General features: G+C 41.9%; 7 protein-coding genes across 20 annotated transcripts in view; 1 reads left to right on the top strand and 6 right to left on the bottom strand.

The window, feature by feature from the left end:
- Positions 1-9,968: 9,968 nt before the first annotated feature.
- LOC118099614 (E3 ubiquitin-protein ligase rnf146-like) lies at positions 9,969-13,242 on the bottom strand. 5 transcript variants are annotated; one of them, XM_035144293.2, is made up of 2 exons: positions 13,075-13,242; positions 9,969-12,448 (listed from the first exon to the last, which is right to left on the bottom strand). In XM_035144293.2, the coding sequence occupies exon 2, from the start codon at positions 12,435-12,437 to the stop codon at positions 11,382-11,384; it is 1,056 nt and encodes a 351-aa protein (XP_035000184.1). In that variant the 5' UTR covers positions 12,438-12,448; positions 13,075-13,242; the 3' UTR covers positions 9,969-11,381. The 5 variants fall into 5 exon arrangements, with proteins under 5 accessions (XP_035000184.1, XP_035000182.1, XP_035000183.1 ...); XM_035144291.2 differs by having other exon boundaries at positions 9,969-12,502; positions 13,075-13,240; XM_035144292.2 differs by lacking the exon at positions 13,075-13,242 and adding an exon at positions 12,927-13,064 and having other exon boundaries at positions 9,969-12,502.
- A 693-nt stretch (positions 13,243-13,935) lies between these two features.
- Positions 13,936-16,122, bottom strand: LOC118099550 (R-spondin-3-like). The gene is made up of 5 exons (XM_035144214.1): positions 15,715-16,122; positions 15,186-15,377; positions 14,803-14,943; positions 14,542-14,688; positions 13,936-14,467 (listed from the first exon to the last, which is right to left on the bottom strand). Exons 1-5 carry the CDS (start codon positions 15,800-15,802, stop codon positions 14,274-14,276), a joined length of 762 nt encoding a protein of 253 aa, XP_035000105.1. The 5' UTR covers positions 15,803-16,122; the 3' UTR covers positions 13,936-14,273.
- A 2,782-nt stretch (positions 16,123-18,904) lies between these two features.
- Positions 18,905-21,579, bottom strand: cenpw (centromere protein W). The gene is made up of 3 exons (XM_035144161.2): positions 21,241-21,579; positions 20,339-20,452; positions 18,905-19,134 (listed from the first exon to the last, which is right to left on the bottom strand). Exons 1-3 carry the CDS (start codon positions 21,325-21,327, stop codon positions 19,108-19,110), a joined length of 228 nt encoding a protein of 75 aa, XP_035000052.1. The 5' UTR covers positions 21,328-21,579; the 3' UTR covers positions 18,905-19,107.
- Positions 21,580-21,683: 104 nt separating this feature from the next.
- hddc2 (HD domain containing 2) lies at positions 21,684-26,137 on the top strand. Its single transcript, XM_035143941.1, has 6 exons — positions 21,684-21,796; positions 23,127-23,248; positions 23,458-23,560; positions 23,863-23,931; positions 24,006-24,144; positions 24,233-26,137. Exons 1-6 carry the CDS (start codon positions 21,707-21,709, stop codon positions 24,385-24,387), a joined length of 678 nt encoding a protein of 225 aa, XP_034999832.1. The 5' UTR covers positions 21,684-21,706; the 3' UTR covers positions 24,388-26,137.
- tpd52l1 (tpd52 like 1) lies at positions 25,132-40,880 on the bottom strand. Of its 10 annotated transcripts, none has more exons than XM_035143928.2 (11): positions 40,720-40,880; positions 38,294-38,395; positions 36,781-36,993; positions 35,064-35,084; positions 33,188-33,306; positions 32,942-33,090; positions 31,421-31,516; positions 29,465-29,479; positions 28,734-28,772; positions 28,220-28,280; positions 25,132-26,954 (listed from the first exon to the last, which is right to left on the bottom strand). In XM_035143928.2, exons 1-11 carry the CDS (start codon positions 40,736-40,738, stop codon positions 26,832-26,834), a joined length of 957 nt encoding a protein of 318 aa, XP_034999819.1. In that variant the 5' UTR covers positions 40,739-40,880; the 3' UTR covers positions 25,132-26,831. The 10 variants fall into 10 exon arrangements, with proteins under 10 accessions (XP_034999819.1, XP_034999818.1, XP_034999823.1 ...); XM_035143927.2 differs by having other exon boundaries at positions 31,421-31,522; positions 40,720-40,879; XM_035143932.2 differs by lacking the exon at positions 38,294-38,395 and having other exon boundaries at positions 31,421-31,522; positions 40,720-40,879.
- Positions 40,881-41,957: 1,077 nt separating this feature from the next.
- Positions 41,958-56,678, bottom strand: rnf217 (ring finger protein 217). The gene is made up of 7 exons (XM_035143855.2): positions 55,541-56,678; positions 51,191-51,412; positions 50,761-50,925; positions 49,637-49,734; positions 49,433-49,536; positions 47,915-47,986; positions 41,958-47,233 (listed from the first exon to the last, which is right to left on the bottom strand). Exons 1-7 carry the CDS (start codon positions 56,492-56,494, stop codon positions 47,157-47,159), a joined length of 1,692 nt encoding a protein of 563 aa, XP_034999746.2. The 5' UTR covers positions 56,495-56,678; the 3' UTR covers positions 41,958-47,156.
- A 1,776-nt stretch (positions 56,679-58,454) lies between these two features.
- Positions 58,455-60,941, bottom strand: part of nkain2 (sodium/potassium transporting ATPase interacting 2) — an 82,543-nt gene continuing 80,056 nt past the window's right edge. Inside the window, exon 7 of the mRNA XM_035143856.2 lies at positions 58,455-60,941. This exon is cut by the window's right edge and continues 1,550 nt beyond it. The gene's annotated coding sequence lies outside the window, so the exon portion shown is untranslated.

Below are 60,941 nucleotides of genomic sequence, written 5' to 3'. Positions count from 1 at the left end.
CCAGCGGCCTCCGTCCAGATGGGCCAGCCGCACCCCGCCCGCCTTAATCACCGCCCCATCAGGCCCAGTGTATCGCCCCCCAAGCCCAATGACCAGAACCCCAAGCCCAGCCCTGAAGCACCGACCTGCTCTCTCTTACTCCCTTCAGACTGAGACTGTCATTATGTGATCACACTTTTCCATCTCAGTAAAGCTTGAACCCTCCCCAGGAAAACCCCTCACCCAACACGCTCTTTGTAAATAGCGAGGACTTGCTCTGGTAAAGTGCTTTACGAGAGAGTGGCGGCGAAGTGCTTCATTTCACCTCTATGCTGCGTTACGAGACGAAACACGTCCACGACATTCTCCAGTGTTGCTGTGGCTTTTTGCTTCTTCTGTGCCTAACATTAGTCGACTGTTCCCTCTTTCCTCATTTTTTTTTGTATTGCGTTTAAGGTGTTTTCTGTACAAAGAGATTCAGCATGCTCCCCTAGATTGAGGGTGCATGCTCATGTGTTTAATCCTCATTGTGGCCACGTTGAATCAAATTCAACCTGGCCAAGAGTGGGAGTGGGTTAATTGGCAACTGTGTTCCAAGCAGCAAACCTGCTAACTGTCAACTACAGTGTGTTTTACTGTATCATATTGTCAAAGTAATATATTTAAGATGTTCAAATACCAGCTGTGAAAAATGACTGATATGCCTTTAATGTTTTTTTGTTTTCTTGGTAATAAATATGAAAGTGCTTTGAATTAAAGACTCTGTCTTCTCTCCATTGGAACATTGCATTGTCCTGCTCTACTGATGATGGCCCGTGCTCCTGGGTGTTGATGATTTACTGCAGGTCATCCCTATGGATATTTGACACCAGCAACTCCCTGCATGCCAGTGCAGTGGCAGCTCAAGTTGTTTTGCCTTTGCAAAGGGGTTAAGTGTTCGCAAACTTCTACACATCATCTGGTTCAAACATAATCTGAGGAACTGCATGATAGAATGTGTCCTCTACAGATTGTCCTCTTCATACAGAGATTTTTGATGCGTTTACGTTATAAAGCAATTGAATTATGTAGAGTTAAGACTATTTCTAACTAAACATTTGTCACTCTTAGTATGCTGTTAAGTACACTGCACCGTGTTGGTACAGGAGAAGTTATGTTACCAGTCGTTACCAGGATATCCAGTGTGTGGCACAGACAGTGATTTTGCATCATGAGGGATCACTTTTCATGCTCTGTGTTTCTCGCCTCATATAAGACTGCACCGACGACCTCTGGCTTCCCTGACACCTCCTGTTCTGTGGAAGGGGACGAAACACATGCTCACACTCTCTCAATTCACACATGTACAAGGAAATATAAATGTCAGTTATACGAGCACACATACATGTGCACATATGCACATGTGCATGCTGTGCCACTAATATACACACAGACACTGTCTCCTGGCAGAGGTAGCTAAGGTGTGAAAAGTCATGTTAAGGCTGGGCGGGTGTGCGGAAGTCACTCGGCCCCATGATGCCTCATCCCTGTCACCCAACCTCTAAGTGCTATGTTGCACACCAGACAGAAATAGAAAGCGTGACGTGTGTTTTGGTGCCAGAAATCTTAGCCTGCTGTCTTTAGGGGTATAAAAAAAGAGTGGGAGGAGGGGGTGTTGGTTCCTCTCTAGCTGTTTCTTTTACCTTGCTTCTGCCTCCCAATCAGATATTAAATAGGTAATATCAATTGATGATTTTATTGCTCCCATCTGCTTTCATTGTAACATCCGTAGGGGGTGGAGGGATGGGGCCTGAGAAGAAGTCTAAGTTTTGATGCGGTTCCTTACCTGTGTTTCATGAATCATTAATTTAGGTTATCAGACCACTTGCTTTTTTACCTCCACCACGGAGCTTATGCCCATGTCCATTATTTTGTCGGTTATTTTGTTTATTTGTGAGCAAGCATTATGCAAAAACTACTCGACCTATCACCACAAAACTTGGTGGAAGGATGGGTCAGGGGAAAACCCATTATATTTTGGTGCGGATCTGGATCAGGGGGTAGATCCAAGAATTTTGTTTTTGACTTTCTTTAACCATGAGGATTGGGGATTTTTGACATTTTCACCTCTTCACCCCAACCTCGGGAAAAATTCATAGATTTTGGTGAAAAACATTATGCATGAGTGCAAATCGGTGTGACTTGATTGAATTTAAGGAGACTGTTGGGCCTTGGCGTATATATTCTAGTTATTTTAGTGTAAGTGTTAATCTGATTCAAAGGCTGTTTGTCTCCCTTATTTGCTCCCTCATTGTGTGCGTGTGTGTGTGTAAATGAGAGCCCATCTTACAGGTTGGCACCTCCTTGGGATGCGTGTGAGCATATTAACAAGGCATCCTGTTGGCCATCACTCCTCTGTCCTCATCAGGCCCTTTGCTAACTCTTGATTAGCTGCCTCGTGTATAATCCGACTCCTCCACTGGAGAACCACGGTGTAAAGTATGAAAAAGAAACGTTATCTGGTGCGTTTATCCGCTCTGTGTTATTTCCCTTTCCACTACTCCCCTGCTTGGCTGTGCCAATCTCCGACACAGTGTGTGGCAGAGCTTGGCACAGCATGTTCTGCACTGGACGGGCTATTCATGAGAGCAGCGACAGACAGATGACAGAGAGCGAAAGAAAGGGAACACAAGAACAGACAGCTGAACTGTAGCCATGGCTCCCGTGACGTCAGCAGGCCAAGTTATCGCAGCCACTTCAACCCCGGAGGAGGTAACACCCAACAAAAAATAGTTTTAGCGTCAGCACAAGAGACTTCTACGGAGTTGCACAACTTTTATTTTATGGTCTTGTATGCCAGTGCTGCACAGCTCTACTGCACGACAATTCTCCACGATCTGTACACAGTGCACACTGCTGTGGAATTATTCATGACATCTGGGTACAGGCAGCATCTGCTCTAATGGTTTTGATCATGCTGAGGTTTATGATATTTAGATTAGTTATAATAGTGAGGGCTTGAGTATGTGTGTGCATGTGTGTATACATGTGGATGACAGTGTGCTGCCATCCTGTGCACGTGCTTCACATGAAATCGGCAAAGACCAATAAGATTGATATTCAACATATAAATCTAACAAACAAAAATAACCAAAGGGCAACATGTGGTTGATTTTGGATGATGTTAGTTGAATGCAACACTTCTTATTCCAACTTCAGATTGTTCGCTCAAAATTGTGGTAAACTGACGGATATCTCCATCTGGAATACGTCAGGCTGATGTGAGGCTCGTAATGAACCTTTAAATGATATGACGTGAATGCAGCGGGGACTTCATATAAGAGCTACCATACACATTTAAGTTGCTGTACATTAATTCATATTTGGGAGAAGTTTGTTGTAAAACTGAGGTGATCTGACTGATCTGCTACATCAATTTGGGTTTTCTGAGACCAAATCGATAGAACATGTAATATCCTCGGATAAGACCAGTTACCATGTGAAAGCAAATCTGTTACACCTTAGATACTTCTTGAGATAATCAACTTGTGATTAAGGTAACGGTATAAAATAAGTCATTGCAAAAATGGTCTTTATAGGCTTCTGTAGCTAGGTGAATTTTTATTAGAACTTTTCAAAAACAACTTTAAACATTTCTAAAGTTTTACTTTTGATATAACTAATACTTATAAATATAAAATCAGAAATTAATAAAATATATTAATGTTACTACACTGGAGGGGCAAGATGCTTTATGTGTTTATGTGAATGAAAACAGTATTTTTTAAGTACATTATGTGATGAGTATTATCTTATAAATGTCCAATACAATAACCTTTTTCTAAGGCACGATATCATACATCTGGATATAGGTCCCAGCTGGCTTTATTTAGCTCTGAATATTGAAAGTTCACAGGCACAGACAGACTCTCTGCCCTAGTTACTAGGCAGACTGGATATCCTGTCTCTTCTATACATGTGTGAAAATGACTGTTACATTTGTCTGAACGAGCCTCTGGCGGCTGACATAACGTCTTCTCTGCCGTCTGAGGCGCGTGTGAATCTCACGCTCCTTCATGCCTATTCTCACCCACACACACCTGTCCCCTGCCCTGTGCCCTCTGCCCTCTGCCCCTGTGCTGCTGCTTCTCTGCCTAGACAAGCCTCCCATTCATTGGAGCCGTGCTCGGAGGTCCGCGCTGAAATCCTCAGCATGTGTCAGTTGCTACTGCGACAGACTGAAAATAGATAGTTAACAACCACTCGTATGTGTGCGTATGTGAGTGTGTGTCGTAAAACTGTGGATAGAGGAGTGCAGGACCACCCTGTTCAAAAGGTTAAACATAAAAGGGAGCAAACGACCTGAAACCGAGCTGTTTACAGGCGTCTGTCAGGCCTTCCCTTTGCATTACGTACAAACGATTTCTCTTGTTAAAACTTAACACACCGAAGACGTTTGCATGTCTCAGACATCATGCATGTTCGTGTTCGTTCGTGTCGAGTTCTACAGTGTTTGCATTTTTCTTCTTCTTTAAAAGGATGCCCCCGTTGGCATCCACCTGCACCGGACATGTGAGTGCACGGTTTAATAAACAAGCTGGAAAGACGGACACCTGTCATGATCTGTTGGTGTTAAATGTTCTTGGAACAGCTTAGGACACAACTTGGATGCAGACAAAGAACAACTAAAGGAACAACCACAATCGTGTCCTGTCTTAGATGTCACATGATATGTAACATTTGAAATAAGGTTTATGAAAGTTAGCTTCCTGTCAAATTCAGTAGCTGCTGATCCTACCATTAAACACCTGTATCAATAACATTTTAACGATTTCCAAGCTGTTGTTCATCGCCTGAGAGTTTGACAGCTTCAAATATTAATTCAACTGTCGGCCCCAGTGTGTACTTTTAAATCCCAGCACTCCACACCTCCGTTTTTCACCCACTTTATACACAGAGTACAAAACGTCCCCATCTGTTTGACTGGAGGCAGTGTCACAAGGTCACAATCCGGCTCTGTCTTCCCCCACCTGTTTGAACTGTCAGTGTGTCTGCGTTCGTCCATTGAAATGGCCAGCTCAGATGCCGGACGATGAGTGTGGCGGTACAAGAGATAGGACCATCAAGGACAGCCGGGACAACCCTAAAGGGTTCTTGAGAATTCCAGACCTCTCCATTAAAATAGAATGGGGCCCAAATATTTCCCCTTTGAAAGACAACCCGTGAGGCTCCCCTTTCAAAACAAGCGAGGGGTGTTTCTCGTGAGATTAGCTGGTGTTGCCCGGCAGAGGTGACTATAGTGATCTATTTATCTTGGGACGAATGACCAATTTTAATTTGGATTCAGCGGAGCAGTCAGCTGGGAGCAACACCGTGACAGACCCATTGGCCCGTGGCCCACACACACACAGCTTAGAGGAATAATGTTGCATTCAACAACAAGGCTAAAAGAGTCGACAGTCATGGTGGCGGCTACAATGCTAACACGAGCAGGCTGGCGTGCAGTAATTTCTACCATGCTCACTAGTGTAGTGTTAGCGTGCTAACATAAATTATTAAAAATAAAGCATAGCGGAGGCTGAACCAAAGCATATCTAATTATGTCCTGATGATGGCGCTAGACGAAAAGTGAGAGGATCATCAGAATTCTTGCAGTTCATCCTCTGGGTGTCAGGAATGTTTGTACCAAACTGAAGGGCTAATAAGATAGCTGAACCAAAGAGGTGAACCAGGAGACTGATCCTGTGGTCTCATACCTTAATGTCCTCTGATATCCTCCTCGTTGCCGTTCAGCACACACTGCACACACGCTCTTGCCCAAGGCTACGCGCGGGATGTGCATTAGCATCACGGACATTTAGGCTAAAAACATGATGTAAATAACGCTGTTTCGAGTCAAATGACGGGGCTTACTGGCAATTGGATGACACCACAGGAGCAACTTTAAGTGTTTTGTGGACTCAAAACACTTAAAATATCCAATTAAAGGTAAATTGAAGCTGGATTAAACAGGTTGCTTTCACTGTGGCAGGCTGGGATAACAACATACACCAGTTCTACAATTATAAATAGTTTCTATAGTAGCTCCACTATACAGGAGGGATCTACAGGCTGGAATGAGAACCTGGGTTAAGGTTCCACTTTCATGTCTCTGTGAAGAAGGATTAAGTTCTGAAAGCTGTTGTCATCACGTCTTTAAAGTGATTAAAATACTCTTATGCTCAGATTACGGTCTTTACAGAAGAGTGCTTTTCATCTTCAGATATTGTTGTAGATTGGTGTTGACGTCTTGCTTTGCTGAGAAGGTTGTGCTTTGATGTCTTTACAATCCACTTAAGAAACCATATTTAAATTCCCTCGATCTGTGTTTTTTTTTGCGCTGCACCAAATTACACACACTCATAAATATAAGTGCCCTAAACCGGCCTGAATTTTAGTTATTCTCTGAGAAAACAAAGAAAATGTTGCAAAACGCCCAATCACATAATGTTTAATAAAGTGAAAAAAAATCCTCCGCCCTCTGATCTGGAACTCTACCAAAATAATATGGGTTCTTCCCTGACACATATTATGCCAATTATGCCAAATTTTCTGGATATCTGGTGAGTAGTTTTTGCAGAATCCTGCTAATAAACTAACTAACATACAAACTGAGAGGAAAACTTGACCCTGGCAGAGTTAAAAATGAAGTGAGCTGATAGGTGATTAGCTTAGCTTAGCACAATGGCTAAAAAAGTGGCCCGCTCTGTTCAAAGTTTAAAAACTGCACCCACCAAAAGGAAATTTCAATGCTAGACTTCTCATCACGTGGATCAATGATGCCACCTTGCCTGCTGTCATTTGCACAACTGTGTTATAGAATTATAATAATATAATAATATTTCTTAGCACATATAGTCCCCTCTCATACAGTATCCTTAATATTGAAAAATTACCAGTGCATACATTCATATCCACCACTTATTCAAATTCTCAAAATTATGAAACACATAATTTCAACATAGCAACAGTAAATCATTCCCCATAACCTAATTTCATGGAAAATGACACATGCAAGAATGACCCACCCAAAAGCCAGACACGTGTGTCAGATACATGATGTATGATGTATCTGTATCTGATACAGTGCAGACAGCTCTGAGGTTCCTGCTGAACAGTTTTCTCCATGCATGTAAGAACACTGAACTAATAGCTCAGGAATAAAGTGGTCGCTTCCTGTTCCATTTTCTACACACTGTGCAGTCACACGATACTGCGATTAGAAACGGAGAATACCCACAATATCAACTTTATGATTTTAGTCATCATGTTAATGACGTGGCGCCTCGCTTTTATGAACAGTGCAGTAGCAGCTGGACTAGAGAGGCGTGACACCTGATAGGCTCTAATGGTCGACGATGGTTACGATAGGAGTGAGGTCATTCCTGGCTCCTGTATGAGTGAGATACCCTGTCTGTGAATCTCAGCATTATGATTAGAAATGACATAGTGCGCACAGCATGCACAGCTGGTTATAACCTCAATTCTTCCGTTTTAGTTTTTAATATCAATACAGCAACTGCACTGTTTTACATATATTTCACTGCACATTTTTTTTTAATCAAGCCCTTTTAAAATTGCAGTTTTGTAAGTAAACATATACTTGAGACTGACCACCAGTCGACCTAGCCCAACAATAACAAGGTCAAACATAATCCGCACAACAACGCTCTACTGTGGACCTCGGGGTGGAGAGAGACGTGGCTACAACAGGACTATTTGTGGAGGGATTGTAGACAGCGTGTGTATTTTCTGTAGTGTGAAGAGTTGAGCCGCATCAGGCATTTGACCACGTATGAGAGAGTTAAAGCGAAGCTATGCGTTTGAAAACGTATAGAAGAGCTGTCTGCCTGTCTGTCTGCGAGTTCAGCAGGGAAACTATGTCTGGCCCCTATCATATAGTGGATGCCAGGACCCACAAGTACTCATGGCCTCTGAATCATGCACACGCATGTTCTCTCCACTTTTAACCTAAAGAATCAGTGTCATTGGTCCTTCGTCAACAGCATCTAATCTGCAATATCTGCTCTTCTTCACACTGTCACCACATGTCTCATGTCCCTGTGCGTCTCTCACGAAATGCTACCCTATACATATTTATTCAATCTAAATACAGTCCCTGTTTCCATGGCATAGAAATCTGTCCATCAGGGTGTATAGCAGGCCAGTTAAGGTCATGCATATTACTGATATATCTGTACCAAGTCCAGCATGCAAAGCACTGCTGCTGAATTTCCCAACAGGAAAAGCAAACACATGATGCTTTGACTGGTGCACAAGAGGTGAGATGAAATAATGCGAACAAATAGTGGAAAATAAATTTAGAGTAATTAAATCATCTTTAAGTAGAATTACCGCCCCGTAGTTGTATGTCTCCACCAACCAGCAAAGTATCTTTATTTGTTAGCAAGCAAATTAATAAACTGATTTCCATCAAATTTGAGGGATGGGGACTCGGCCTGGGAAGAGGCCTTGACACTCATGTGTAGGATTGTTTGGCCTCGACAGAGGTATGCGATCTATTAAGTGCCGTTCTTTTCACAAATTAATGTGAACTTTTGCACCAAAATTGAAGACAGTCTTCAAAGCAATCTTGAGACAGCACGTTCAAGATGCCACAAATCTTGTTTTGTGAGATCGGTGACTAATTTCTTCTTTGAGTCCAAGTAAACATTTCTGCCAAAATTGCAGGGATTCTTACAAGATGTTCCTGAGATTTTGAGTTAATGAAGCCAACAAACTGAAAACATAATGCTTCTAGCTACAGCTGTCACTGGTGAGGAGGCATATTCTGTATATATGCAGTTTATATATTTCAAAGATTATAAGTATTCCAAAAGTATTCAAAAGCAGAGACACATCTTTTGGCAGTCAACATTTACGTAGGCAGCCTGATCGTTGAAGTTACAGTGTGCACAGTTCTATTGACGCTCTGTAAAGAAACCGACCAAAGTCTGGCTCATTAAACCTTGTTTCTAATTCAAGTCACGGTGAGATTACACACAAGGAGCCCGTGGTTTTCTTTAGCTGGCAAACGCTGCTGCTCAGCTGCATTGGTGGAACTCATCTTGTTTTGAGCAACATCTCAGTATTACACAAACCAGTATATTTTAATCTGCACCAGTCAGTGTGTAGCAAGTGGCCAAAATCCCACAGTCCCTCACTGTTGAATAAGATAAACCAGAAAGCAGTAAGAACATGCACAGCTTTATGAAAGACGGGGTGAGTAAAAAAGTTAGTGCTCATGTTGTTGAAAGATAAATTAGTCTAGAGAATTAACTGGTTTCTCTGTACATGTCTACAAAACTGCATTAGTTAGTTAAAACAATTTAATGTAGAATAAAGAAGACACTGGCTCTCTAATTCAGTTTTGGATGTCACACCCAAGACATTTGTTTTCGAACGGTCTGTAAGGATCTTCTTTAGTTAACATGAATATTCAATAGTACGATCGAACGTAAAAAATAGAATGATGGCATATACAGGATTGTATAGTAAATGAGTGTAAAACAAACGATTGTCAAGTCTCAAAACCATAAACATCCCTTTTGACTCTTAGTTGTCATTGAAGTTCAATAGATTTCACATTTCTTTGTGTTGAATCATCTACAACTGCAGATAGAAGGGAATTATCAGTCAAAGGTAATTATAAAAAAATATCTTTTTGACATTTTGATAGAGGTTCTTGCAAATCTTTCGGCAAAAACCTTTTCTTAAATTAACGAAGGGGAATTATAGCAGTATATATTTCACTTTAAACATTTATTCTTATGTACTGTGTCCACACAAATGCCATGTCTTATTACTAAGAACACATCAGCCTGTTTGTTTGCAGTGGTCTCAAACAGGGCTACTTAATTGGTGCAACAGCGCCATCCTGTGGACTCTTAGGGAACACTGCATTTAGACTGAAATCTCAACCCACATTGTAACACAATCCACTGTGTATTCCTCAATTTAAACAAAGACAATTTGCGTTTTCAAATCATAATTTTTAATAGGCTGACAAAAACACCACAGGGGCAACAGCACACAGACAGAAGACCGTTTAAGGTAATTCAGACAGTAAGACACCGACTATGACGAGTTCACAGTTAAAATAATAGCAGCTGGAGCAGAAGGAGAAGAAAACAGAGCGTGTGAGGACAGCTCGAGCTCTTCCAAAGTACATGTCAGTGTCAGTGCGTTGATAGTGGCCCTATCGAGAGTACTGCGACGAGACATAGAGATCCAAATGTGTCACTCTACATATATATAGCTGAATATTTCCAGTGGTTCTGCCAGTAGCCTTTGAGCACCCAACACCAGTCACACCAACAGAAAACACACAAGTTACTATTCAAACAATACTTTTACACTAAAAGAGAACACAAAGACAAAGACAAACACACACACACACAAATTCCAGTTTAAATAGTTAATCATTGGATCCTAATTAAAACTTCATTACTTCAACAAACCAAAATCAGCAAAGCAGGAAATCTGTTATACCATCTGCAATTGGTATATAAGGTGCTACAGTGAAACTCTTATAGTATCACTCCAAAAAGAAAATCAAACAGGAGGTCAAAAGAACAGAGAACACAGAGGGACTAGTTTTGTTGTATTGCGCTGTCACACACTGATATTAACGCAGTGACGGATGGTAGTTTGTTTTGACACCCGTCAAAAAGGTGATAGAGTTTCTCACAGCCCTTTTAGCCTGTTAACAAGACTGTTGCAGAGTGATGCCTGACATCTCTATATATATCAGAGCGCTGCCCAAAACTAGTTTTAGAAATCTTAAACAAAAAAGTGAAATGTTGTGTTAAAGGTCCAATGAAATGGCTGTAATAGAGTAACTGTTTTTGGAGCATGACAAAGATGACCACGGGTTTGTCATATGTTAAGTACTTAAATATTAGTACACATCTGTGACCCACGTCTTTGCTGCTGCAAGTTACTTTTACAGACCTGTAGGTGGGGAAGAAAAGGAAGGCTGACAAAACTAAGATTATAATCAACTGGATGGAGAGTTTTCAAGAATATTTTTATAAAAACTTGGGTTGAACTGTATTTTAAAGATCCCATTTGGCACATGATCCATGGGGGTTCAGACATGCACTGTGGACTGTGCAGTTGGTGGATTTGTTGCTGTTGTGAACATGTCTGTGTTGCACATGTGTGAAAGGCAAACTGAGCAAACTCCGTAATCAATTCTCTGGTTTTTACCCGGAGATCATGTCTGAAAACGGCTCAAGTGACAGAAACACTACTACAATGATGGATTTTTCATTTCAAGGGACCTTTAAAAGATGCATAATAGATTTCAAACGTTTTTTTTTGCTAAACTGATGAGTTTAAGGTCTGTTATCCGGAGGACAGACACCATTGTTCAGTTGCAGTCACACCTCTGTCACAGTGCACTGTCCATCAGGACTACGTGAGCGGAGACTGGGTGCGGAGTTGGAGGGTCCGCCCCGGGGAGGCATTCTGGCTGGCTGGTCCTCTCTTAGCGGTCTTTGTCTAAGTCTTCTCCGTGGAACCGAAGCTGCTCTCCCTCTCTCGCTCTCTGTTTCTTCGTCACTCTCACTGTTGCCAGATGCATACTCATATGTCTGGAGCTCATCGTCTCCTTCCACCTCTTCCTCCTCTGGCTGGCTAATTAGGAGCTGGGAGAGAGAGTCTTCAATGGCTGAGAGTGAGGGAGAGAAAGGACTTGTGAGGTGGCGCCCCAGGAGTGTCGGAGGTCTAACAGGGGGGAGAGACAAAATGCCAAATGATGGAGGCTGTGATTGTCCTGCAGTGTCTGATCCATCAGCTGAGCTGACGCGCTCTATTGCAGCTGGCGTGACAATGGGTGAAGCAGGGGTGGTTGGAGGATCAGGGTCTAACCTCAGTCCTGCCACGCCCTTCTTGGGGATATCTACAGCGTCCCGCTTTATCTTGCGCCTGCGGCCATGCTCATTGCGGCGATACTGGACCATGTTCTCCAGGTCGGCCACATAAAGAAACCCTGCAATCAGCATCTCTGTGCTCTTCTTGCCCCTGGAAAAGGCCTCCTCCAGCTCGCGGGTGGTCCTCTCATCATACTGCCACCAGCCGTTGCGCCCTTCGTAGTACCATGCAGAGTCTCCACGGGAACCGCCCCCTGTGCCGCCACTTCGGCTCACCCCTGCAGCTGCCGCCTTCAGTTCTTCAGGCGAGAGGAGAACTGGCCGCTCCAGGAAGTCCTCTGGCACTTCCTGTCGGCAGAGAGCACAACGCTTGCTGTGCCAGGAGGCGCCTTTCACACACAGGAAGCAGAAGACGTGGCAGCAGGGGAGGCGTACAGGGTGGACGCAGCTCTGAAGGCAGATGGCGCACTCCGGGTTGGTGGTGGTGGAGGAGTCAGTGGCACAAGTGTCTCCCACTTCCTCTATAAGCTTGGTAGGAGCCTGGACGTTCACTGGGCGGTCCATCTCTTCACAGCCTGCCATGCAGCAGAGAAACACAACTGTCACAACCCGTCCGATTTGCTGCTGTGCTGTTGAACATATTAAACAGAGTGTCAATAAACACGAGAATGTCTCTGGCCCTGATCCCACTGGACATGCGCTGCTCTGTTGACAGTTTCGGGAAACGCCCTCATGTGCACACATAGAGAACTACATCGTGTTTATGCTAACATCCATTAGCCCTATTTACATCAGAGTTACAAATGACTCGAGTCAGGATCAAGTATCGGACATAAACAAACAATTGGGTCCAGAAAATACCATCATAATAACCCCCCCCCCCCTCTAAGTTTGACAGAGTTAATGATAGCCACGCAGCTGGCTTATTGCTAAGCTAACGTTAGCTGACTAGCTACCTTACTAGCTGCTATAGCTGTTATTTAAATTCGCATGCCATATATTGATGCTAGAAGCTGCTCTGCTTGTTGTGAGGTAACATTAGAGCTAACATACTTCACAGCGAAGGTCGAGCATTCACCTCACGATAAGCTAACAACACCTACAGTCTGGCACTAGCATGTTTAGCTAGCCTGTTAGCTGTCGGCGCGTTTCCTGGCTATGCTAATCTCCCCGCTAACACATACACATGAGCACGTGTTACCTTCGAGAAGTAGTCTTAGCTGAAGTGCAGCCGGAGGGATTTAGAAAGCTGCATTTATATTTAGATCCAGAGTTGTGTCCGCCAAGTTGTGACTGACTGCGTCGCTGCTGGAGATCAGATCCTCAGTTATGGCCGAGCCCAGCTGATCTCAGTGCGCCTGGATGAGCCTCACTCCTGTTCACAGTGCCCGTCCACATGTTCTGTAGATCTAAAATATTACAGCGATGATGGACGCTCAATGACGGAGAAGCAAGTTTCACTAGTTTGTGAAAAGTGAAAACGTTAAAAGATGAAGCTTCTCAGACTCTTAGACCCAAATGGATGTAATGAACTGTATTAGTAATACATGACTTCATTCCTCATTCATTCTATGTGCATCTTCATTCACTCTACTCAGGAATATATTTTATTATAGTTCATAATTTGTATTTTAAGTGTAGATTTTATTTGATGACTTTAGCTTTATTTGTTTTATTTTTTGTATTGTATTATATATATATATATATATATTTTTTTTTTTGACTTGTGTGTTTTTCTTTCTACATTTTTTTGAGCATGGTCAGAGGGAGCCTGTGACCCAAGAATTCCATTGCCAGCGACTGATGTATTTGTTGTGCACATGACAAATAAAGTCTTAAAGTCATCTCACAAATTTATTTGCATTATGTTTATGTACACCCACATACATATTCTCAAAAATCGAATGACTCCTTCCAAAAATATTACAGATTTGTGCAATTTCTCTATATATTTATTTTGTCTTTATATTTATACATGCACCCATGTATTCTTGGCCTGTACTGGAGTATTTGTAGATATTCTAGTCCAGTTTAGTCATGAAGAGTTAAGGACCCACAATTATTTTCTACAACATTTTATTGCAAGCAAGAAAACAGTGAGCATGAGTTAAAAAATGCAGTAAAATATAAACTGAGCCAAAGTCAAACCAGACAATCAGTATGTGCTTAGCATAGCTGGCCACCACTGGTATCACTCAAGCACATGACTGCAATGGCAGGAACAATCAGCAAATCCATCCATCCTTTTGTTAACTCACACTAAAATGCATTTTTACTTATACATTTTTGCAATTGACAGTAACATTCCATATTTACATTTCGATCCAAAAAGAAATGTGCAATAAAAAGGTAAATATCTCTGCAATGTTAACAAATTATTGATACATTCTCTGCCTCGACTCATGACAGTCCACTTGGTCTCTTTTTGATGACACACTTCCTGATCTCAGACACATGTGGACAGCGGTCACCGTAGAGACTCGGGGACCGCGGAAGTTGTCGGGTGCGTGTCTCCTCTCCCCTCCTATTGGCCCGCAGGCTCCTTTTCCGAATACACGGACCCCACTTTGTCCATTCCCCAACCCCACATTGTACTAGAGGAGATACCAAAGATTAATACGACACTAAGTGGTGGGAGGAGATAGAAAATGGATGACCACACTCTCACCTTGAGGGATGCACTCCATGAGCTGTACATCGGGCTCTGATCCACTTGGGCAGTTATGGTGGCACTGCCCGTGGAGAAAGTATAAATCAGCTTGACACCTCACACACTCGTTTCTCCTCAGACACAGCTCACAGCCTACAGGGCACTCTGGAGACAGAGGGACACAAACATCATACAATGTGCTGTAGTTTCCTGACATCATGGGAAAAAAACAGATTTGGGTGATACATTGAATAACATGCAACAGTGGCAGTGTCTCACCTGTGCACTCTCGCAGGGCTGTGTTTGCCGTCAGCCCATTCGGACAGCTATTTCCACATTTTCCTCGGAACAGGAAGTGGCCCGGATGACAGCGAGTGCAGAAGGTTTCACTGAAACAGAAAGCGCAGTCCTCTCGGCACCCTGCAATGGAGTGAACCTCGGTTAGAGCAGTGACCACTGTGTCAGGGCGGAAAAAAGATGGATCTCTTAGTTTCCTTTCCTTAGCACAAACTGAAGGTATCTCAAACTTCACACAGGGCTTTAACCCAGGTGAGTTAAGACAGTTCAACTCTTCTAAATAAGTTCAGTACAAAACTAATCAGCATCAAAACCATCTATCACAGTCCTTTACACCACTCCGACATGCATCCATGGGTACTTACTGGTGCATGTGTTAATGTGTGGCGAGCGCTTGTCGTAGTGGCCCCGGGGGCAGGAGGACAGACAGGTGCCCCTCTGCCTCATCCCGTCCAGCTCCAAGTGGAAGAAGAGGCGAGGTTTACAGGACAGGCAGCCATTCAGGGCCGAGCACGATGCACAACCTGCCGGACACAGTCTGGCCACTGAAGAGCTACCTGTTATAGCATATGAGGACATGAAGGAATGACTAGAATAACACTGAGTGAGTTTTATATCCTTCTTCTATGCAATAACCTTGTGTCTCATTTACAGGGTGAAACTCCAAAGGTAACTTGGCTTGGAAATCTGAAGTGTGGAAGTGGGTAAAAAGAAATGGAAATCTGACCACACTGTTCCCTGAAAACACATGTTTTGTCTCCACATGTTGTGACTGTCTACTCTTTACCATCTTCGAAGAGAAAAAAGGTGGCAAGATAAGGCACATTTAATAAGAGCCGTACCAAAGAGTAGTATTGAAGAAGTGGAAATGACAAGTCACGCTTGAATACTTACGTCTGTATCGCAGAATCTTTGTGTTGTCTGCGCCTCTTGCAAGATCCATGAAGTGCAGAATCCAAATGAAAAATAACTGTATCCGCATTTTCCTTCAGCACAGCATTGATCCAGTCTGCAATGACACCTCGCCTCACATCCCAAATCCCATGATGTACATTTGGATTAAAAAAAAAACTGAATATCTCCGGCTTCATTCAGCTGTAGAAGACTCCAGTGTGGGTTAGGCAGCAGCCCAATGCAAAAATATTTTCCCGATGAAAAAAACCCCATGTGCATTCCATGCGATCACTCAGGCTGGCAGAATGCCATGAAGAATGCAAACAGAGGAGAAACCATCATATGACAGTCGCAACCCAGAGATGATGTGAAGTTTGGGTAAGTAGCTGTGAGCTTGTCTCTGGATCACCCACCCACACACACACCCACCCACCCACCCACACACACACCCACCCACAAACACACCTTCCTTTTCTGTGTTAACCTTCTCTCTCCACTCAAAAATGTGTTTTGCTTAACGTTACTTCACTTGGATGTTTGACCTTCACTGTGCAGAATTTAACATGAGAAAGTGGTTTTGGGATTTTAACACGTGTACAACTAAGGATGAGGAAATCCGTACAATCCACAGAGAGAAGGGGCTTTTTAAGAGAAGTATGTCATTTTAAGGCTTTTCAACAAGTTAAAAGTACCTTTTAGATTGTGTTAAAACGTGTGACAATATTTAATGAATCCTACGCAACGGAAATTGTGTCTTCAGCTCGAAGGGTTTGTTTACACTTGGTTTTAACAACATAATACAGACTATGGTTTAAATATCACTATTTTGTCAATTACAATGCCTTTAAAATGACCTATTTAGTGCCAAACCCTAAAAGCCTATAAGAAGTTAACCTGCCAGTGGCATGATAACAGGTGGTTCACTGTGCATGTTTAGAAAGTTCATGTATAACAACATTAACTGCACAAACATCTTCTTTAAATCACTGGTAAATCTAATAGCACACATGGTGTGACTGTGAAAACAAAATGACAGGACTCTGTTTTTGTCGGCACATCATGGCAACATCAACACCAACTTCTCAAAGTCTCTTCAGGCTGAATGAAGTCACTGAATGAGGAAAAACTAAAAACAGAAACATCCACTGCAATTCCCAGATTTTTTAAACTTGACATTTGTCACGAATGGGCACTGCGTGTTTTCAATTAAGACGTGTGTTCTCGAAATGAAAGCTAGAACAGTACAAGGTGATTTGACTACAGTACGTCTCAACAAGAGGTGGAGGTGTCAGGAAGGACGGGTGATTCCCACAAAAGTGCTGGTATGTGATGAAAGCTCCAGCCCTCCAGTGATTTGTTGTTTGGCATCCCGGTGTGTATTATCGTCTGTTTTGGGAACTCTGTGGTTCTTCCTCCACTTCTCCAAAACAGATTTTAACCCTCCAGAATTCCCCTTCGCGCAGAAGGCTTTTCCTGGCATTGATTTTCCTCTGCAATCTGTGCTTTGGTCCACAATCTTTTCAGAGCCTGTCACTTCTCATACTGTCAAAAAGTCCCCTGATTTGCTAAAAAAGGTTGAATTTATTGGTTATTTCTAAATTAGCTTAGATAATGTTTGGGAAGTGATATGATGCTGTCTCCACAGGAAAGGATAAACAGAATCAGTGACACATTTGAAACCTGTGAAAGCATATGCTCCTCATTAAGGAAGGAACAGCGACTTATCATAATAACATCTCTGCCAGAGTGGACTGTCGTGCTTGCTTCCTTCTCGGCACGTCTGGAAAATCGTCAAAAGAGGAATCAGCAGGAGCTTTGCAGTGGGATTTTACACTGGAGCTGATTTATGCGAGAGAGAGAGAGAGAGAGAGAGAGAGAGACGGCGCTAAAAAGACAGAGGAGCTGGACCGGGGCTGCGATGGCTGGCTTAAATTGTCAACAGGTGCACTGCTCGCACACAAGCACACGCTCGCAGTGGCAGAGCGAGGCGAGGCCGGGCTGCTTCTTTATTTTGATAAAGAAAGAAGCTTCTCAAATCCCTCAAGAACAAGAGCAAGCTGATCACTGGTGAGGACAACCGGCCCGCCTATTGATTTGAGTGGAAACATTTTCAACAGTTTGATTTAGATTTGAAAATATATGTAGCTGTATCATCAAATGTTAAGAGGACTCTGTGATAACAACATGTGAGTCGTGCAGAGACTGCAAGAGAGAGAGAGCGAGAGGTGTCAGGGGGTTCAAAGGTCAGCAGGGTGGGGCTCCACAAACCCAGTAATATCCCCACAACCTGACTGGAAACATAAACATGACAAGGCTACGCTCGCTGGGGGGCCGGATCAGATTCTTGAAGAAAATAACCATCGGAGTCCATGGAATGTCTTAACCGCCGAAAAGAGAGAAGGGGAACGAGAACATGAAGCAAAGGAGGGAGAAAGCCAAGTGAATAATACAGTTAGTTGCTAAAGTAACGCATATCGACATTTCCCTAAAATCATGTTCCAATTAAGTGTATTAATCTGTTATGTTTATACCGATCAAGTCTCTAAAAAGTTAAATCCTGTACTTGGATTGGAACAAGTCAATAAATAGCGAGTTCACTCTAATATAAACCAGAAACATATTTGAGATCAACAGCTGCCATCAAGGTTCTGGTGGATGTGTTGACATCCAAGTATAATTTTATGTGCAATGATTGAGCAACTTAACAACCGAACTGTGACCTTTTCACCGCTCACATGCCTGAAAAATCACAAAAGACTCGCTGTTAGGGACCTGATAGTGATAAGGAATGAACAGGATAGCATCTGAGCTCGTAGATAATCTGTACAGCGTGAAGAGGTGAGGAATGTGGAAGGAGGCTGAGGCCGCGCTCAGCAAAGTGGATGCAGAGTGGGCATGACAGAGGGTAGGTGGAGTGAGACAGGAGATGAAAAGAGATAATGGACGATTAACCATCCACAGCTTGGAGTTCAAAGATTATACACTCAGTATCTTTGAAAAAAAAGTCTGATTTAGGTTCCAAGTTATTCAGATATGATCAAAACATCCAATCTAGGATATACACAGGTTTTCTAAATGATGGCTTCTTAGTGTAATAGTCCACCTGATAGTGGCAGCAGTCATGAATGTGTTCATACAAGAAAACTATTATATATTTTTTCCAAGTTACAGATGTGTAAAATATGAGGCATTTTAAGATCCACAAGAATTTAATAAAACTATCAAAGCAGGAAAAGAGATACAGACCATTTGCTTGCACAAGGAATTATATAAACACGCAGAAAAAAAAGATTCAAAAGAAAACTAAGTATATATCACAAAAAGCAAAAAATATTGCTGCTGCAATTCATGACAATGTTAAAATAAAACTATAATGATGCACTTGTGCCGTCTTCATCCTCTTGCTTTTTTCAGCATTTTCTAAAAAGAAAAGAAAACATTTCTGTAAATCTACTTCCTGTTCAAAATGTTGATGAAATAAATTATAACCACTAATACCAATTTGACATGAGAGTCAACGAGAGATTCAAGTAAAGTAAGTACTAAGTGCTAAATCTCATCTATAAAACAAAGAAGTAGGAGAAGATCAGGTAAAAAGGGGCAAAGTATGTGCTGGTTAGACATGTAAGTATGTTAGAGGAAACAAGAAATCATACGATATGTATAATTTTTTTTAAATATAAATAAGAAAAAGGTTCAAGTGAAATGACAAAATAAAAGAGGAGGAGAAAAGTCCAAAGGTCAGGCCACAGTGAAATCAAGGCCAGTGTCAAAGGCCTAATACTATATTACTACAACCTTTAATACAGAGATATTGATCGGGGGCATCTAAATTTGCATAGAGGGATATTAACCTTTGAGCACAGTGATGTACTTTACACTGCGGAGGGAATATATCTGAGAGTGAAAACCACTGGACATCGGCTGGAAAATGTACATTATGTGGAGCTGCTACTGAAAGTTTGACGCCTGTCTATCGTCATCAAGACAAAATGACAATAAACAAATTCTTGAATCTTTCATGTTGTGCATTGCCAGAAAAAAAGCTCCACACATTTATCATGTTCTTGTTTCACATGTATGCAAACCATGAACCATCCCAAAAAAAGGGATTCGAAAACGTGAGATCAGTACTTTGTGTTGTAATGTCTGTTAAATGCTACAACACAGAGGCATCAGGGAATCGTCTTGACAGGAACAACCACTGACAACTCACTTAAATCCTCTTTAAGCAGAAATGCACAATATCATTGGTTTTAGCTTCTCGAGTGTGAATCTTTCACTGGTCCTCTCTGGCAGTGAATTTAACATCAAGGTGTTTAACTGAACCTTAGATTCAATAAACTGAATTTTGAGACATTGGAGGACTGAAGGGACAAAATAAGATAACATGGGATCATGAGAACATGGGATTGGCCTCAGTTCATCACCGTCTGGCATTTGATAGACGAAACAATCATCTGGGTAAATATTAAACAGGCAGCAGTGATAATCTACTAATATTAGCTGCATCCTTTATCACAAAACGTTTAAAATTAATTCAGTTCTATTTGTAGATGTCATGTTAGTGTGATGTTAACACAAGTTAGACACAGGCATCGATCTGAGTCGTGTCGGATCTGACCTTGGAGACTGCTTTCACATGATGAGCTCTGATGGTTGCAGACTTTTCCTCAAACGCGTTGGCCTTGGCCTCCTCTGCCAGGCTGCTCAGGAACAACAGCGTGATCAGTTCAACCTGCGGAAACAGGAGAAAACACGCTTGAGGTTCCAGTACTTGCAGTGAACCCATGACCAACAGCCCTCGGCACATCTTTCTCCTGCCTGTTTGCACTTTATTTGGAAAAATGTGAACTGATACACACACAGTGCAATAAACTATACAAACACATATGCAATTACTATTCACACACACTCCATACAGGTAAAGTAATTACTTCATTTACAACCAATATCACACTGTACCTTTGAATAGATAGATAGATAGATAGATGTACTTTATTGATCCCAAATTGGGAAATGATTGTGTTATATCAGCACATCAAGGGCATTGCACATAGAGCGAAGAACAAAAGACCAAATACAAAAGACGACTAAAGAGACAAGCGTGCAAAATTGCAGTAGTTGTTTGCAAAGTTACATGACAAAAATAAATAAATATGAATATAAGATGTGCAGTAAAATAAATGCAGTTATTGCAGGAGTGATCAGAGAGTTCTGGTGTGGACAGAAACTTTAGGGCTCGTGGTTTTGAGGGTTCACCGAATGTATTAAGTCTTGTATGTTTTGTATAATATTGTGTTTGACTTTTTTTAATAGTAGCACTTTTAACTTGCTTCTATTTTTGTTTAACTATTGCAACGCTGAGCTGAGCGGTTTCCTCTTGTCCAACACGTTTCCTTGCGCTGTTCACCCTGTGTTTCACTTGCATATGACAAATACAACTTTTGAGGTCAGCTAGCTTAAGCAAAAGTTAGCCACACACAACGTGAACAGTCAGAAATAACGTGCTTTGGTTTTTCGTACCATCGCTTCAGACGCCGGCCTCAAGTTCACGTTCCCCTTCGCCTTCGTCTTGATCGTACTCTTCAGCTTCGGGGCCTTGTTCAACATTTTCGCAAAAAAAAAAATGATCTGAACGAAAGAAACGAGAACGACAGCGACCAGTTTGTTTACGTTTTCCAATCTCCCGCTCCTCTCACTTCCGGTGCGTCTTCTTCTTCTTCTTCTTCTTCGTGGATTTCCTTTCCGCTCGCTGCACTACTGCCATCTACATGTATTCCTATTCTTTTGTACGGGATTTAAAATGTCTTCTTTGTGTGAGGACAGAATAAAGTCGAGCACAACATTCTCTCTGCAAACACGTAAAAGAAAAATAAGACAGAGATCAGCAAACCAGGGGTTTACTGCAGTTTCTCCTTTCACTCATTATGTTGTCTATGCTGCCATCTAGCGGTCGCACTGGCTACTATCTTATTGGTATTGGACAGTAATGGCGGCCCCCATGGAGGCAGCAGCCGGCGTGAACCTGAGCAACCTGAGCAACATGCTGCAGTTTATGAAACTTATCGGGCAACTCAAAGTAAGAGGCTTCCTCAAACTCTGTTCTAGTGACTGTGTCCTTGTGCAGAAAAGGCTCAGTTTCCTTTCTAACGGTTCTGCTGGTTCTGATCAGTGTAGTAGCACACACACACACACACACACACACACACACAGATCTGGCTGCGGTAAACAAAGGAATTAATTTAATTTCTGATTGGTTGGTTTCATGGTTTGGTCAATCTTATCCATTTGTGGGCTACAATACAAATAATACAAATATAGATAAATGTATTAATACTTTACTTTACACTTTACTTACCTATTTACTAGTGGTGCACCGATGTATCGGCCGTATATCGGTAGCGGCCGATATTCGCCTCGTTTACTGCTATCGGCGTATCGGTAATAAACTTGACTTTCACCGATAACATTGGCCGATATTCATTGGTATGTTTTCTGCAGCCTGCCAATCTGGCATCCAGATTATGGTACACTGACGCCGGGTTTACACCGGGCGCTGAAGCGCCGCGCAGCGCCAAGGAAAGGCAGGCGCCTCCCATCCACCTTTGTGCGGTTCACATGGGCTGCGAAGCGCCGCGCCAGCGCCCTTCACCGATGGTTTCGGCGTGCGAGCGAACGTATCGCGCCAGGAAACAGACTGAAAAATAATTTTAAACGATATAAATGACATATTTGATATGATATAAATGATCAAATATGCATCCCATACTTTGTATTCCCCTTCTGTTGTCCTGGAGTTTTAATTTTCCCAATTTTCCCAATCACATAATTAAATGTCCCCCTCTGCCCATCCACTACAGCCACACAAGCAGTCATATAGATAAAAAGAGAGAGAGGGGGGGGCTAAAGGCTTGCTTGGAGAATACGTAATTTACCCCCGACACCCGACATTGAACGGGTTACATACAACAACAAGCGGAGAATCACGGGCTGACCGACGCGGAGAAATGCGGGTCCGGTGTGAACAGCCAGGCGGCTGCGCGCTTGAGAATAACGCTGCGCGGCGCGGGGCGGCGCTTCAGCGCCCGGTGTAAACCCGGCGTTACACACCAAGAAGGCCACATGCAAGTAATAAACAAATATCGGTATCGGCTATCGGCTATCGGCTAGATTGTTGTTTTAAATATCGGTATCGGCCAAGAATTTCCATATCGGTGCATCCCTACTATTTACTAAGATAATCTTCAATCATTTAGGCGAATAACTGTTGCTGTGGTCCACTTGCTTCGTTACAACAGTAAACAACAAAATGTGTCATTGATTTTGAGCAGTGAATTCAGTGCACACACAAACACAGTCTCACTCATCTGGTGGAATAAGTGGTGAGAAATCGCTTGTGTCTCCCACAGAGAGTCCCACGGACCGGCTGGGTGTACAGGGAGGTGAAGAAACCAGAGAGCGTATCAGACCACATGTACCGCATGGCCATGATGTCTCTGACCATCACTGACCCCACAGTGGACAAGGACAGGTGGGACACACATATACACGTTGACATTTGAACATCATCTGTTTAAAGTTTGTACATTTATAAACTTCTCAAGAAGATCAAATTTACTGCAAAATGGAAAATCAGTTATTATCTACTCATGACTGACACTGTCTACTATCGACCACCAAACAGCAACTTAACCTGCGTCCGCATTTATTAACGTCTCCCGTCAATCTGTCTGTCCTCAGGTGTATAAAGCTGGCTCTGGTTCACGACATGGCAGAGTGCATTGTGGGAGATATCGCTCCCTCAGACAACGTCAGTAAAGCAGAGAAACACAGGAGAGAAGAGGCAAGAGACGAGCAGCGTTCACACTACAACTAAACACTATGAGTCCAGCAGTACATGTGTTACTGTTTGTGTTTTAAAACATAGGACTAGATAGTATATATCTCTTGTGTGTAAGAAGGTCGTCCACACTAGTTTGATGATAAGTTACAAACCACCAGCAGATGTAAGGGACGTATCACCAGTTGTTATATTATAGGTTGTTTCCAAGGTGCAACCACATGTCATTAAAAACAATGATGAGGATTTATATATATAAAGCCGTCACTGTCTTTGTCTTTTATTAAATCTCACTTTTCTTGCAGGAAGCGATGAGACATCTGTCAGGTCTCCTGCCAGAGGGTCTCAAACAGGAGATGTATGGGCTGTGGGAGGTAAACAGTTAAACTAATCTAACAACAGGACTCAGTGTTTGTAGGATAATGACACAGACTTGTGTTATCTGCAGGAATATGAATCTCAGAGCAGTGCAGAGGCCAGGCTGGTGAAACAGTTTGACCTCCTGGAGATGATCCTGCAGGCTCACGAGTACGAAGAGCTGGAGGGAGCGCCGGGAAGACTTCAGGAGTTCTTCGACTCCACCAACGGTGAGTCTCCACTCTGTCTTGCTTTTGCTTTCATGAACAGCAAACATTTTTCAAACATTTCAGTTTTTATATTTTCCTTCGTTCTCAGGCCGTTTCCAGCACCCAGACGTGCTCCAGCTCGTCAGCTCTTTGAATGAAGAGAGAGGCCGGCACATGACTAAAACTGATGCCACAAAGAACTCTGGGAACTCTGACTGTAACACAAACAACACAAACTCATCTCTAGTGAACGGACAGAGATAATGGACACACAACTATGTCACGTGACCAGATTCGTGAGCGGAGGTGGGGAACTGTATTTTGGGAATTTTGTTTTACCTCAGTGTTCGATCCATGCTGTGCTGGAATCTGTATCAGCCATTTTCTATAATAAATCCATTCTGATTATTACCAATACAAATACTACCAGATAATATAGCAATACAATATGATTTCTGTTATTGTACAGAGAGAAATTACTTGAAAATACCAACACTTTCCTTACAGGTTGACATGTTATTAAACGTATATTATCTGCCAGATATTACATAACAATATAACATATCATATAAAAGGATTGTTCATAAAGAGACAATGTTACTCCACCATCAGACTCTAGCAGCAGTGTTCCAATAAATAGTGTTCATCTATTTTCTGGTGCAGTCTAACTGTGCAGTACGCAGGATGTGACATGTTTAGTTATTTTGGCCTTTTGCCTTTATTGACAGGACGGTTAGTTTGAAATTGGGAGAGAGAGAAGGGGTCGGAATCGAACCCACGGCTGCTGCAGGACACACGCCTTTGTTTCCGCCTGTTAGCTCACCTCGAAATTGGAGAGTGGTAACAGCGACATAATCAGGAAATCACTGCATTTCTGACTATTAAGAAAACAGTGGTGTGATTTGAACTTTATTTTAAGTCAATCACATTTTTCACATTAACATAAAAATGTTATGTTTGCTTTGTTGTTTTTCTCAGTTTTTTCTGCAGCTTCAGTCACACGTGATGTTTGGTTTAAGTGATTTTTATTTTCAGACATAAAAACAGTTATGTATAACAGCCTGTAATTAAATGTAAGAATACAACTGAATATGTTAAACACAATGTTGTTATATGTCAATGTCACAGTTTATGTCTTTGGGAGTTTTAGTAAAAGCTTTTGTGAAACGATCCGAGTACAATTTGATTTTAAGCCATGGTTAACGTACAAATATAAAATATAAACTGGGTTTTAGTTCTTTGAATATTGACCTAAAGTTTCATGGACGGACTGAAATGATCCAGGGCTTTTTATCACTTTAACACATGAAAGACAGTATTTGTTAAAAAGAGACATGATCGTATTTACTTTATCTTTGGTGGTGTCAACCTTCTCATAGTGAAGGTAGAAATGAAACACTCTCTTTCAGCTTTAAACGGGTTAGTTGTGCTCAAACTCAGATCTGAGCTGGTGTAAGTAACGGAGTGTGCTGGGTTTCAGGGTCACGTTACAGTGACAGGTTGTGTTACAGTCTGATACTCAGTATATGTACAATACATGTATATCCTGTATATCCTGTGAATCAGCAGCAGGTGACAAAAACATTTTTCTTTTTTGAATATTCAGATCAAATACAGCTACACCGTTCTATACTGACTCAAAGTTAAAAAGTTCTTTATAGTTCTTATTATATATCCTCAGTCACAGCCGTCTTAGAGCAAAGATGTTTGCAGAAAATCCAGCATCAGATTTCATTATTTGGTGATTTATCAGATTCTTTTTTTGTTACAGTCATTAAAAACCAAAACTTCACGCCATCATTACATTTATTCATAAACAAAAAGGTAGCATGTGTCCATATTTCACTGCACGTGTGGCGTGTGCAGTGAAATACAGTGTCTCATTGCTTCTTGTATAAACTAGTTTTTCTTGTAGTGTGAACGAACTGAGTATATATCGTTGGTATGATCCAGCATTAAAACGGGCTCCAGCAAACGTGTTTCTTACATTCAACAAGTTGTTTGAATGCATTTTTAAAAAGATCTTTAGGTGCTATGATCAAATCTTAAATGAAAAATGTCAAACATTTGCTGGTTTTAGCTACAAAGTGTTTTTGTATTTGGTGTTTTTGGTCATATTCAGCAGTAAATGAGTTTTGGACTAATGGACGGGAAAAACTAAAAACTTTTTAACACCTTCTAAGGCCTTTTTGAAGAAGAAATATAAAATGAATTCCATGCTTTTTAAGACTTTTAAAATCTGCAGATTCGCTGCAGGAGCACATATCTTGTCTTAGTGTAAAATCAATTATACGGCATCAGTCGGTGTTACATACATATTGTTTCAAAAGTACTAAGCTTTTAAATCAAACACATATTTCTAATAATATCCTAAACTGTAGTTTTGTAGTGAACTGGTAGTTGTACAGTGAAGCAGCACTGTCATCAGTCCAGTGAGACTCTTTCCACTTTGGATGGATTTCCAAAGCACAAACAGGGATAAAGGTTTTGTAGCTGAGGTTCTAGCTGGGATTTGACACCAACAGAGGAACAAACCCACGATGCTCAGTGACATCATCAGATTTTTTTTGCCGAATCGTCTTAAAGCACTTCAAATAAAATGATTCTGTTCAGTCAGAGCTTTTAGTGGATATGTGACAAAGTGCTGTGATATATCAGTGATACAGCCCCTGGTTTTTTAGTCCCGCCTCATGGTTTGGGATGCAGCTCTAGCACTGCCTCTCCGAGCTGTCGGTCAGGTTGTTGGTGGGCGTGTCCTGAGAGCTGGCGTTGGCTGCGGATGAGAGGACTTCTTCAAAGCTGCCTCCGGCCCCTGTGCCACCAACCTTTGTCTGGTATAAAGAGAAAGGAAAGAAAACTCTTGAGATGTTAAAGGTCACTCAGCTTCCCTCTCTGTCTCTTTGATGCACCATTGTTGTTCTGCAGAATCGCCTCAAGGGGGCAGAGTTTCACAAAGACCAACACTGACGGGCATTTGCAGGGAGCATCATTTTAACAGTCCATTCAGATTTTATTTAAACTTTGTATTACTTATCTTAAACATACAGTATTGGAAAGTTTCCTGGGTAGGATCTAATAAAGTACTTTATTTACTGCATTTACTATTTAGTACTTAATTTACTTTGTTACTGTACTGAAGTACATTTATCATGTATATGTACTTTACTTTAGATTTATAGTCAAAAACTTTTATTCCACTACATCAGCAAATATCTGTACTTTCTACTCCACAATATTTTACATGTTCACAAATATATTTCAAAGTGATCAACAACAAGAGGGGAATTGATGCACTGATCCAATCAGAGCAGGCAGGTAACATTAGACCCCGCCTCCTTCAGTCTCTTCCCTCATGCCTCCTTGCATTAGAGAATAAGCTACACTAGGCAACCACTTTTACTTTTACTCAACTAAAAAGGTCAATGTGGTACTTTGACTTTGATTAAAGTACAATGGTTGAGTACTTCCTCCACCACTGTTCCTGTTTCAGGGTGTAAACCTCGCTCTGCCTCACTTTATATTTACTGTATAATGCACATAGGACATTGGTGATTATACAGTACAGGAGAGACATTTTTACATTTGATTACAGTTTAATAATAGTTGCTAATATATTTTATTTCATTTCAAGATGGTTTAAGAAATAATACAGAAAGTGAGTTTTCTAATGTGTACTTGTTTACACAGGGCCCTGATGTCACTGAGATGAAAAAACAGGAAGTTACAAATGAAACAAAGAACAAAGCAGCAGTTTAGCCTGCTGCTCGACGGAGTAGATGTTTACAGAAACAGGTCAGATACAGTATGTATCTCTAACCTCTTTCTACGCCCATAAAGTATAGATAAAGGATGAGAATCTGCTGCTTTACTGCGAGTATAAATAACCAGCAGACTCCCTGTGTGTGTTTCCACTGAGTCACACTGTAAACCTGCAATTACACACAGATTATAGTGTTTTGAATGTTTGACAGTTGATTTATTTCTCAAGTTTTTGGCGGTTTAGAAATGTGGATTTCAAAATATACATTGCATACATTTTTGCACGGCTTGGAGTGAAACACACACACAAACACACACACACACAAACGATACTCACCTTAATAGTCGACACTGTACTTTCAACTTTCTCCTCAAAAGACTTGAAGCTGGGAGAGTTTCTGTGAAGACAAAAGAAAAAAAATATGTCATTTACTATTTCATAACTCCCCTGAATTACTTACTGAAATAATTATAAAGTCCCTAATGTGCCGTCAGTTCAAAAGGACTCTCTCATGTAATGAACTGAGCAATGAGCGTTATTTGTGATAAACCCAATGGGAGAGTTTTCCTATATAAGAGTATGTATTTTCTGTATTAGCAGAAATAACTGAACATAGGTAATTAACTGAAAACAATATGATGGTGTGAGCAGATCATCAGAGTCAGAGTGACCATATTATTCTGACACTGATAAACACATTAACTAATCTATAGCAATGTTATAATATCCACAATAATTTAGATAAACTTCAAGTAAATTCTAGTGTAAAAAGAAAATCCCCCAAATTGCCATAAAAGAAAAGAAACATCACACACACACAAACACACACAAACACACACACACAGGTTACCTCATGGTGGGCATGCTCATAGACTGTTTGATAGAGTAGCTGTTTCCCAGAGAGCGTGGTGAGAGAGAGTTAATGATTAGCACAGAGTACACAAGCACATATGCACACACGCACACACACAGACACACAAACACACAGTTAAATTGGTCTACATTCAGCGAGAGAGAAAACATTGTTTGTATTTGAGGGGTCATATAGATGATGAACTGAGAGACGAGGTGAGATGGTGACAGATCCACTAAACTGACAAGGGATAGGAACTGGTATGCAGGGAAACTGGTTGTTCTACTGGAGGAGGAATATAGCCTGTAACAACCACAACATGCAATATGATATTATACAAGGCTGCAAATCACAGATAGTTTCATTTACCTATTTTCACCAATTTCAGCGATAAAGTAATTGTTCAAAAGTGAAATAAAAAAAGGATGCGTGTTCCTAAAACACCCTCTTCCTATTTGCTTAGCTTTAGGATTTCTTTAGAGCTAAATGCAGGAGAGTTCATGGCACCATGTTCACATGATTCATTGATAGAATTTATTTTTGGCTTATCAGACACCAGAATCAATTAGATGTGCGTCTGGCCTGAGACGAGCGCCTGACCTGAGTGAGGGCTGCCGTCCAGCGGGGCAGCAGCATTCACTCAACAGGACTCAGCTGACCAGCCGCTCACACATCTATTGAGTTAAGGCCGCTGCCTAATGTGGCATAATCAGCTGTGTGACTCTTACCCTATAGAGTTGGACCTTGGGAAGCATGGAGGAGGATGGAAAACAGTTTAAGAGGCTTCGAAAGGCCTAAAAAGCTTTTTTAATTCATGTTAAAACAGGTTGTTATTCGTGTTATTGATGAAATCTATTTCTCTATTAAAGATCAACTGGTACTGGTATTCATAAACTCTCTCAGTTGTACACGGGACAACATATAAATACTCGACTGAAATTAAACACTGAAAACATAGAAAACACTTATTCGCATTTAAAGAAATCCATCAATGAATAATTATTAATTACACACACACATACAAACACACACACACTGCAAAGACAGGAATAAAAAGTTTGTTGCTGCAAGAAAAGTCACACAGAATTAGTGACAGTGGCACAGAAGCACCAAACCAAAGAGAGGGGGAAAAAATGTATAAAATGACAAATAGTTTTAATGTTGATTTGATGGGTGAAACAAACTTGAATCAGATTTTTATGGGATGAAAATAAGCTTTAAACCAAGAATAAGACGAAACAAATAAAACTGCTGACAGTGAAATGCCTTAGATAGATAAACGTATAATAAATAGAAGAAATAAAAGTCAATATTTAAAAAAAAATATATATATAAATTCAGTTGTATATAAATTAATATTTCTAAGGTAATGTTGTTGTACATATTATGTGAATTGTTCTAATAAAATATGAATTAATGCAACAGGACATAACAATAATAAAAGCAATAGCAAACATGAGCAAACTGTGGTTTGTTATATTCTCTGGTAATACAACTTAGAATATCAATTAGGACTAATTTCACCCAAGAACATGCTTTGAACAAGAAATGTCAAACATGCTAACTGTATGTTCATATGTACCAAACCTACACACACACACACACACACACACACACACAAACACACACACACACAAACACACGACATACCTCCGCGGGAACAATAACTCTAGACCAACCATGCTGGAATACACCAAAGATCATACATTGTTTCAAACATAGAAAACATCCCATATCAGAGTTTCAAGGTTAATGCTGACAGCAGCAGTGTAAATATAAATTACAGCCTAGAAAAAAGTAACATATCACGACTCATTTGTCAAACAAGACAGAAATAAGAAATACTCTCTGCTTGAAGGAGCCGGTATGTACAGCATGTTGACGTGTTATTCTCCAATCAGCTTTGTTCCCTGACCCTGACCTGAAGGCTTTTGTCCTGTGATCAACACACACTCTGCAACATGCTCCCACACACACACACACACACACACACACACACACACACACACACACACACACACACACACACACACACACACACACACACACACACACACAAACACAGGCCCTCATTCTGCAACTTTCTCTTGTTGTCGTACACACAAATGCTCTTTATATTCCAAACACAACAATAAGGACACTTTCACAGTTGTTCTCTGAAAGCCTCTCGCTTTCTTTTCACCGTCACTGCCTCACACAGAGCGACGCAGGGCGTCAGAGAGGAAGAAAGTGACGGACGGACACAGACTTTAGTCCTTCAGCTCAGAAAGCAGCTTAATGTGCTCTTACATAATCTCAGCCTCCTCTGAACGGAGGCACAGCAAGAGTCAAACCTCAGGGATGGACAGCACAAACAGAAACATGTCTGTGACCTGGATACCAGTGGGAATGCATCAGTGCAGGATGAGTGGATTGGGTTGAACTGGGTTGGTTTGTGCAGATGAGTTTATGAGAAATGTTTTGAGATGAGCTAATGCACAACCAGGGCCGGAAAAAGACACCTGTGAAGGGTTGCGTGATGTTTGAAAAGAAAGACGCAGAGGATGATGTGGATTTAAATATTATTTATGGATGCAAATGAAGGAGGAGGCACTTGACCCTGCAGATTACCAACGGACAGACTGCTGGCACTGGTGGAAACATGACGGCTTTAAATGTGTAATGAATCGAGTGACGTTCTGTACCTCATGTCTCCAAGCTTCTTGGTGATGGTGGTGCCGAAGGTGCTGAAGGCAGCTGAGGTCTTCTGGCCTGCTGTGGAAAGCGTCTCTGACGTCTTCCTGTATCTGACACACACATGGATATATTTTACACATTCAAGCACTGAGCCCACACTCATATAAACACAGTATTCACCAGAGCCCGAACAATATATCTGTTGGTTGCTAATATGGCCGACATTAGCCTTACGAGGACGTACTGCTGTAGACATTTATATTCGCAGATATGAGGACCTTTATTTTACAGAATAAACAATACAGAATAGATGTCCATTTGTTTATTTACTTAATTCAAGTTCTATATGTTATGTTACGTTAGATTTTTCTATTTATTTATATTATTATATATTATAGGGTCAGGGTTAGGGTTAAGATTGTGGTTAAACCGTAAAATATCAAATTTTCTTTGTCATAACGGTTTGATGTCAACACTTTCCACACTTCTGCGAAATTACTGACAAATATCACTCTTACAACTTTAATAGTTATATCAGTGATTTAAATACCCAAGTTTCAGGTGATTTCATGTTTTAAAGTCTCGTACTTTAATCGTGGGTCTTGTGGTGACCCTTTTCGGTTTCCATGGGGATCATAAATTGCACCTTAAACCAATCATGTGTCTGCGTGTCTCCCACGTCTCCCACCCCTGTGGTCACACTGGTTCATTATAGATGAGAATGGAGGCTGTGTGTGTGTAGGGTTTCAGGCTGAAGTGTAACTGGATAAGAAGTGAGGCCTGTGGAGACGATCCTCTTCCTCCTCCCTCGTCTTTATGTTTCTGGTGCTGGAAACTGACCATCGAATCATTATATCTAATGGTGACTCTTTAAACCCTGTCCTCAAATATGCATCCATGATAATATACAGTTTATTACAGTTTAAATTTCTAGATTTTTATGGTCGTCGTCTTTTACAGTACCATTTTTTTAAAAAAAATCTGTCATTAAAATATTAAGTTTATCTCCCTACTGTGGATAAAAACACAGGTAAGTGTTTTTCCACTCTGCAGGAAACAGACATTTACTCTGCAGCAGAAAAGCCCAGGAGACAATACGTGATTATCTTTTCCAGTACTGGAGGAGCCATGTAAAGCAAATTGTGCCGTGAGGTCAACAACAGCCCTCAGCACCGTTTGATGTGTTTTTAATTAGATTAATGATGTGTGTGTGTGTGTGTGTACGCGTGTGTTTGTGTGTGTGTCTGAACACAACAATGATAAGAAATCACACACACGCTGCGCTGCTCCAAGCAGAGGATTATGTCTTTTTAATTGAGTTTTGTGATATCTGTGTTTTTAAAAGATGGTACAGTTTAGAGGAGGATATCTGCTGCAAGAGCTACCTGCTCTTTGTGTATGTTCACTTTCTTTGTGTGTATCCTCTAAAGGGCATTTCTGTTGACAGCAAACAGAGAAGCCACTCTGCTGTGAGCTGCTGCTTTTACCACCACTGTCACACACACACAGACAAAAACACACAAACTTACGCCGTGGAGCTCTGCATGTCCTGCCAGCCTCTGCTGAAGTTGGTCCTGAGCTCGCTCAGAGGACTGATGCCCAGTTTCTGTTTGAGCTCTGCGTGCTGCTTCTCTTTGGACGACAGAACCTGCCTCAGGGTATTGATCTCCTCTTCCAGCTACACACACACACACACAAATACACACAGAGATGAACACAAAGTACTGGCCCTTTAGCTCTCTTTGTACTATCAAATTGTGTGTGTGTGTTCATACTTTGGCCAGTTCTTGCTGAGCCTCTTCTCTCTCCTCCTCTGTCATGATGGAGCTGTTCAAGTTGACCTCTGACACCAAATCTTCATCGTCCTCTTTCAGTGGTTCAGAGTCCAGAAAACCTGCAGGAAATATTCCACACACACGGTGAAGCGCTGATTAATGGACGTGTGAAACAAACGAGACTCAAAGAAGCGAGAGAGGGAAAGATGTGTGAACGAAATTGACACTGGAGATCTTCATTTTCCTCTCATCTCTAAGGCTGAGTCCAGACGGCTGCTTCTATTGCTGATCTCAATTATTCTGTCACTACCCAGAGCCTGTGACCAAAGGTGAGGGTCAGAACATCCACTGCTTTGCCTTGTGGCTCAGCTCCTTCTTCAGCAAAACTTTGGACTGATTCAAATCTGATATAGATTTCATGTCCCAATTTAGCATCAGTCCATTATCATCATCAATATTTAAAGTAATATACAGTATTTTTGCTCTCTCGTCCCGATTTCTGTTCTCCAAGTAACAACGCACAAAAACTAACGCCATGATTTGTTTTTGCTCAAATAAACTAATTGATTTCTGCATTTTAAACTGTAAAACCATCATTTAGAGCAAAGCACTGTAACCCCCCCTCAACAAATTTAAATGCTTTCTCAAGGAAAAGTTTTCTGTCCACATGTCTGTCTGTCAGTCTGTTTGTCTGTCAGTCTGTCTGCGTCTCTGTCTGACATGTTACATAATCTTTTAGCTGCAGCCTGTTGAGCCCTAATCTGGATTAACTGATATGGATTAACTTGCTTTAACTCCACTGACTGACACTACAGACTGCTGCACACAAACAGTTCTCACACACACACACACACACACACACACACACACACACACACACACACACACACACACACACACACACACACACACACACACACACACACACACACACACACACACACACACACACACACACACACAACTAACTGATGTCAATGGTTTAGTAAACAAATAATAGGGGGAATTTGAGTTCATTGAACCAAAATGAAAGACGTTACGTAAAACACGAGTTTGTTTGCACACACGAGGGTTCAGATGATCACGGGCATCAAATCTAATCGATCCAAACAAGATATGACGAATACTAGTCATTTTGTGAGCAGTTTAATACAGACAATGCTTTGTATAAAAATTTTAGAAAACAGTCTTTAGAAGAAAATGTCTGTTTATGCCCCTTAACACTGTACTTACACCTCTGACAACGCTATTTCTCATACACACAATTACACTGCCACACCCACAAACCCCAGCATGCACTCTGTAGACGCCGGCCCCAAGCTAAGCCACAACTTCTAAGAAAAAAGTCAAGGACGTCGATGAATGAATCTGAAATGTTTCCAGGAAAGTGATGACGGTGGTACGCACTGTCAGCTGATGGGCCTCAGCTGACTCACTGTTGTATACAGCACGATGCAGCAGAAAAACAGTGAACCCGCCATGAAGTTTAATGCAGACCGGGAGATACTGACTGAATGAAGATCCAACAAAAAAGCCAAAATAAAAAGTGAGAAAAAACTAAATGATCCTGTCAGAAACGGGAAGCTATGACCGGGCAAGACCAGACCAAGCCCAGAACGGGACTTAAAGGTCAACAAGATGATAAGAACAGGTTTACACATTGAGACCTTTTCCACCTGATTAGCTTTATATCGTTGCAGGGTTTCCCATATATGCGACAGGGTAACCCAAGGCAACAGAGGTTCCACACAGTAACAGGCAACGACTGTGTCCACACAGCCAGAGAAATGCAAATACACTTGGATCACAATGTCAGTGTATCTGTGGTGGACCAGTAAAAACGTTGTGACACAGTTGAGATGAGCTACTACTGTACCTGCGGCGAGGTGTCCTCTCTCTGGATGTGGCAGCATTGTAAGACACGGGAGGACAGAGTCAGGTTAGTACAGACTGACTCATGTGGAAAACAGCTACTGCTGTAAAATCTAAGGTAACAAGGGGGGAACATCACCACATGCAGCAAAGACACACAGCTCACACAAGTGCAGCTTAAGGCACTGAACTCAAGCACAGCATGCACCCGCACAAGTCGGACCTTTCCAGGGTCGGGGAGCTATTTCTGCCAACATTACACAGCAGCAGGACAATCAGGGTTTTAAACCCCTGTGGCTCAGATGGAAGCTGTTCACAACTAAGTGCACTGAGTGTTTGTCCCTGTTCACGCAGCCATGAGGCGACCACAGAGATACTAGGAGGAGTGCTGGTTTCAATTTGTCCTGCCAGTGCACGATCCGTGGGAAGATAGTTACAACACTCATTGGTTGATTAGCTAACTTCGCAAACATGGAATACAAACAGGAGAGGGACGCAACATCCTCAACACCACAATAACCACCTCCACTGAACTGGTTTCTTCTGTTGACTAATGCTCTCAATAATTGGCTCATTAGAAATAAAGGTAACCATGAGAAACCATACCAGTGCACATTTTTGGCATAATTAAGCAAGGCATGTATTTATAATGTTGTAATCAAGAGCAAATGGTTTCTTTCCAGCTAAAGTGAGTTGGTTTACTTTTAGCCAACATGGGTTGGGTTCCATTTAGTTGTGCAGAGAAATTAATTTTATGGTTTTGAAATATCGTCCATCTCACTTGTGCCAAGTTACACAGTTGAAGCGTCACCACTTCACTGGTATGAGAACTGAAAACTTCTGAGTTCAAAGCACTGTGGACATGCAACTTTCTCTAAAGCTACATGGTTATTTTTTTTAATGATGCTTTTCTTCTTTTAAGTATATTGATGATTATTCATTTAATTTCCATTGCTTCAAAACCTCCTCATCCTCACAGCAGCTAATCGTGATCCAGGACGCTAAGGGTCAAAACTACATTTTGAGGAATCGTTCACTTTGGTTGAACATGTGACAGTATCCAGATGTGAGAGGAATTTATGGACTATTTGTGTTGGCTGACCTAAAACCTGTAACTGTCACAACCACAACCACAACAGTTTCAGTCTGTTCCCCTTCAGAAACCAGAAGTAATTTGGCCATGTTACTTTCAGGAAGAAGAGACTGTGTCATTTCCAGTATGAACAACATACTTTTTTGATAACATAGATGTTGCTTGTATAGATCTTAACTTTAGGTATATTATGTCCCTTCCATCACATACATACTACACTTTTTTATCATTCATGAACACCAATAATCAATGTGAAATGCTGTTGTTGTTTTAATGTGTCAACCTTTATGACGAATTGTATTATCTACATTTTTTTTCTTCTTCTATTAAGGCCCAACGTTTGCCAAGAACTAATTTCTGGCTGGAAAATAACAAAAAACATTCTTTACTTATTTTTTGGTTTGCCTTAACATAATCAAATGAAATAAATCTGAGGTATAACAATAAACAATAAATAAAATGAATAAAAGAATCTATTCATTCTTGTTGGTGGTAGCAGTTGACCTCAGTGTCCTTGGTGGCAGCTATGACCCTGGTGTGACCACAGAGGTCAGTTGAAAGAAAGTAAATGTTCAACCAAAGTGAAAGAGTGTCTAGTCTACAGGCTCTCAACTACATTCCTCTTCACCTCTGCCGTTCAGTTGCATATCCCAAATGGTGGACATGACCCAGTTGTCCGAGTGGGACACTGATGTCGGGCCCCACCGATCCTCCCTCGGCGGCGAAGTTTGACCCCATTCTGTCGGGTTTTCCCCGTTTGTGAGCCCAGGAGCCGAGTCTTCACCGTAGTTCCACTGAACCGACTCCTCAGCAGAGGGGTCAAGCTTCCCCTCATTCCCACCTGAGCAAAGTAACAGGTACAGTCTCTTTTGGACAAAACTGAAATAACTGGATTCATTTTTAATTTTACAAGCAAGTTCTCAGGGGAAGAAGTTTTAGCTTAACTGAAAAATGAAAGCAAACTCTGATTCTGAGCCGTGGGGAACTGGGCTTGAGGTTAAAGCAGGAAGTTTGTGGTAACGGATCAGAGTGAAATCTGGTTAGTGGCTTTAAAAATAAAGAGGTCTCAGCTCCTGGAACAAGAATAATTTCATACTGAATCCTGTCCTTCATACATTACATACATAGTTGTGTATAATGTACAGTATATCTGTTATACTCTATATCTAATGACTAGCAAACTACTTTATTGACTTCCACCTGCACTTAGCCACTCAGGCAGGAAACAAGCTGTAAACACCAGATCCAGGCCGACTTGGATTTCCGGGGGACGATGCCATTACTGATATTAGGAAGCGAAAAAACTTCCTGATAAAAACTACAGATATTTTATCCAAATTGCAATGATTGTTGTTATCAAACCCTCACAATAAAGAAATGTATAAGCAGCTTAATATTTTACCGGCTCATTTCTTATTGATGAATCAGTCGGGCTCTAGCAAACACGACAACACACTGCATTTCACCTTTCGTGCAGGAAACACGTTGGTAAGTTGTTGCAAACTCAAAGACCAATCAACGTCCAACGAATTTTCAAATTTGTACTCTTATGTACGAAACACTGATCTGTGAATGGTTTACGATGGACTGTTCACTAGCTCGTCGCGGGTAATGTACAGTGAGTGAATCCGAGCTTGTTCACTGATGTTTGTGTTTATTGTTAATGTAAAAAATATTCCACATGTAGATTCATACATGAAATGCCTGAGCAGAAAATGTGTTTGTCAAACAAGGGGTATGAAATATCAAATTCCCGTTCTGTCGCAGAGGGTCCCAGCAAAATGTCACGGAAATGAACAAGTAAAGTACATTTCCTGTTTTACTGTAAAAAGTGATAGGATCCCTGACTCAGCGCTTTACCCACTCAGACCACACTCACCCACTCTCCTGACCAGTAGCACATAAGTCAACACTTTGTCACATGAGACAGAAAGAAGCTGCTACACTGACGATTGCATTAAAAACTTTCACACGTGTTGGATTTTAGCGACGTCGCTTTCTGCGTTTTTGCCCTCGCCAACACACGCCGTGTTGTGATGTCACTTCCCGAGGCACGGTCGGTGCACAGAAGCCGTATTTTTCTGCTCCACGTGATGTGGTGGGGATTTATGTTTTTTTCAGCTGGGAGAGTGGAGTCTTACCCTGCTCGCCCTCGTGTGTGGCTGAGTTAACCCACTCCTCTCCGGGACCCATGCTGCCCCAGTCCACCACTGCTCCTTCGCTCAGAACACTAGAGTACAGCTCTGCAGCAGAGGCAAGGCAGCAGGGCAGAGAGGAGACAAGAAGACTGGTTATACACATACACACACAAACACACACACACACACACAGGATCAGGTCCATCCCAGTCCTGCCAGTAAATGGATAACATCTACCTCCACCAAGGAGGTTATGTTTTCACCCCTGTCCACTTGTTTGTAGATTACACAAAAACAACTCAACAGAAACTTGATGGAAGGACGCAGGTAAGAAGCCATAAGATGTTGGTGTGGATCAGAATCAAGGGTTGGATCCGGAACCTTTTTTTCCCACTTCATTTACACCTTGTTCACCAATTTCCCAGAGAATAATTTATGGATCTTGATGAAAGAGAAGAAAACATGGAGCTGATATGAGCGTGTGCATTTTGGTGCAGCTTGATTGAATTTAAGGTGAATGTTGGGCATTGGCGAAGCTATGTGCTCGACTCAGACCAAGTCTATTTGGGTCTGTTTTGTTCCAGTAGTTGGTGCAGGCGCCTTATCTGACTCTGCATTTGTGGAGGAACAGGAAATCTGACTTTTGACCCTTGTGGGCAGGGATCTGAACTCCTCTGAGCTCGTCAAACAGGATACAATTCCTGCATACTAACACTTGCACTGTCAGAGCTCACAATGAGACCTTTTGTGTCTTTAATAAACACTGAGGCAACAATACCAGAGGATATGGAGCAATTCTCCCGGAGCTGATGAAATCTCATTACACCATACAGGACCAGGAGGAAGCAGATCCGCATAAGAGCAGAGTTGTTTGAATAATACTCGTTTCCTTCTGGTTCCACAGTTACAGGATTCAGTGTAAAACAAGCATGAAGGATGGCAGAGGACCCATCACGACCACTGGTACATTTCATGAATCATCTGTTTTGCTGTTCAATCAACAGAAGAATATTTAACATATATCATAACACCCACCCACCCCCCTCTCTCTCTCTCTCTCTCTCTCTACTCCTGTTTCCATGTCTCCCCCCCCTTCTTTCGGTCTGGGGTGGAATATCTGTGGTCACAAGATTCCTATTTGGTCCACGGGTCATGTGGCTATACTAAATCAGAGGCCTGGGGATGGTCATATGGCTGCAAAATCAATTGAGGCTAAAGCGGACGCCAAGTCGCCTGCAGCACGGCCAACACACGCTATGTAAACCTGTTGGGTCCACATGAGATCAATCTAATTTGTTGATTGCAATTTTCCCATAAAACAAGTTTCACGAACAATGCAAATCTTTTCCTCCCGCTCCATCTCTGGCCTCAAAGCCTCAGGTCCGACCTGTTAGCGACAACACAGCTGCCCATTCAGAGCTGGAATGCAAATAAACCATTTGACTACATGTAGGAGCAAACATTTACCCCACTGACGGAGTTGTTGCCCTAACTCGATCGGTTTCGGACTCACGCTTCACTCAAATCATCAGTAAATATTAATTTGGCACAACACAATTCATAGATTCTGAACGCCAGTAATATCCATTGATCAGTTGTGGCAGTTCCACACATAATATAACAAAATCCATCGACATACAAAGTAGATTTCATGAAGATAAAAGAAAATAACATTCACGCAGGACATTGTTGTTCCAATCTAAACTACAGGCTGGAGTCACATCTCGTGAGGATGAATTACATGAACTGAAACTCTCTGTTATAGGTGATTTACTATCGACAGAATACATTCACTGTTTTATTATAGACGACAATATATCTCACAATGAATCTTTAACCATCACCTGGATGTCACAGGCAATTTTTTGGGGATTGGCTCGAATAAGCTTTAAGATGCTGGACAGCATGTGAGTGTAACAGGGCTGTTTGGTTGATTTCAGAATGCAGTGGAAAATTGTGTGTGTGTGTGTGTGTGTGTGTGTGTGTGTGTATTTGCAACAAATACCAGAAATACCTGGAAACTCGTGCATTAGAGCGCGGATAGTATCAGAGCCAGGAAACAGTATCCAGCCACAGGACTGGATGTGCTCTGGAGTTTCCATGTTGTGTTGAAAAAATAGTAACACAAACCTCCTGCTGCTCGTGCTGCTGCTGCACACTGACCCACTGTGTTTGTGTGTGTGTGTGTGGACGCTACAACAAATAACACACTCGATTCCCAGTGTAAACACATATTATATATAGAAAGGGGAAGTGGCAGGAAACTAAACCATGAGTTCACATCACTTCAGGTCGATGCATGTTTTCTCTCCACTCTTTCAGCACAATGTGCAGCCAACATGAAACGTCAGCTTGTTATCACACCAACAAACAAACAAACAAACAAACAAACAAACAAACAGGCGCAGGCAGTAAACAAAGTGTCTCACCTTGTTGTCTGGTTTCCATCTTAGACACTTGCAGGTGAACTCCTCGGAGTTCCTCGGGAGTAACAGACACAGACAGGGAGTGAGAGCACGGCAGCAGCCGGCTCCGTGGCTCGGTCAGTATTTATCACTGCTCGGGTTTACTCGGGTCTGCTCGGATGTCACGCGCTGCCCCAGCTTCCCCAGGCGGAGCTCTGCGCGCGAGCCAATGAGATCGCTCGGTTGTAATTTGTTTGGTTTAATGTTCCGGACATGTTTCCTCACGAGGCGGAACTACACGTTTTTTTAATTTTTTGTTTGTCATTGGTGGAGAATGTCGTTCTTATATTTACACTTGTAGACCACGTGGACTTTATAAATCTCACTCAGGGTTTTAACTGATGTAACTGTGCAATTTGAAATATCATATCTGCAACTGTGCAATTTAAAATATTATAGAAGTTCAATTATACAATTTAAATATCGTATACAGGGTGTGAAATTCTGTACTATATATATATATTATTTACTATTTGTTATTCTTCTATTTTTACTGAGTGTGTATTTCACTACCCCCTTACGCTGCTGTACAATGGCAAATCTTATCTATAAAAGTAACAAAGTTTACTAAAAAAAGAAACAAAGTTAATTATCAAAGTGTGCATGTACTAAAGTATAAAATCTAAATAGAAGTTTAACCCTGATGTTGCAGCATAACTTTGCTCTGAATTGTATTAATAAAGTGGGATATAACAAAAATAGTAATATAAAATACAAGACTTTAAATTTATCCATTTTTTTTTTTTAATTAGTGACTTTTATACTTTTCTTACAGCCCTTATCAGTCATCAATATTGTTAACAATGATACTATTCAATAAGTAATGATAAAGGCATTTAATAAGTATTATATTATTTTTTATTCAGTAAATACCCTATTGTTTATTAAATAAAATTATATTTTTTCTGTTGTATATACTTGTAATGCACTCATTGCTCTATTTAGAAATCAAGGTTATGGGCTCCTATACGCTGGCGACCCCTGCTGGCATAAAACTGTAGTCACTACTGTGGTCACAGGTCATAGAGAGGGAGACTGGTGAGAGACCAACAGATGTTTATCCTGAAAGCCACATACACTTAAAATTCTGAAAACATAAACTAAACAATCAATAAACCAGAAAGACAAAATATCAACAAACAGTCAGACTCTTTTTTGTTTCTGGTGTCATATATTCACATCAAAAAAGTCAGACTGAGACATTTTGACTTTGGATCCAGTTGTATTTATTCTCCGTCAGATCTTGGTGCCTGGCTAAGTGAACAGTAACAATAATAACATCAGCAGACAGATTTATCAGTGGCAGCAGGTGGAAGAATGTGGGTTCTGGGTGCAAACAAAGAGCACTCACATCAAGTTTAAGGCATTTCTTTGAATAGAAACACCCTTGATAAAAAGTGTCGTACATGTACATATAAGATGCTGTTTTTTTTTTTTTCAGCAAGTGCATATCTAGAGAGGGAGAGTGAGTACACTGAGTACTGCAAACTGAACACCCACAGGCCTCCTGAGGTAAAATTCCCCTGTGTGATTGTCTTGAAATGGACATTTGATTTCCTGCAAATGACACATCTTTTTGGTTTAACCACCGTGCTCACTAAGCACGTTAGTCCCATACCAGCCTCATGGCAACTATTAAATATAGAGGGTGTTTCCTCCTTTTCACTGGGAAGTGGCTGACACCCTGGATTGTGGTACCTGTAAAGTTTATTCATCTTTTAATTTCGAGTTTTATGAATTTTTTCGTCAGCAATTTCAGAAAGTATAAATGTATATATTCTAGACTTACTGGTTTGGTGCTTGATTGGCCAGCCAACCTGCCTGTGTTACTGTATTATAAATCCTTTTATAATTGATCTCAGAAATATTAGATTTCGGATGTACATGGGCTGTGAGCTGTAATCATTGAAATCCACAGACATATTTCACTTTACATCTAATGAATCTAGAATATATTATATAATAATTTGAATTTGAATTAAATAATGGAAAAAATGTACTTTTCCACGATTCTGATTTATTGAGATTCACCTGTACATACAAACCGCAACAACATGGTGGGTTTTGCTTTTGTCTTGTGTGTGAGTCATCTTTGGCAGCTGTTATATGTCAGTGTGTCTGTTGACAGATTTTGTCACGAGCATCACAATTGCAGGCATGAAACTTTATCGGTGTGTAGTTTAGATCAAAAGACAGAGTTTAAAGATTAGAGTGCTCCAACCCATTAGTACTGAGTAATCTGAGCAATCATTAAATATACTAAAATACTCATGGATTGGTGTCTCCTCACAAGATGGTCTTCAACTTTGCTTTTAAAAAACATCTGTTCAAAGCTGTAATAGAGTTGACTCCCATTTTCAATCCGAACCCCAGCTTGTCAAACCCTGATCTATTGTGGCTGTGAAGGCACCATTGCATATTTACGCAAACATCACTGGGACTGTAACACAAACTAAAAAAGAACCAGGGGCATCAGCCTGCCAACACACCCCGGCACAGAAAACTAACAGGCTAAAACAACTCTCAAGTCACTGAGGGAATAACATAGAACCTTTTTTTTTTTTAGCATGTAAAGCTTCAACCTAACAGTTACTTATTGTTCAGGTAAATGTCGGTGATGAAGTCAGTAATATGTGGTGATCAGACAGTAAAACAAAGCAATTTCCACGTGGCGTCTTTACATTGCATCAGTGGGCAGCATTCTGAAGCATGAACAGACATGAACAGAAGAGTAGGACATCAGATATGGGAGGATGAACTTTGACGAATACCAAAGTGTCAGAAAACCATATTAATTTCAATTTGTCCTGCAGCTAAACAGAGGGAACACATTCATAACTTCCATAACTGTGACAGTAAACTCATGCTCGTGTGAAGCTGCGGAGGAAATGAGAAATTATGCGTTTCTTGGTAATTTTCTGGCGATGAACACAAGATTAATCGTCTTTTTGGTAACATGTTGTGTTCAAGTCATTTTAAAAAAAAAACAGCCCCTTGTAAATTCACCTGGTTTCCCTCTGCTGATAAATTTCTCTGTACTGCAAACGATCAAAAGTACAAACATCCGTCACGCTCCACGCTTCAGTCACATGTCAATCAAACCAACATGTCAGTGTGGTGCGAACTGAGCAGTTAGATATAACACATTAGGCGACAAAAACATTTCAAGTCAACAACAGTTGTTTTTGTTTGGCGCACACAACTTACACATTCGATTTTCCCCAGTGCCGATTCATCAAAACACATTTTCTTCTTGTTCCCGTTTTCAGTCCCGGGTTCACAACACGGCCGAAAAAAACTCTGACTCAGGACGACTTTTTTTATGGAATTAACATGGTTTCTAAGCAGCTCTGGGTATATGTATCAGTCAGCATTTTTGAATCGCTGCGCTTTTTGTGGCACAGCTCGTGTGTGTGTGTGTGGAGTGCGAACAGAAAACAGACTCCCTGAGAGTTCATTCAACCCCCAGATTCAGGACCTCTTGGGAAATCAGTGTGTAACAGTTCACTCTCTGTCCTTCAGGGACATTAGATTTACAGTTTGACTGCACCAGACAGTAGAAAAGGTTCCAGATCCCTGAAGCTGGAAAAAATGTCCCATGTGCACGACATCATCATCAACATCAACCCTGCTTTTCCTTCACACCTTAAATCCTGGGTTACGTGAGGATTCAGAGATGAAACATTCTGTAACATATTCCACTGGTGACCAACATTAGTGCTGCACCACTCTGGAAAAAATGAGAATCACAATTTTCTTGCTTAGAATTGAAATCACGATTCTCTCTTTGTCTATGTCACTGCCGGTTTACTTTTATTCTTCATCACGTGGGCGCAACACTGCATTGTCATTGGCTGAGGGAGAAAGGAGAGATAATGCAGCATTTCTGGGGCTCTTTAGAGATTCTTTGGGGGGGGGGGGAACATAGAAGCACTTGTTTTGATGCAGCCGATGTCCCAGATAAAAATGCAGCAGGATCGTTTGAATAAACCGCGCAGCCTTGACCAAAATGCACTGCAGGTTCCTCCTCGACCTTTCATCATTGTATCGCTCCATATCCTTCTCATTACTGTACTCACTGTGCAGACATATTGTGCTTTTCCTCATCCTTTTGTTGTCATCTCGTCTCTCTCCATTAAAATGTGCACAAAGACCTCTAACGAAAGAGGGACATAAAAAAAAAAAGCTCCATGAAGTGAGGGGATAAAAACAAACACTTCTTTGACTGATGTACTCGACCGCAGCGTGCACCACATGTAGCTCTGTGTTATCCCCACATATCAGAGCCTCCAGCCTTGCAGCCACTGCTCCAGTGGATGTGCACCTACCCTTGTGAATAGAGCCTCTCGTAATGTAACTGTCAGTCTCCCCCGCCTCCTCTCACGGCTGAGGTCAGAGGGATGTAAATCCAGGTGGACAATAGATGTTGAGCAAAGTGAGAGATCAGAGAAGAAGTAGAGAAACACAAAAAAATAAAAGGAATGACAGCAGGGAGGAAAGGAGAGAGGGATAAAGTGAAGGACAGAGAACAGGCTGCTGCCAGGTGACGACCTTTAAAGCTTGAAGATCTCCTGATTCCTGGCAGCGCCACTCGTGGTAGCTTGCTTTTGTGCGTGTGAATGAGTTAAGAGGTGTGTGTGTGTGTGTTAATAAAACCCTATCTCACTATCCAAACCCGCAAGCAGACAGAAATCCTCCTTTCACTTTTAAAACCTTGAGAAAACCCCAAACTTTGGATTCTTGAAAAGCTGATCCCCTCATTATTTAAATCCAAACTTAATCTACCACATATCCAGTGCACAGCAACCTGATGACCGCTCTATGCTATTAAATATATATTCATGTATTTTCAAAAATCAAGCATCCTGTTTATGTTTCAGCAAACCACCCTCCACACCACAATAAAAAGCTAATTAAAAACCTCAAACACTGTATTCTGTGTTTCGACAGGCACCATTTGAAGCGTTGCGATCAGTTGTTTGCATTCTTTGCTTCTGAATGGTTTCCAGCTGCCTCGTGCATAATCATGTCTACGACCTGCGTGATCTTGTGCAGACGCCACAACACCGACAGCGACACCACCCGAACCTCTGCAAAGGGCAACCACCTAAAAAAACAATCACAAAAAACTAAGCCAACAAAGGGACGGGGACGACCGTCTGTCCTGCCACGTTCAGCGTTTTGTTTTGGCACAATCAACACACAGCAGCATTTTTTTTTTTTTTGATGATGCAGATACTGGCATACAGCATTTAGATTCGACAGAGATGAGCTGGCAAGCTGGGAGGGTGTGTGTGTGTGTGTATTTTTGTTACAGGCTACTTTGGGTGAAAAGCTGTGTCTGTGTCAACCATTTGGTAAAAAGCTGTTTTTTTTTGTGTGAGTGGCTAAGCCTTGGGCAAATCTCCAGGAAAGAATGTAAGTCTATAGTGATCTGTGTGTGTGAGCCACCATCCAGCGAGGAAGAATGAAAAGAAAGTGAGGAAGACAGAGGCACATAAGAGGAAAGAGTTGATGGAAATCCTCAACAGAAAACAATGGAGTTTCACTAAAAATCCCACTGGTGCTGTAATTAAAAGCCACACAAAGCAACTTTCACGTCTTCTAAGAAGAACGTGAGCTCAGGCAGAGTCAGTTTTATCCAGATTAGCCAATAGCAAAAGCAGCAGAGTCGTATCATCCCTCCATCCATCAGACTTCAGTTATTCTACCTTCCAGTGTGTGCTTCTTTTAGATATCCATATTCAAACTCTGTCTCCAGCAGAGAAAGAGAGTCCAGTTCTTGGTGAATCAGTAAAAAACTAATTTCTCCATCATGGCTTGTTCCAAATTCAGTTTCCATTCTCACACTGTTTCCTTTCTATCTGCATTATTCACCTGTGAGAGGCCTCCGATCATTCACCAGTTGTTCCAGCAGTGAGTGTTCCTTGAAGTATTTTTTTCCGGTATCCAAACATCTCCTCTTTCAGCGCATCCTCACATGAGCGGGTGTAAACAAATCTGCGTCCGTCTGTTACCTGTGTTTTGATTTGCTCTCCAGAAAGACAGCTGTAAATATGAGACTGAAAATCTGCATGTGTGAAGTGCTGAAACCTACAGTGACGGGTCCGGTAAAAGAGCAGCAAAGTCCTCATGGCTGTGAAATGTTAGAAAGTTTGAAGTGATTTGAAACAGTCGTTCTCCGTTACGTGACCAGACAGTGATTCCTCCAGAATTCAACTTACATTTGTGTGGGGTTTTACGTCTTTTTCGGTTTGATTATCCTCGTTCTCATTTACTGCTCGTTTTCCAATGTTCCTCTAAGAATGCTGCGATGACTCAGCCTGGCACGTCTGTCCCTGAGGAAATGTGGGCGTTGTCGTTTCAAGCTGCGCGGTCTGGATGTAGTGCAGCGGCAGATCTCAGATCCACCGTCCAGAGCCCTGAGTGCGCTGCTTCTTCCTCTTACACACGTAGTAGACGGGGAAAGCCACCAAACCTGCGGACAAGCACAGTGTTTGAACAGTTACAGGCAAAATGTATAAATATGCTTTTTTTCCCTGATACTTTCACTGTCTGTCAATGATAAAATCTCATGACATTTCCAGATGGATTGGATTTGATTATTCAATAATGTGGTGCCCTGTAAACAGATTTGTCATATGTCAAATTAAGCTGAAAGAGAGGGAGGATTGAAGAAGCTGATTCTATTAACGATGAAAATAAATATGAATCTGCCATCACGCCATGTTAGACCTCGGCAGAACATCTGTCAGACACAGGGTAGAGGTTACAGCTCAGCTGAGGCATCGGTGGCTCACAAGACTGAAAGAGTCGGCAGCTGGATGATGCTGCAGCTGAGAGAGAGAGAGAGAGAGAGGAGCGAGAGCGAGAGAGAGAGAGAGAGAGAGAATCTATCTATTTATCTATCTATTTGCCCATCCATCCACATCTATCCATCCATCCATCAAAAGCACCAGCATATATCTCTCTGTCTGTCCATCCATCCATCGGCCCATTCCAAACAGGCATGTTTACAATGGTCACTGCACTAGTCTCTTAAAAAAACAGAAATGTTTGACTTGTCATCGACTGGTTGGAACAAAATGTCGCTGTTATCTGTTTACTGCTCTTCCCCCTGATTAAGACTCATGTGTGTTCAGGTGTGTGGTTGAGTTACCTATCACCAGTGCGAGAGCTCCCAGCACCACCACCAGCACAATGACCACTGGAGCTATCAGCACCTTAGTGGCTGCAGAGAGAAACAGACAGAGGAGAACAAGACCATGATCTCATGCTCTTTCAGTCGGGACAAACATTGCGTGGTTCAATTTGAATGATTTGTTTTGCTGTTGCGTCGCATTTAAATCTTAATGCATCCCTGCAGAATTTGTTAAATGTTTGGTCACCAGTGTGCAGTTACAGAAGCTACTGAGTGCAGAGCATGTGTTAGTGAAAATGATCAGCTCCATTTACAGTGAAATCATTCATATGAAGTGTAAAATCCGTGGTGCTAGCCCTCCGTGACGCATTGAGAGCTGTAATGGGTAAATTATTCTTGTTAGGGGGCAAATTAGCCGCCAGTCCGACAGGCTCCCGCTGGTATAACTAGCTGTAGCTGTCATGGAGAACAGAGTCAAGCGGATCTATCAGAGGAGTTCAAACTCCTGCAGGCTCGCTGCGGCAATCATTTGATAAACGTGAAAAGATAATTGTGGATAACATAATCCGAGACAGTGTGTGATTCATTCACACTTCATTATAAAGCTTTTCCTCAGTGGCCTCCGCGAGTACAGTCAGATGTGAATGGGCTCTCTCATGATGCAGCTATAACATACAGTATGTTTTTGTACAGTACATTTTGCAAATGGCTGTTTTCAGCTTTGCTCGAGCTTTGGCTCCAAGGAAAGAAATGTTGGTCTGTTTGATGAATAAAATGGCTCAAAAAGTATTAGATTTAGATTAAACTCTGGTTGATGGTGACCGTGCAAAACATTCCATCTTCTTAACATCAGCATCATACTAACGCATGTCAGACCATCTGTGTGTGTATCAAGCCTTTGTAGTTGTAAATCACTGTCTTGATAATACTTGAATTCAGACCTGGTTTGGTCAAATACGCAAATTGCTTTCCACTGTCTCTCAATACCAGTGATTGCACCTGACCACACATTATTTTAGGAACAGCACACCCATGGGTGCTCAGATGGGTGCAAGTGTTTTTTGCTATTTAAACGATTTAGACGCTGGACAGGGAAAATGAAAAGAGCGTCAGTTTGAAACACTTGACACCATTTTGTGCCAAGTGTAAGATACGGCACTTCTCACTTCTTTCGTCATTTTTTATCTAACACAAGATAAAAAAATTATACTGCTTTGTGATTTCTATCAGTTTTGCTCATTAAAATTACACAATAATAATCTCCAGTTGAGTGTAAAGTGGTGTGATAAATAATTGGCAGTCATGGAGAGCAGAACTACAGTAGATAAGGCAGGTTAAGAACACAGGAAACAAAAAAAAGTATCCCAACTAGTATTTATTGTTACCTAACTCGTAAATCCTAAACTATTATAAAAAAAGCAAATCAGCAGGTAATAACAGAAGTGATATTGGCTGTGTAAGTGTAAATCTCAATATTTCTGACAGAATGCTAAGAAAAGAAAATCTTCAGGATTCACAAAGCATAAACCAACATACCACAGACGGAGCCTCTGATGAACCGTCTCAGATGAGGTTTATCGGGCAGATAGCGATACTTGCAGCCAAACACGCTGAGGTTGGATGTATGGTCCCCGAAAAACCTAAAAATAAAGATGGTGGAAATTAAATCCGAGCTGCAGGAAAGAAAAGTGGAAGCAGGAGGAAGAAGAAAAAAAACAAGAAAGAAAGAAAGTTTCTAACCTGAGGTGTCGGTAGCGCTCCCCACAGCGGTAACAGAAGTTTGTGTTACATTGTGTGCATGTCATGTGGTCACATCCCTCTGTACGCTGTATATGGATCTAGAAAAACACAATGATAGTAAAATGAGAACAATTTCCGAACTTGACTGACATTTGAAATGCAACACTGGCAGGTGTTTCTCTCGTTTCCACATTTTAAACTAAAATACTTTGGTTCAGTATCAATTGAAGGGCACAGCAGCATGAGTGCAGCAGCTCAGCTAATGGATCTTCACTTCTCGGCTCCTGTATCACTGAGCAGTTTTCCCGTAGCTGCTCTCAGCCTCTTCTTTTTTTCCCCCCACCCAAACACAGTCTGACACCAATTTGTGGGCTTCACAGTCAAATCCTCTCTCGCTGCTTCCAGAGCAGGAATTCAGAGACAGGGAGCTGCGGTGTGACAAACACAGATGGAGGGCGTTTGCTCCCTTGAGCAAACATTTCCCCATGTACCGGTAATGAGCTTGATTCATGCCTTCCTTTTCTCATCTTCTGACAGTCACATTAGATACTGTAATGAGCCCGAGAGGTAAGACCAGGCTGAGTTTATGACTGTGACAGTCGACCAGATGTGATTCTGTGCAGCACAGACGTTATTATTTTTCCCAATATGTACATTATGTGTGTGTCTCTGATCTGTTGCAGCCCATGCACTTTAAGTCTCGAGCTCTACAGCGCCCCATCCATCAACCCTTTCTGCTTTTAATGCTTCTTTACCTTCATCGATTTATTCATCTACACTGATTCCACGCTCCATCAGTCAACTCCCTTTCCATTTACACACACCCACCTTCTGTTGCAGAAACAGCCAGCAACCCTTATACACACTATGATGCTCTACAGCATGAAAACAGCATCGTACCAGCTTGTATCGCAAACTTCTTTGGTCACGACCAACATGCATGTCCAGAACTTGTCCAAGCACTCACAAACACACAAGCCTATCTTATCACTGGTACAGACAATGTCATGTGAAAACAATTCCCAGTGTGAAATCATTGAAGTTATTATATTTCCAATATATTGTATGTATTTTCTTCTCCAAAACCATCTGGTGACCCCCCGGACACTATCCCCGGTTCTTACCCTGCACTGTGGACATTTCTGGGCGTTTCTTTGTCCATGTTCTATGACACTTGCCCACGATCGTAGCAGCTTGTCTCCTCTCCTGTAGTCGCGGCACTTGAGGCCATTGTGCCAGGGCGCGTGGCATTTAAAGCACCACACAAACTGGCAGTTTTCACACTGAATCTATAGTCAGGACAGAAGACAGTACACTCATGCTTAGATGACTTTTTTAAAAGATATTTTTGGAGCAATTTTTTGCCTTTATTTGATAGGACAGGTACAGCGTGAATGGGGGAGAGGGAAGTGACACACCTCTATGCAGCACCCCTAGATTACTTTTTATTACTTTAGTAGGTGCTATATATCAGCTGTTAGTGTTTAATTTCATGTATTTCACTGAGTATTGCTTCTAAAGGTGGTGGAGTGTTTATTGTAACCGTCTTCTTACCTTGTACTTGTGCTCGGACTGGTTGTTGTTGTGCTTCTTCAGAGAGGTAAAGTCACTGCACTGGGGGCACGGCTTGGTGCTCGAATCCAGCTGATTCAACTCCAGGAAGTAACGGTACTTGGCCACGTCCTCATTGGCCAGGTGGGAAACCACCACGCTCTCCTTCAGGTAGCCACTGCACTCTGGGATCGGGCAGCTGATGTGTGGTTTGGCCACTCGCACCTGGGGGAAGGTCACAGAAAGGGTGACTGATAGCAACGGAATTTGAATCCCACTGCAGTCTCTACGTGCATTAACACTTAATTAAATAAATGCGAGGACAAAAGATAAAATACACGCTACACGTTTGGAATCTGTGCTTCTAGCAGCACCAACTGCTCCATTGTGTGTTTGAGTGGTGGTTTTCTCTGATATAGAGACAGACTATCAGCACCAGAGCTACATGAATATGTTCACACCACTGATGGAAATGGTTAATAATTTACCAAAAAATGGAGGGAATGATTAGCAGTTGAACAGAAGACTGGATGAGGCAGTGGAGAAAGAGGAAGTATTTCACACACACAGACACACACACAGTCAGTGTGTACCAAATCAAACTACGCTTTTTTTCCACTTAAAAGATGGTTTCAGTCTTTTTAAGGTAGTCCTTATCACGCAGATGTTTGTTTAAGTGTTAATTTTTCCAGTAAGTTTGGTTTTAATTGGTTATTTGATGCTATAAAAATCTGGTAAAACTTCATGATTGACAGCCGAGACTGACTCGTGATTGGTCGTGATTGTATCGATGGGAACTCGATACCACGGCACCAACCCCCGATTGCTACTGCACAGACAATTGCGTAAGCGGCACAAGCAGCATTCAAATTGAGGATATATAAGCTTCATTTACGAACAGTGGAAGGAAGTGGAGACGCATTGTGCATCTTTATACACAGTCTATGGTTAGTCCTCATCTAATGTTACCGATGATATGGTAATTATTTATGGTAAGATGGCTGAATCACTAAGTTCCACTGTGAACGTCTTATTCTTTTGTTTCCTTTTCACCATCTATCTCTCACTCTTATCAGATTTTTTGGTTTCTGGGCATCTCTTCTTCTCTTTTCCTTCTTTCTATCTCTTCCTCATTTAAAATTGTCTTTCTGTCTTATTCTCTCTCCCCCCACACTTTGTCATCAAAGCCAGAGCGACCGGTTGTGGTCACACATGATATGGCATTTTGTCAATTTGTGTGATGTGACAACAGAAAGCGCCGCCCTCTGACGTTGTTGTATCTAATATCCCCTACAGCACATGCACACACCCAAAGACTATTTATTACCAGCTGTATAAAAAACATATCCTCCGCAGGCATGAGAGCTGATGTGTTATTAATGTTGCCACAACATTCAGGCTGTGATGTGTGATGACCAAAGCCTGACTGGTCGGACAGGTTTGGAAAGCACCGCCACCCCCACCCCCATTCTCTGTATAACACACTCACGTTTGTGCAGCCAAACCAAAATCTTAACCAAATTAAAATTCACATCTTATCCCTAACCTGGACCTCAGCAATTATGTTTTGCCTCATTGGTGATTGGGCTTTAGTCCTCATATATACCGATAATCTAAAAAAATTATTCATTAAGTATATTCAAGTCAGCATATGTTTTCAATTGTGTGTGTGTGTTCAGACCATAGACTGTAAATAAAGATACGATGTGACTGCTCCCCAAAAGTTAAGCTAAAGCGTCTAAACCGCCACCTGGTGGTTGGCTGCAGTATAGGTCATAAATCCTGCCTCCTCCATGTTAGTGGATGGGACATGAAGCAAACTAAAGAGTCAAAGTACACGTCAATTACATTTTTCTCCAAGATAGTTTCTCACATTGCGGGTAGCTCTTATCACACTAATGTGTGTTCAAGTGCTGATTATTGTTAAGTTTGACTTGAACTACTTATTTGATGCTATAAAAAACAGGGTGAAATGTCATGATTTGACAGCTGTGATGGACTCGTGACTCATCGAGCGCTTGTATCGACAGGACCTTGCTACAATAGCTCCATCCCCGGATCGCAACTGTGCAGAATCTGGCTCCACATGCACAAGATGGCAGCGTTCCATAAAGCGTCGTCCATACACAGTCTATGATCGAAAAGTGTAAAAATTTTGAGTGAACTCTAGTTTGTCACTTCAAATAAAAAGAAAAAACAACACGTACAATACGGCCTCGTTATAAACAAGTTACCGATTTAACCTCTGGCAGAACAGTAAGAAGTAAACCAGTGCATTCCACCCTCCGACTGCATCCATTAACCCTGCCTGCCCTCCTTGCCGAAGTGCCCTGGGGCAAAGTGCTACATCCCCACTTCAGGTTCTTTCTCTGATCGCATACTGTGATCTCTCTGACTTCACACTCACTGTACTTACCGAGTGTTGACACTGAGCGTGTCTGCCGCACATGAACAGAAACAGATTCCACCCACACAGGAGAGTTTACATGACCCTTATCTCATCCTCAGTGTGCTTATCACAGAGTCTGCCTGTCTCTGTGTTTGTATGTATGATCACCCATGCATCACTATCAAAGAAAGATAATAACAAGTATAGAGTAGTCCACTGTTTTATCAAAACAGATTACAGACGATTACTGCACCAGCTCACGAACAAGGCACTTAAATACAAAAAATTGTTTTAATCCATCATGAGACACTTAAGCTGCAGTGGGAGGCAGCAGTTGGCAAAGTGCTTTTCACTGCGTAGACCCTTTTTCCATGGCAGCTACACTAAAGATTAATGGAGGTAAATGTTTTATCTATCAATTATTAAGTTTCCTGATGTATCAGTAAATCAACATCAGGATCAAATCGATAAGATCTCTGAACAGACTCTTTACTCTGAATCAATATTCAAAAGTCATGCACAGTGGAAGAAACTGCTGAGTGCCTCCCCAGTTATCTATTTCCACCAGAAGGTATGCCGTCTCCTTCGAACTGACCAAACAACTAGAATGTCACTCAGTAGAGCACTTGCCTCCTCCATGGCCCAACATTCCCCTTAAATTCAATTAAATCGCACCAAATTGCACACTAATAAGCTGCTTTCACACATGCACTCAACTTCAGATATTTTCTTTATGTTTTCTGGAGGGGCTTTATGTGAGAACGCACGCGTCTGTTGCTCTGGACATTTTGAAAACGTTTCCTGTCCAAGTAAAATGTAAAAAAGTGTGAGAATACAGCAGGAAAATGTCCAGAAAAGATGTACAGTAAGCAAGTGGGATGGACGCAAAATGTAAAAAAAATAATTTTTTAAACAATATCTCAGGATGAAAAATAGAGATGTATAAGACGCAGACGAAAATGTCAACTTGTACAGACAATGAGATTTGAGAGCTTTTGGCGATTAGGGCCTGATTTTGATGTTCTGTTATGTGGTTTTCGCGTAATCCTGCTGAAAGACCAACAAACAAACAAATGGACAGGGGTGAAAACAGAACCTCATTGGTGCTTCTCCCTGCTCGTGCATTTTTTTCAGCATTGTTTACATACTGCATTGACAGAACACCTTTTGTCAATGCAGTAGATAAGTAGGTAATGCTAGGACAGCCAAGACGAAGTACAAACGAAGAACAAAGTGCTGCATTTCAGTGGAAGGATCTTCCTTATAGTTGAGCCTCAGAGGAGCAAACTCTACTGAATAAGCCAAATATCAAAACACACACACATACAAGTGTGCTGTTGTGAAAAGAGTTCCTGCCAAGGTCCCACTTTTAGTGCAGATTGTGTCTGTGACCCAGATTGTGAGAAAACAACATTCATCACAAGATGAGGAGACCTGCAGATGTTGAGCGGTGGCATTAGAGTCCAATTTGTCCTGATTATCAGCGAGGAGTGAACTTCAAACTCTTAATCCAGGTATTTTTTTCTTTAAGTAACTGAAACATGCGGTGTCGGCTTGTTGGTGAGGGATCAGTATTTTTCCACACTTCTCTGAATTCGCAGTCATGCCCCTGCCTCGGGGGCAAACAAGACGGCAAACACAAGACATGCAAGTCTAACAGAGACGATAGTGTATATGTGTTACTTGCTGGTGAGGGACACGTCAACCTGGGACACACACACACACACACACTCATCAGTGCGACACCATGCTGCACTGTATTGTATACACCCCACCCCTTGCCTATCATCCCTCTCACCAACCTTACACACACATCCTGCTGCATAATATACTGTATTATCCTTACTCCACAGCTTTGCCCCCCCTCCCTCTCACGAACAGGAACACGAACACGCACACACACACACACACACACAACACACACACACACACACACACACACACACACACACACACACACACACCTGGGAGCTGACGTAGAGTTTCAAACACTCATCACACACGGCCATCCTGCAGCAGAGCAGGGGCTCGATGGTTTTGTCTTCCAGGCACACGCGGCAGCCCTGCACCGCGCTCCCCGCATCGTCCTGATCCTTGTACAGCTGGTTGGAAATGTCCCCGAAAGGGTCCACCAGGTCGTCCAGCGTGTACAGCGGCGGCGGCTCGGGACTCGAACCCGCCTCCTGCTCTGTCTCGGAGCCCGGGTCCGCAGGGTCAGGTGCGTCCGCCTCATCGCGTGAGGATTCAGTGCAGTGTACGTCGTTGGCGATGCAGTAAACAGTGCAGTAGACGTGTTGTTTGACACCATGTGACTCCTCTGCACTCACAGTGTTACCGTCACTGTCGCATGTTCGATGCCACTGATCCGCATGTGCATCCGAAGTCGTCAACTCGCTCGGGGTCGGCTCGTTTTTAATCCCCGCGTCGCCCGTTTCTACGTCCGACTTTTTGCAGTCGCCACAGTCGCCTCCATGGCCGTCGTTGGTGACGCTGCTCTGGTTGTTTTCCTGCATCCGCCGGCCTGCGCTGAACCGGAGGGAGGGAGATTTCCCGACCCCGAAATTCCTCCTCAGAATCTCCACGGCGCTCGCCCTCCTCCTCCTCTCCCCTCCTCCTCCTCCGTTGCAGTTGTTGTTGTTGTTGCCCCCCGCATCCTTCCCCCCCTCGCCGCCGCTCCTCCCGCCGCCTCCGTCGAGCGACAACCGGGAGTCTGACCTGCCGACGTCGCGGTGCTCGTCTGCGACCGGCCGCTCAACTTTGCCGTCCGCGAAGGAAGTTTCCAGGCTGCGGGACAGTCTCGCCCTCCCCTTCTCCTTCTCCTCCTCCTCCTCCTCCTCGAAGCTGCCGATGAAACTCGGCATCCCGCAGGCGTCAGCTACCGGTCCGTCATGTTCCATCCCCGGTTGGACTCTCCCCATGTGAAGAGCGTCCCTCTCCCGGAGCGACCTCCGCCTGTGTCGCTCGCTTACACAACTCCCGACAACCAAAACAAAACAAAGCAGCTGCAGCGGCGGCGGCACTTCCGGGTCTCGGCGTCAGCGTGCGGGAGAGCAGCGATAGGCCGAGGGGAAGCCTAGTGGTGGAGTCATGGTGACTGCAGCGGACCCGAGGATCACCGAGGATGGACCCACAACTGACCCGGGTCCACGGGGGCCCCACAAGACCCCAGGCTCTGTATGTAAACTAGACTGCGATAAGGGCCTCAAAGGGATAGTTCCCCACGAAGAATGAGAATTCCCTCATTATCTACTCACCACTATGCCGATGGAGGGGTGGGTGAAGTGTTGTGAGTCCACAAAACACTTTTGGAGTTTCAGGGGTGAACAGCGTTGCAGCCAAATCCAATACAATTTAAGTAAATATTGACCGACGTAAACATTAAACAGTGGGTCAGAAAGTTAGGATCTTACTCTGTGAGGTCTGGGCTCAAAATGGGCCCATTAAAGATATCTGTGCACTCACAAACAGTAGTGTTTCCCTGACCTCAGAGGCCATTTCATTGACTTACATCCATTTCCTGGAGACTCACTCTCAGCCTTAACCATATTACTTGCCTAACCCTGATCCTAACCTAAACCAAATTCTAACAAACTGGTGATTGTCATAGTCCTTAGTGTAGGTGTGTTTTGGCTGTAGGTGGAGTGGGTATGACTTGGACTGCAGTTCATAAATGGGTGATAATGTTTCTGATGATTCACATCAATGAAACCATACGTATGCCATATGTGGCCCAGACATTAACCTTGAGCAATACACTGTGTTCCACTATTTGAAGGACAATCACATTTTGTACCTATTATTTTAGCTGGTTTTATTATCACTAGTGGTAGTAGTAGCAGCTAGACAATCCTAGGATACACACAGTATTTGAAAGGCTGTTGAGGTATTACTTTCTATTGCATCACCCACTCGATTCTCATCTACTCTGTAACGTTCCCCTTTTAAACCAAATCCCATTTCATATTTGATGGAAAAGTGACACTTCAACAGAGAACAATGAAAGTAATTAGGACTGACACACTTTTAGCTGAGGCGCTGTTGGCACAGCTTTCAAATAAACCTTACCGGCGTGCCTGTAAAATGGGTTGTTAGGTCTGCTACAACTCCTAATTAACGCCATAGGCCACACAACCACAGTAATTAGTTTGCTTGTCCTGGCTGTCCCCACTTGGTTTTAGTGGAGAATGCCAGCAATGTTAAAAACAGCCTTTACAAGTGCGAGTCTCTGCTAATTTACATAATAATCAAAAAAGCCATCAGACGTTCTCGGGAGTGTGTAGTTCCTCGCTAAGCAGATAAAAAAGTGGAGATGGTGTGCCGTCTACGAATAAATATTTAAACTACTTCCAATCGCGAGCGTTTACTCTTATCAGGAACACAGCAGAATGCATCTATATAGAGTTTTATACACACGCTCAAGAGGTTTTTAGTCTTAATTGGGTATTTGTGTCTTGTTTTATTTAAACACTCTATTCTCATAACAATGAATTTACCTCAGAGCACCGGTATATTTCCTCAGCAAAGGAACGAAAGTGCTTCCTGGCAATGATCTGGCTGTGTGTAGTAAAGGAGACACTGATGTCCTTGTCAGGATGTCTGCAATCAGGGTTTGGATTTTGCCTGCAGCAGTCTTTCAGGCTCTTGTTTCAGTGGGGGACAGGTTTGGCTTTATTTCAGTCATTTTAGAAAGTGCATTTTCCTCAGAACTGAAATACCTGGAAAACACTTGGCCGGACTACAAAGACCACCCCAACCACCCACAATAAATGCAAACAGTCAATACTTTAGTCATTTGCATGCATAATGTAGCAGGCATAAATCATTTGAGGACAAAATCTCTCTGCAAGGTGTCAGAAAACAGAGGACACAAGTGTAGACTTGACTTCTTCACTGTCTACTTTATTCCCAACTGTCTAGTTTATGTACAGTCAGTCACCTGTGGGAAACCATCAGAAAAAGATGAGGTAAATCAACGTAAATGGTTCTCGTCAGTGGTGAACGTTAACAAATCAACCCAGAGTCACAGAGGAAGATTGGAGTTTTTTTCCACTGGTAGTTAGTACTAGCAGCATAATCCTGCATTAGAGCACTGACAGTGGGGTTGTTTCTTAATGTATCAGGATTATGTGTTATTGCATTCTGAGAGCTGATTTATATTAATCGCAGATTAAATGAAAGCAAATGCACTTTTACAAAGCGTGAAACTAATGCTTTTATACTCTCTACAATTAGCACCAGGTTGCTAAATTAAGAAGCTAAGCTGGTTGGAGTACCTCAGGGTTCATTCGTGGGTCCCAAACAACTATTTTTCTTGTGCGTAATCATGTAGTGCAAATTATTGACTTAATACCCCTTTTCCATTTACATCTGTATTCCCATAGTAAACCACTTGAACAAGCACCATTGGCAATACTTTGAGACCCTAAAAATTCAGCTTCTTTAATTAGTGATAGGGATGATGATAGCTAACAATTCTGAATTCAATTCATAAAATGCAAATTTAGTTTTCAGACTAGCAAAATACATAGTTTTCCATTCCAAATATTATTAATACATTTACTCAATACTAAAATGCACTGTAGGTCACAACTGTCAAGCTTCAGAATGGAGTAGTTAGATATGGATAAGATAAATAAGAACAATGGTTTGAGTAAATGTTTTTAACAAAATAATAGTTTGGTTTCATGTTCTTGAATTTTTTTTTTTGCTCTCTATGAACAGAAGTGTATTTTTTTCTTTCGACAGACAAAAGCTGTATAGATAGTGCACAATGTAGATTATAGCTTTATCATCACTTATGTTGTTATTGCTCCTCAATGAGTTCTTCCTCTAGTTGAAATGTGTGTTGAGTTCAGAGCAGGTCATTACTCAGGAGGTTCTGGGTTAAGAGTCGTTGAGTTCACCAAGACACAATAAACAATATCCCGTGGTCTCACACACACACACGCACACACAGACACACACACAGTTGGGTCACATCATAAATCTGAAATGCTTTCTGTTTAGGTCGATATTCCACAGTGCCAGGTAATTTTAAATTGATCTAACCACATTAAGACTAATAAATTCACTAATAAATTCACTTTCAATTCAAATAGTGTAATTTGCTAATGACTTAAACAACCATCTTTTTCAATGAAGCCTCTTAATAACAGACCCTTTTCACAGTTGCTGATTTGAAATTTCCAGAAAGACATTACCGTTGCAGTGATTTAGTTTATTAAAAAGTAATGTGTGTTTAACAATTTATATATAAATTAATAAATGTTAATTATGGGCTGAAGTGACAGAACGTTTAATGAAAATATCATAGACTATAGTGCAACTAATTCTCTTTCCTCCCATTCTCCTCTTACTCTCTCCTTTCAAATAACTGTACAATTAGAAGAAATTAAACATAGTAGTCCCACTTGTACACAACATCATACATTAGTAGTCAACTAGAAAAAACAGTAAACACGGCCACATGTTATTAAAAAACGTCTAGAAGTTCAAAGTTACATTTTGTGTTTGTTTTACACTGTCGTAGCTATTTTCCTCCGTTACTCGACGGACATTTTGCGACTGTTATTTATAGAAAAAAATCACAAAGTTCACATTTAGGACTCTTTGAAGAGAGCTGAGGAGCATTCAACAAACCAAACAGTTCCCATTTTTAAGTAGCTAGTTAGTCACACGCAGCATGAGATTAAATACGCGACAGTTTTGGAAACACCTCATGCAAACACACAACATGTTGTTTCTGTCCTCCAGAGCGACCGTCAGTGGAGCCTCGCGGGGCAGCGGCTCAGATAAAACTGTTCAAGATAACTGGCAGAGGAAGGTGGACGGTGGACTTTGATATCAGTTGGAAAAGGGAAATGCTCTGTTATTCTGTCCTGTCAAGAGCAGCCGCTGTTTTCCCCACAAAAAAATGTTCCTCTGTTGATGAAGAAGGCCTCAAATGTTTCGTCCAGTTATCGCAACACAAATGCAACATGTTTAGCCTCATTTCCAGAAGGACTCGGTTGATTTTCAGAATAGAACAAAACAGAAACAGAGGATCTACTTGAATGGAAAATTTTAGATATCCTCGTTTTTTTGGGGGACCAGAGAAAAAAAATGAACTCGAGACCCACTATTTTAGGACCCAGTCTGTGATGTTCAGAATCCAGGCATCACAGATGTCCATGTGGCGTTTCAGTTGGCACTTTCGACATTATAATATGAGTGGAGAGGGGAACAGGGGTGGAGCCGCCACGTCTCTGACATTTCTCTGGTATCGTTTTTGTCCTTGTGAGTCTGCGGGCGAGGGTGGATCGTTACAGCCTCTGTCTTTTCCCTTTCCTTCACCAGGGGTCTGAGTTGCATTATATATAAACAATG

This window comes from Hippoglossus stenolepis, chromosome 20 (assembly GCF_022539355.2).
Source record: "Hippoglossus stenolepis isolate QCI-W04-F060 chromosome 20, HSTE1.2, whole genome shotgun sequence".
Classification (NCBI taxonomy): domain Eukaryota; kingdom Metazoa; phylum Chordata; class Actinopteri; order Pleuronectiformes; family Pleuronectidae; genus Hippoglossus; species Hippoglossus stenolepis.
Note: the sequence above shows the minus strand (reverse complement) of the source record. Positions and strands in the feature narration are given on the sequence as shown.

Coding starts and splice junctions, on each gene's coding strand:
- tpd52l1 (XM_035143927.2), bottom strand. Junction 36,994..38,293: donor CACACACGAGGGCGAGCAGG/GTAAGACTCCAC, acceptor TACTTTGCTCAG/GTGGGAATGAGGGGAAGCTT. Junction 31,523..32,941: donor GACATGCAGAGCTCCACGGC/GTAAGTTTGTGT, acceptor TGTGTGTGTCAG/ATACAGGAAGACGTCAGAGA.
- rnf217 (XM_035143855.2), bottom strand. CDS start 56,494: ATGGGGAGAGTCCAACCGGGGATGGAACATGACGGACCGGTAGCTGAC. Junction 51,413..55,540: donor AACTCTACGTCAGCTCCCAG/GTGTGTGTGTGT, acceptor ACCTTCCCCCAG/GTGCGAGTGGCCAAACCACA. Junction 50,926..51,190: donor AGTCCGAGCACAAGTACAAG/GTAAGAAGACGG, acceptor TCCTGACTATAG/ATTCAGTGTGAAAACTGCCA.
- cenpw (XM_035144161.2), bottom strand. CDS start 21,327: ATGTTGAACAAGGCCCCGAAGCTGAAGAGTACGATCAAGACGAAGGCG. Junction 20,453..21,240: donor GGCCGGCGTCTGAAGCGATG/GTACGAAAAACC, acceptor CTGTTTCCGCAG/GTTGAACTGATCACGCTGTT. Junction 19,135..20,338: donor ATGTGAAAGCAGTCTCCAAG/GTCAGATCCGAC, acceptor TTTTCTTTTTAG/AAAATGCTGAAAAAAGCAAG.
- hddc2 (XM_035143941.1), top strand. CDS start 21,707: ATGGCGGCCCCCATGGAGGCAGCAGCCGGCGTGAACCTGAGCAACCTG. Junction 23,932..24,005: donor AGATGTATGGGCTGTGGGAG/GTAAACAGTTAA, acceptor TGTTATCTGCAG/GAATATGAATCTCAGAGCAG. Junction 24,145..24,232: donor GTTCTTCGACTCCACCAACG/GTGAGTCTCCAC, acceptor CTTCGTTCTCAG/GCCGTTTCCAGCACCCAGAC.
- LOC118099550 (XM_035144214.1), bottom strand. CDS start 15,802: ATGCGGATACAGTTATTTTTCATTTGGATTCTGCACTTCATGGATCTT. Junction 15,378..15,714: donor AAAGATTCTGCGATACAGAC/GTAAGTATTCAA, acceptor ATGCTATAACAG/GTAGCTCTTCAGTGGCCAGA. Junction 14,468..14,541: donor CATGGAGTGCATCCCTCAAG/GTGAGAGTGTGG, acceptor TATCTCCTCTAG/TACAATGTGGGGTTGGGGAA.